General features: G+C 46.1%; 7 protein-coding genes across 10 annotated transcripts; 1 reads left to right on the plus strand and 6 right to left on the minus strand.

Annotated features, from left to right (window-relative positions):
* Nucleotides 1-16763: 16763 nt before the first annotated feature.
* Nucleotides 16764-23813, minus strand: LOC123190678 (protein PELOTA 1). Its single transcript, XM_044603370.1, has 15 exons — nucleotides 23608-23813; nucleotides 23389-23471; nucleotides 22755-22830; nucleotides 22076-22207; nucleotides 21866-21911; nucleotides 21675-21750; nucleotides 20666-20741; nucleotides 20546-20578; nucleotides 20386-20454; nucleotides 19309-19415; nucleotides 18865-18937; nucleotides 18658-18696; nucleotides 18327-18421; nucleotides 17337-17443; nucleotides 16764-17079 (listed from the first exon to the last, which is right to left on the minus strand). The coding sequence occupies exons 1-15, from the start codon at nucleotides 23656-23658 to the stop codon at nucleotides 17006-17008; spliced, it is 1137 nt and encodes a 378-aa protein (XP_044459305.1). The 5' UTR covers nucleotides 23659-23813; the 3' UTR covers nucleotides 16764-17005.
* Nucleotides 23814-23949: 136 nt separating this feature from the next.
* Nucleotides 23950-26999, plus strand: LOC123190680 (2-methoxy-6-polyprenyl-1,4-benzoquinol methylase, mitochondrial). The gene is made up of 8 exons (XM_044603372.1): nucleotides 23950-24245; nucleotides 24320-24446; nucleotides 24526-24587; nucleotides 25275-25430; nucleotides 25514-25658; nucleotides 25822-25893; nucleotides 26315-26423; nucleotides 26692-26999. Exons 1-8 carry the CDS (start codon nucleotides 24119-24121, stop codon nucleotides 26791-26793), a joined length of 900 nt encoding a protein of 299 aa, XP_044459307.1. The 5' UTR covers nucleotides 23950-24118; the 3' UTR covers nucleotides 26794-26999.
* A 150-nt stretch (nucleotides 27000-27149) lies between these two features.
* On the minus strand, nucleotides 27150-32045 carry LOC123190679 (uncharacterized). The gene is made up of 5 exons (XM_044603371.1): nucleotides 31567-32045; nucleotides 31225-31342; nucleotides 31001-31093; nucleotides 30450-30653; nucleotides 27150-27564 (listed from the first exon to the last, which is right to left on the minus strand). The coding sequence occupies exons 1-5, from the start codon at nucleotides 31857-31859 to the stop codon at nucleotides 27292-27294; spliced, it is 981 nt and encodes a 326-aa protein (XP_044459306.1). The 5' UTR covers nucleotides 31860-32045; the 3' UTR covers nucleotides 27150-27291.
* Nucleotides 32046-32222: 177 nt separating this feature from the next.
* On the minus strand, nucleotides 32223-34340 carry LOC123190677 (F-box/kelch-repeat protein At1g30090). Its single transcript, XM_044603369.1, has 2 exons — nucleotides 34007-34340; nucleotides 32223-33689 (listed from the first exon to the last, which is right to left on the minus strand). Exon 2 carries the CDS (start codon nucleotides 33624-33626, stop codon nucleotides 32430-32432), a length of 1197 nt encoding a protein of 398 aa, XP_044459304.1. The 5' UTR covers nucleotides 33627-33689; nucleotides 34007-34340; the 3' UTR covers nucleotides 32223-32429.
* An 11335-nt stretch (nucleotides 34341-45675) lies between these two features.
* On the minus strand, nucleotides 45676-47586 carry LOC123190681 (probable amino acid permease 7). Its single transcript, XM_044603373.1, has 3 exons — nucleotides 46970-47586; nucleotides 46654-46880; nucleotides 45676-46564 (listed from the first exon to the last, which is right to left on the minus strand). Exons 1-3 carry the CDS (start codon nucleotides 47428-47430, stop codon nucleotides 45795-45797), a joined length of 1458 nt encoding a protein of 485 aa, XP_044459308.1. The 5' UTR covers nucleotides 47431-47586; the 3' UTR covers nucleotides 45676-45794.
* Nucleotides 47587-50390: 2804 nt separating this feature from the next.
* LOC123190682 (phosphatidylinositol/phosphatidylcholine transfer protein SFH11) lies at nucleotides 50391-58531 on the minus strand. 4 transcript variants are annotated; one of them, XM_044603375.1, is made up of 12 exons: nucleotides 58149-58531; nucleotides 57098-57360; nucleotides 56818-56917; nucleotides 56402-56668; nucleotides 55966-56043; nucleotides 52714-52815; nucleotides 52569-52618; nucleotides 52394-52502; nucleotides 51338-51415; nucleotides 50951-51052; nucleotides 50808-50878; nucleotides 50399-50710 (listed from the first exon to the last, which is right to left on the minus strand). In XM_044603375.1, exons 2-12 carry the CDS (start codon nucleotides 57274-57276, stop codon nucleotides 50665-50667), a joined length of 1182 nt encoding a protein of 393 aa, XP_044459310.1. In that variant the 5' UTR covers nucleotides 57277-57360; nucleotides 58149-58531; the 3' UTR covers nucleotides 50399-50664. The 4 variants fall into 4 exon arrangements, with proteins under 4 accessions (XP_044459312.1, XP_044459310.1, XP_044459309.1 ...); XM_044603374.1 differs by having other exon boundaries at nucleotides 57098-57375; XM_044603377.1 differs by lacking the exon at nucleotides 58149-58531 and having other exon boundaries at nucleotides 50391-50710; nucleotides 56554-56668; nucleotides 57098-57273.
* A 5191-nt stretch (nucleotides 58532-63722) lies between these two features.
* Nucleotides 63723-65142, minus strand: LOC123186293 (BTB/POZ and MATH domain-containing protein 2). Its single transcript, XM_044598076.1, has one exon. The coding sequence runs from the start codon at nucleotides 65063-65065 to the stop codon at nucleotides 63956-63958; it is 1110 nt and encodes a 369-aa protein (XP_044454011.1). The 5' UTR covers nucleotides 65066-65142; the 3' UTR covers nucleotides 63723-63955.
* Nucleotides 65143-68902: the final 3760 nt, after the last annotated feature.

Genomic DNA, 68902 nt, shown 5'->3' on the forward strand with positions numbered 1-68902 from the left:
TGGTTCTCTTCATGAGTACATTGAATGGTCTATTTGGGTTCCTAAGACCCTTGTCACTAACATTAAAGGACCCATTACAAAATGGGTATCTAAAACCAAGCATTGATCTCTTGTAGGTGTTTGCTTCCAGTGGTGGATCATGGTTGCTCGACAGCGGAGCTACAAATCATATGACCGAAAGCAAGGACTTGGTGGTGGACGTGCACAAGGTTCCATCTATGCCCACCAATGTCGAGTGGGGTGACGCCTCATCTTCTAAGGTATTGGGACTTGGCAAGGTGGTCATCTCTCATGATCTCATGATCGAGAAGGTCATGCTTGTGGAGTCCCTTGCATACAATTTACTTTCCGTTCGTCAACTTGCAATCATGGACTTTGCCACTTTCTTTGGTATCGATACCGTGGCCCTCTTGTGGAGCAAGACTCTTAAAGTAGCCTTTGTTGGGCATGTCGAGAACGGTCTATATGTGATTAACTTTTCGGAGCGACCCACTAAGACCGCGACGTGCCTAATGGCTAAAGTTGATGTGGGATGGCTTTGGCATCGCCGTTTAGCCCATGTCAATATGAGATCTTTGCAAAGTCTCCTCAAGGGGGACCATGTCCGTGGACTAACGAATGTTAGTTTTGCTAAAGATCGTGCTTGCAGTGCCTGTATCGAAGGAAAGCTACATGAGAAGGCTCACCCTCCCACGACTATCATTTATTCAAAGAGGCCTTTGGAGCTCCTTCACATGGATCTCTTTGGGCCTCCATCCTTCGATAGTCTTGGAGGTAGGAAGTATTTCTTGGTGATTGTGGATGACTACTCAAGGTACACGTGGGTGTATTTCTTCAAGAGGAAGAGCGAGACCCAACAAACTCTCATTGACTTTGCAAATGAAGCACAACGTCAACACAATGCAAAGATCTTGACAATAAGAAGTGACAACGGCACCGAGTTCAATAACTACACCTTGGATGAGTTTCTTAGTGATGAGGGAATCAAACATCAATATTCCGCACCCTACACCCCTCAACAAGACGATGTTGTGGAGAGGAAAAACCAGACGTTGATGGATGCGGCAAGGACCATGATGGCGGAGTTCAAGTCTCCGTACAACTTTTGGGCCGAAGCCATCAACTCCGCGTGTCATGCATCCAATCAGCTCTACCTCCGCAAGGGCTTGAACAAGACTCCATATGAGATACTCACCGGTAACAAGCCCAACCTCAAGTACTTCCGGGTATTCGGGTGTAAGTGTTTCATTCTCAAGAAAGGTGTTCGGTTGTCTAAATTTGAGGCTAGAGCTTATGAGGGCATATTTGTTGGTTATGCTACAAACTCTCATGCTTACCGTGTCCTCAATAAATCCACGAGACTTATTGAGGAGACGTGTAACGTGGAGTTTGATGAGAATAACGGCTCCCAAGTGGAGCAAAGTGGCACTTGTGATGTAGGTGATGAAATTCCTCCTCAAGCCATAAGAAGAATGGGTGTTGGTTTTATCCTACCCATTGAGGAACCCCTTGTGGCCGAAGGAGAAGGACAATGCTCCACTCAAGTGGAGCCATCACCAACCCAAGGCCCACACGCTTCCGAAGAACAAAGTGAAGGCCCTCAACCTCATGAACAAGACCAAGGGCAAGATCATACTCAAGACGGTGTGGACACACCAAGTGATGCCCAAGGTCAAGTTCTCTCCCCCGAGCAAGTTCAAGATCAAGAACAAGTTCATGACGGCGCTCAAGATGATCAAGTAACCGCTCCTCAACTCACCACCGAGGAGGAATTAGAGCGTCGTGCCGCCAAGGTTGCTTCCAAGCTCTCCACCAAGGATCATCTCATGACGAATGTGCTTGGAAGCTTAAGAAAGGGGGTAAGCACTCGTAGACAATTAGCAAATTATTGTGAGCATCACGCGTTTGTCTCTTGTGTGGAACCCCACAAGGTCTATGAGGCGCTAGAAGATCCGGATTGGCTCAATGCCATGCATGAAGAACTCAACAACTTCGAGCGCAACAAAGTGTGGAGATTGGTGCCAAGACCAACCGGGAATCACAATGTCATAGGAACCAAGTGGATATTCAAGAACAAGCAAGATGCCCATGGGATTATCATTCGCAACAAGGCTCGTCTGGTAGCACAAGGCTACTCCCAAGTCGAGGGTATCGACTACGGTGAAACCTTTGCTCCCGTTGCTCGTCTTGAATCCATTCGCATGTTGATTGCATATGCTTCTCATCACAACTTTAAGTTACAACAAATGGATGTGAAGAGTGCCTTTCTTAATGGTCCTATTAATGAATTGGTTTACGTCAAGCAACCCCCCGGGTTCGAGGATCCCTACTTTCCCGATCATGTGTATCAACTCGATAAGGCACTCTATGGCCTTAAACAAGCCCCACGTGCGTGGTATGACCACCTTACCGAGTTGTTACAAGACCGTGGTTTTGAAGTTGGGCTAATCGACCCCACTCTTTTTACTAAGAAGGTCAAAGGGGAGTTGTTTGTGTGCCAATTATATGTTGATGATATTATCTTTGGTTCTCCTAACAAAGCTTTCAATGAGGAATTTGCCGCTCTCATGACCTCAAAGTTCGAGATGTCCTCCATGGGAGAGTTGAAGTTCTTTCTAGGGTTCGAAGTGAAGCAAAGAAGAGAAGGAACCTTCATCAATCAATCCAAATACACTCAAGATATGCTCAAGAGATTCAAGCTAAGTGACGTCAAGACGGTTTCCACTCCAATGCCCACCAAGTGCCAACTTGACTTAGATCCCAATGGTAAAGTGGTGGATCAAAAGGTATATCGTTCCATGATTGGATCCTTGCTTTACCTTTGTGCATCTAGACCGGAAATCATGTTGAGTGTGGGAATTTGTGCACGGTTTCAAGCCGCACCTAAGGAAAGTCACTATGTGGCGGTCAAACGAATCTTTCGATATTTGGCTCATACCCCAAACTTTGTCTTATGGTACCCAAGAGGATCAAACTTCAAGCTTGTAGGGTACTCGGATTCCGATTGGGCGGGAGACAAAGTGGATAGGAAGTCCACTTCCGGAGGGTGCCAATTCCTTGGTTGCTCTTTGGTAAGTTGGTCTTCCAAAAAGCAAAGTTGTGTGTCTCTCTCGTCCACCAAAGCGGGGTATGTGGCGGTCGGTAGTTGTTGTGCACAACTCTTATGGATGAGGCAAACTTTGAAGGATTATGGTGTCACTTGTGACAAAGTGCCTCTTTGGTGTGACAATGAAAGTGCCATCAAGATCTCTCTCAACCCGGTGCAACACTTCAAGATGAAGCATATTGAGATCCGGTATCACTTCATCCGGGATCACATTAGGCAAGGAAAGATCGAGCTCAACTACGTCAACACTCATGATAACCTTGCAGATATCTTCACGAAGCCCTTGGATGAAGCAAGATTTCGCGAGTTAAGGCATGAGCTAAATATCATCGATTCGAGCAATGTTGCTTGAACCCTTGCACACCCCACCCTACTCAACATGTTGTCCTATTTAGATGTAGGCATGGACATAGGGGGAGTGATGTTCTCTCAATGAACTCTCCCTCCCCCCATTATGCATAAATCAATCAAGTCTTTCACATTAGCCATGTTTGATGGTACTTGTGCTTCAAAGACGAGTTTTGGTCATGGACCCAAGGATAATTCTTCGCGGTGCCATACCAATTGACTCAAACATAGGTGGCCTCGGCCGCCGTCCTCTCTTCGGGAGGTTGGAGTTAGCCTTGTTGTTCTCGTGTTGTTGCTCTTTGTGTTGGGTTCTCCTAGGGTGTTGCTTCTCTCCTGTTTTTGTGCCCCTTCCTCCTCCCTTCGGATTGCACTCATTTGATCTTGGCTTGGGCATAGGTGGTCGGGCGGTACAACCGGTATCACGGGCGGTTCTACCGCTGGTACCGGGTTGTGCCGTCCCGTTGGGTCTCCGTTCGGTGCTTGGGCGGTTCCACCGCTCAAACCCACGGTAACCTACGTCCGGTACTACCGGTTGACGTCGAGCGGTACTACCGCTGCCTCCCAGGCATCGGAAGTATTGCCTCCAACCACCGGTTTGTACCAGACGAGCGGTACAACCGCTCCCTTAAGCGGTTCTACCGGGGCGTGTCTACGGGCCTATATATACCCGACGGGGCTGAAGGGTTGTCTTTTTCCCTTCGTCCTCATTCCTCTTCTCTTTGCCCTAGCCGACGGCCATCTCTACCCCTGCCCCGGAGTGCGTCTCGCGCTTCGAATCCTTGGCTCTCCGTGGATTCTCTCCGTGGAGGCCTCCCGATCTCTTCCCATGGATGGTGGTAATGCCTCGTGTTCTTTACTTCTAGTTCTTTCTAGGGTTCTTCCTTGTCTAGGGCATTACTTAACGTTCCGCGTTTAGTGTTCGAACTTTGGTATAGAAGAGATCTTTGTTAGCCTCCTATCTTGTTTGCAGCACTTAGAATTCGGAATATTACTTGTGTGATTCGTATGCCACGGTTAGATTTATCTTCCCTGGTAGTGCCACTGTCAGCGGTTCTACCGCCCCTACGGGCGGTACAACCGCTGGAGCGGTACTACCGGCGGAAGATCCGGTACAACCGGAGTATATCAACCACAAAGCACTGTTCTATCTTCTCTGTTGTTGCAACTTGTTCCTTTTCTTCTAGTGGGTGCAATCCTCTCATCCTTGTTGGGTTTTTTGTGTGTTCTTTTCGTGTGTGTGTTCAGGTGGCTCTAGTTCTCGCTCTGCTCCTCGCAAGACCAAGAAGAGGGCACGAAGGACCTTGCGCCCGGTTGTGTCTGATGATGAAGAAGAACTTGTGATTCCCACCAAGCCCACTCGCCGTGAAAAGTCTGCAGCTGCTAAGCAACGTGTGGTTATGCCGTTGCATCGTTGGAAAGCCAAGGATTGGGAAGCCTTCCAATCAAAGAATCCGTATGAGGTTCCCATTGCTCCCGTTTGGACCACCGTTCAGTTCCGGAATGAGATGCAAGTGCAGATTGTTCATGAACTCTTTGAGAACAATAAGAACAGATATGCCAAGTAGTGGACAATTGATATTGACCATTGGAGGAACAACATGGAGTATTTTGGTGAGGCGCTGGCTCTCTGCGAGGAGTTTGATCTTGTCAAGCTCATGTCAGTCAACTGTGTCTTTGATGTTCAACTCATCCATCAGTTCTATGCCATGGTTCATTTTGGGGAAGATCATGCACGCACTCTCACCTTCATGTGTCGCGATGAATTGTTTCACGTTCCCTGGAGGGCATTCTGCAATGCTATTGGGTACGAGGATACCGGTCTGGCAGGAAGGGGTGGCATTCGTCCTCATGATTTTCCTGAGTCCATGGCTAAGGAGAAGCTTGCCCCTCTGTACATTCGGGGCCGTGGGATTATTGGAGAATCCAATGATTTGGAGAAGGTCTATGACATCATGCCTCGAGTGTTCCGCAATGTGCTCTTGCCCAAGGTGGGAAATCAAGATGAGATTCATGGCTATCTGGTTGATTTGATGGTTGCTATGAAGACCATGGTGGGGACTGTTGGAAATATGCCCTAGAGGCAATAATAAATAAGTTATTATTATATTTCTTTGTTCATGATAATAGTCTTTTATTCATGCTATAACTATATTATCCGGAAATCGTAATACACGTGTGAATACATAGACCACAATAAGTCCCTAGTGAGCCTCTAGTTGACTAGCTCGTTGTGATCAACAGATAGTCATGGTTTCCTGGCTATGGACATTGGATGTCGTTGATAACGGGATCACATCATTAGGAGAATGATGTGATGGACAAGACCCAATCCTAAGACTAGCACAATAGATCGTGTAGTTCATTTGCTAGAGCTTTGCCAATGTCAAGTATCTCTTCCTTTGACCATGAGATCGTGTAACTCCTGGATACCGTAGGAGTGCTTTGGGTGTATCAAACGTCACAACGTAACTGGGTGACTATAAAGGTGCACTACAGGTATCTCCGAAAGTATCTATTGTTTTATGCGGATCGAGACTGGGATTTGTCACTCCGTGTAAACGGAGAGGTATCTCTGGGCCCACTCGGTAGGACATCATCATATGCGCAATGTGACCAAGGAGTTGATCACGGGATGATGTGTTACGGAACGAGTAAAGTGACTTGCCGGTAACGAGATTGAACAAGGTATTGGTATACCGACGATCGAATCTCGGGCAAGTAAAATACCGCTAGACAAAGGGAATTGAATACGGGATTGATTAAGTCCTTGACATCGTGGTTCATCCGATGAGATCATCGTGGAACATGTGGGAGCCAACATGGGTATCCAGATCCCGCTGTTGGTTATTGACCGGAGAACGTCTCGGTCATGTCTGCATGTCTCCCGAACCCGTAGGGTCTACACACTTAAGGTTCGATGACGCTAGGGGTATAAAGGAAGCTTGTATGTGGTTACCGAATGTTGTTCGGAGTCCCGGATGAGATCCCGGACGTCACGAGGAGTTTCGGAATGGTCCGGAGGTAAAGATTTATATATAGGAAGTCCTGTTTCGGCCATCGGGACAAGTTTCGGGGTCATCGGTATTGTACCGGGACCACCGGAAGGGTCCCGGGGGCCCACCGGGTGGGGCCACCTGCCCCGGGGGGGGCACATGGGCTGTAGGGGGTGCGCCTTGGCCTACATGGGCCAAGGGCACCAGCCCCAAGAGGCCCATGCGCCTAGGGAACCCTAGAGGGAAGAGTCCTCGAGGGGGAAGGCACCTCCGAGGTGCCTTGGGGAGGATGGACTCCTCCCCCCCTCTTGGCCGCACCCCTTTCTTGGAGTAGGGGGCAAGGCTGCGCCTCCCCCTTCTCCCCTGCCCCTATATATAGTGGAGGGGAGGGAGGGCATCCACACCTGAGCCCTTGGCGCCTCCCTCCCTCCCGTGACACCTCCTCCTCTCCCGTAGGTGCTTGGTGAAGCCCTGCAGGATTGCCACGCTCCTCCACCACCACCACGCCGTTGTGCTGCTGTTGGATGGAGTCTTCCTCAACCTCTCCCTCTCTCCTTGCTGGATCAAGGCGTGGGAGACGTCACCGGGCTGTACGTGTGTTGAACGCGGAGGTGCCGTCCGTGCGGCACTTGATCATCGATGATTTGAATCACGACGAGTACGACTCCATCAACCCCGTTCACTTGAACGCTTCCGCTTAGCGATCTACAAGGGTATGTAGATGCACTCTCTTTCTACTCGTTGCTGGTCTCTCCATAGATAGATCTTGGTGACGCGTAGGAAAATTTTGAATTTCTGCTACGTTCCCCAACAGGGACAGGGGCAACGTTTGATGTGTCAAATTGGATGTGGCATGAGATGTACAACATGGTCATGTACCGTAAAGTCCCAATCTTTGCCCCGTTTGTCATGTGCTTTCTGAACTCTATGTGGGCTGTTCGTCATCCTGGAGAGATCCTCACTTCTCCAGACAACCTCATTGTTCATGAGGTCAAGATCCTTAAGAAGAAGAATCATGCCGAGACTCGCTTCCCTGAAAATGCTCCTGAGGATGTCTATGCTACTTCTGATGATGAGGACTTTGAGCTGGAGCCAGGGGCCAAGCCTTCGTGGGTGGCCAAACTTACTACCAAGGTGAAGAAGACCTTTTGTCTCCAGGCTGACATCCAGAAGAAGATGTATGAGGCACATGTCAATGAGAAGCTTGCACGGCGTCGCCAAATTGCAATGATGAAGCACCTCAACATGCCGGTTCAGAGTGGCTCTGAGAAGAGCATCACCCCAGAGGAGCGTTGGATTTCTATCATAGCACCTGGACTGATGATGAAGCCCCTCCCCAGCCATCCTTCTCGTTTGCAGCAGCTGACAATGCCATGGAAGAATCTGATCACGACGACGATGGCGACTCTGATGATGAGGATCCAGATGCGACCGAGGAGTCAGAGGAGGACGCCCGAGCTTTGGGACGCTAGCTTCACTCTTTTCCTTTTTGGTGTCTTGATGCCAAAGGGGGAGAGGGTTCTATAGGTCTCGGGGATTTGCTTGGGCTTTGGGTTTTTCTCTTTTTCTCGTGTTTAGTGTTGGTTCCTTGCTGTGTGAGAGACTTATGTTCTCCTTTTACCTTTCCGTTCTTCGGTCATTATCGTTATTATTTACCTCTAAGTATTATATTGTCTCTCCTTTTCGTTCTCAGAGAGGTGAGTCTATAAAATCTAGGGGGAGTCTAGTCCTGAAAGTGTGCCCATGCTTTCTAACAGCTGGTTCCTGTTGGGGCACACATTCAGGGGGAGTTCCGTCTAGATTTCACTGACTTATCTCTTGCAAATCGTGTTGTTGTCATCATCCACCAAAAAGGGGGAGATTGAAAGGGCATTTCCCTCTTTATGTTTTGGATGATGATGACAACCCTTTGTGGTCTAATCGTGTGCTATATGTTTCAGGTTCTCGATGCTTAAGCCTACATCGGATTGCTATTCTCTCTTGTAGGAAAAGATCAAAGACGGTGTCCCCTATGCTTTTTATCTCTTTGGTCGTAGGGAACCCGTACTATCAAGAGGGAATCCTCATTAGAAAGAACTGGGGGAATCTTTTCACGTACACCTTCATCACCCCTCCTTTGTCTTTCTCAGGTGTGAGAGAGAGAGAGAGAGTTTTCCTTGTCTCTTCCCTTATCTATTCCTGCTCACTCTTTCTGCCCAGCGGTTGTACCGCTCTCTGGAGCGGTTGTACCGCTGGGTCTTGTCGCTCATCAGCTTTGCTCGAGCGGTTGTACCGCTGCCTCCGGGCGGTGGTACCGCCACCATGCTCTGCAAAAGCTAGGACGGTGGTTCCAGCCATGCACCGCTCAAGTACCGCTCGCGCTTCTGGTTTGATGCGGTTCTTGGGCGGTAGTGGCCCGGTTGGTCCGGTCGTTCCTCGATGACCGGTACCACCGGTGGTCCGAGCGATTCTTCCGCTCAGAACTTAGCCGCCCAAGAGCTCAAGGCCATGCGGTTGTTCCGGCCAAGCACCGCCCAAGTACCGGTCAAGCTCCTGTTTTGATGTGGTGGTTGTGCGGTGGCTAGGTGGTTAGTCCGGTTATTTTTCTTAGCCGGTACTACCTCCTGCAGGTCTGGTTGTACCGCTTGGTAGGGTTCTACAGATACACCATGAGTCCCGGTTGTACCGGGACGAGGACCGGTTGTACCGCTGCAGTGCAAAAAACGCAGTAACGGCTGGAATTTAGGGTTGCTATATAAGGGAGCTTCTCCCACCTATCACTCTTACCTTTTGACCTCTCTCACTCCACCATTAATGCACTTCAAGCTCTCTTGCCCGATCTCTCTCTCTAGCCACTCAAACTTGCTGATTTGCTAGGGATTGAAGGAGGAGACCTAGATCTACACTCCCATACTTTCTTGTGTGGATTTTGTTACTCTTGGGTGTTTGAGCACCCTAGACGGTTGAGGTCACCTCGGAGCCATATTCCATTGTGGTGAAGCTTCGTGGTTTTATTGGGAGCCTCCAATTAAGTTGTGGAGAGAGCCCCAACCTTGTTTGTAAAGGTTCGGTCGCCGCCTTCAAGGGCACCAATAGTGGAATCACGGCATCTCGCATTGTGTGAGGGTGTGAGGAGAATACGGTGGCCCTAGTGGCTTCTTGGGGAGCATTGTGCCTCCACACCGCTCCAACGGAGACGTACTTCCTCTCAAAGGGAAGGAACTTCGGCAACACATCCTCGTCCCTTCCGTCTCCACTCTTGGTTATCTCGTGCCTTTATTTGAGCAAGCTTATTTGTTTCATATCTCTTGTTTGCTTGTGTTCCTATCCTTGTTGCATCATATAGGTTGCTCACCTAGTTGCATATCCAAACAACCTACTTTGATGCAAAGTTTAAATTGTTAAAGAAAAGCTAAAAATTGTTAGTTGCCTATTCACCCCCCCCCCCTCTAGTCAACCATATCGATCCTTTCAGGGGGTTGGCGGGCTGCACCTGCCGTCGAAGGGTGGCACCTCCTCCGAATCCACGAGCATTGGATCTGGCAAAAGGGGAAGGCTTTGAAGTGTACAAGGTTGGGCAGACGGTGAAGTAAACCAAGAGGGGGTGGGGCGGCGGCGAACAGCAACGCCGGCAAGCTAGGACTGGAGGAACGCAGATCCGAGTTATCGTGGCCATAGCCGTCGGGACGTCGAGGAGCCAGGCAAGCTGTAAGGAATGCGGCTGCTGGGTTCTCAAGGCCGGAGCCACCGGGCAGAGGACACCGACAGCCACGGACACCGGAGAGAAGCTGGTCCAAGTTCGCTGGGGCCGGAGCAGCGCCGGCAAGTACCCGCCTTGAGGGGCTTCGTGACTGCCTCTAGCAATGTAGCTTCGTCGCCTCTGTGCATGAGCCATCATCGCGGCTCGGGAGGGAAAGGGTCGCCGGATACAAGGGGACCGCCTACAAGAAGGCAGACTGCGAACATGGTTGGGTTGAGTTGGGAGAAGAACGGTCAGTTCTCAGCTCGTTCGGCATACGCGGCCCGATTTATGGGGCTCGAGGTGTCGCAGACAGCGGCATTTACTTGGGGATCGTGGGCACCACTCTCAATGCCTTTTTTCGCCTGGGTAGCCTTCAAGAAGAGATGCTGGACTTCGAATCGTCTTGCCCGTCGAGGGCTGCCTCATCAGGAGTCATGCCCGCTTTGCAGCCAAGCAATTTTGGCACTGGTTGGGGAGGATCACGGATAGGCCGGCTTTTGAGCCGCTTGCAGATGAGGATTTAGGTGTGTGGTGCACCAGGCAGGACTCGACCGTTATGGACGGGAAGTCAACAAGAGCCAAATGCCTACTGACTATGTGAATGCTACAGAAGCACATAAATGACGTGGTATTCAATGGCGTGCTACCATCGATTCCCCAATTGAAGCAGCGGGTTATGGACGAAGGAAGGCTATGGGCCAAGGCCGGATTACTCAAGAAGGGCACAGAGGGTCTTGAGGCGGAGGTAGACCGGTGGGCCGTTAAGTCCTAGTAGACCTTAGTTTCTTTCCAAGGTAGTGCCAGAAAATCCGGCATGTAAATAAACTTTGTACATATGACACTTGGGGAGTCTCCCCTTTTCTTCTTCAACGAATGATACGCATGCTCATGCGTATTCGGGAAAAAAGAACCAAGACCAAGGGCACATGGGACCAGTGGCGAGCAGCGGAATTTAGTCAGTGTTGAGGAGCGTGGCCGCAAAAGGGGGCTAATTTTTTTTAAAATAATACAATTTTTATATTAAATTTCAAAAATATTACGCCGCAATTATATTTTTTAAAAATATTATCCAGTTGGCCTACTGTTGGCCGATTGGATCCAGTTGGCCTATTGCTGGCCGATTGGATCCAGTCGGCCTACTGCTGCCGATAGGCCCCCAGTCAGCCCACTACCGGCCGATTGGATCCAGTTGGCCTATTGCTGGCTGATTGGATCCAGTCGGCCTACTGCTGGCCGATAGGCCCCCAATCAGCCCACTGCCGGCCGATTGGATCCAGTCGGCCCACTGCTGGCCGATTGACACCCAGTCTGCTTCCTCTAGACCGACAGGTGCATGCACCCATCTATCTGTTGAATAGGTATTTGAAAAATGTTGAAGAAGTATTTGAAAAAATATTGATCATGCATATAAAAATGTTAATCAAGCATTTAAAAAAATGTTGCACAAGTATTTGAAAATTTTCAACAAATATCTGAAAACTGTTGAATAGGTATTTGAATAATGTTGAAGAAGTATTTTAAAAAATGTTGATCATGTATATATAAAAATGTTAATCAAGCATTTGCAACAAATGTTGAAAAAGTATTTGAAAAAAATGTTGAACAAGTATTTGAAAAAAATATTGAACAAGTATTTTAAAAAATATTGATCATGTAAATAAAAATGTTGAACAATTATTTGTAAAAATGTTGATCATGTATATAAAAATGTTGAACAAGTATTTGAAAAAATTTGAACAAGTATTTAATTTTTTTGAACAAGTATTTAAAAAATAATATAGAAAGAAAAGAAAAAAAGAATGAAATAATGGAGAAGACCGGCTCAGTCACCTTTAGTTGGTCGCGGTCCCTTTTCGAACTAGCAATTGGAAACTAATGGGGTGGTTAGCTGCTCTGGTGATTGCCATGGAGACCAGGCATCGATCCCCAACGCAGCTAATAACTACCCCACTGGCTTCCAGATGTTAAACTTTTTTTCAAATACTTGTTCAATTTTTTAAAAATACTCATTTAACATTTTTTAAATACTTGTTCAACATATTTTAAATACTTGTTCAATATTTTTATATACATGATCAACATTTTTACAAATACTTGTTCAACATTTTTATATACATGATTAATATTTTTTCAAATATTTGTTCAACATTTTTACAAATACTTGTTCAACATTCTTATATGCATGATTAATATATTTTTAAAATCTTTTTCAACATTTTTGAAATACTTATTCAACATTTTTTGCAAATGCTTGATTAACATTTTTATATATATGATCAACATTTTTTAAAATGCTTCTTTAATATTTTTCAAATACATATTCAATATTTTTCAAATATTTGTTCAACATCTTTAAAATACTTGTTCAATATGTTTTTTTGATTAACATTTTTATATGCATGATCAACATTTTTTTCAAATACTTCTTCAACATTTTTCAAATACCTATTTAACAGGTAAATGGGTGCATGCACCTGTCGGCCTAGAGAAAGCAGACTGGGTGTCAATCGGCCAGTAGTGGGCCGACTGAGACCAATCGGCCAGCAGTGGACCGACTGGATCCAATCAGCCGGCAGTGGGCCGACTGGGGGCAATGGCCACCAGCAGGCCTGGATCCAATCGGTCAGCAGTAGGCCGATTGGATAATATTTTTAAAAAATATAATTACGGCGTAATATTTTTGAAATTTAATATAAAAATGTATTGTTTTAAAAAATTAGCCCAAAAGGGGAGGGCGAGCAGCACAACTGCATCGTCATCGAGACCGGTGAAGCCGAGCAACCAGGACGGTTTGAGGACGGAGCAGCAGCGCCAGGCATCGCGTGCACCGGCGGGAACAGAGAAGCAGCCCCATGGCGAGATCTGTGAAGGAATTTGGCGAATAGTTTTGGGAATCGGAGAAGTTACCTGGAGGTGGTGGAAGAAGATGGAGATGCTTAGATCCGTTTTTCCAGGTGGCAGCATCGGAACAGGGTCCAACGATTTGGAGCGTGCGACCCGTTTCGTACAAGTTTTTTTTTTCCATACACGGACACGGGATTAATTCTAACAAGTTTCCGCCCTTCCGACAAGATCATCCTCGACCTCCATCCTGCTGTCCATTGGGACTTGTTAGCCTTCTCCTTGTCCCTAGCTCGCCTTCAACCAAATATCCGTCTTCGTATTTCGCAATTTTATGGTCGTCTTTACTTATATAAACCCATGGTTGAATCGAATTAGTCCAAAATCTCCAGAACCTCTCCGGATCCGTCGCTACTTCATATCGGCTCCAGCTTGGATCCGTGGCCACTTCCTATCGACGACTGTTGCGACTTGCGAGAACTGAATCCCCAGATGATCTACATGGGCTGGCCTAACTAGGTCTATTGTCTTTCTTTCGCAACGGGCGCTACGCGTGGTTTTATTTGGGACAAACGTAGCTAGTTTTTTTTTCCTTTGCTTTTCTGTTGGATTTTTGTTCAGTTTTCGTACTGTTTTATTATTTCATTTTTGATTTTTTTATTTACTTTTCGTTCTTAATTTTATTTATTACATGCCTCTTTTTTTAAACGCGTGATTTTTCAAAATTCATGTAGTTTATTTAAATTTCATGATCATTATTTCTCGTGAACTTTCTCAAATTCGCAATCATCTTAAAAATTTGAAAACTAATTCAAATACAGGAACTTTTTATATTTCCTTTTTTAAATCATGATTTTTTTTCTTTGAAATTCAATGTACTTTTTAAAATTGGTGAACTCTTTTTTCCAAATTCATGAAAAAAATTAATCCATGAGTTTTTTTTAATCCATGAATTTTTTTAATTCACGGACATTTTTTTAATTCATGAACACTTCTTTGAATATGTGGACATTTTTGTAGTCCCCATTTTTTTTGCATTTCCTGCATATTTTTCAAATTCGTTAATATTTTTAATTTCTCAAACATTCATGGACAAAGAACCAGCCCTTGCAAATAACAAGCAAGAAAAATAAGTGAGTGGGCGAGCGGCCGAGCAAGCCTGGCGAAGGAGAGATCTGGAAGATCAGTGGGTCGTCATGATCAGCGGCACGTGAGCGCTGGTTCTTCATTAGGCGCTATATGCGCGAATTAGAAGGTCTCATTGCGAGACAGAAGGACCGCCCGACTCATGTAGATTTTTTTTGGATCTTCACTCTTTTGCAACATGGCTGATGTTATAAAAAAAATTCGCAATGAAAGATGTTTTCGCTGCAGCATCGTTATTTTTGTCGTCGTTGTTTGCAACTCTGTCGCTCTTGCATAAAATCGTCTCAGCAGCAACAACCTCTGTCCCTCGTGGCACATATCGTCTCTCCTCTTCCTTCGTCGCGTCGCCTCTGGGATTGTAACCGTCGTGGGACGAAAAAATTGAAGGTGTGGCGAAGTCTTAAGCAAAGATTTATTATAATGCAAATCATCACACGTAGTTTTTGAAAAATTATGGATGCTACATAGCCCACCAACATATTTACGAAGTGCCACGACCACATTTTTTCCAACAATCAAAACAGTTGACATGAAAATTTCATGCTCTACTTCCACGGAAGTCACTTGAGCTGGATGACTTAGATGTGCCAAAACATTAACACTTTCTTGGGTGCTTGGATTCGATTTCGAGCTGCTGCCACTACCAAGTACTTCAAAATATCTTGTCAAATCTGCAAACAACATAAATTTTTCACTGAAATCTGCTTTGGATTCAAGCTGTTGTTGAAAATTGCTACTAAATTTCAGAGAAGAAACGAGAAATATCCCTTTCCTTTGAATTTGCTAGTCCCTTTCCATTCCTTTCCATCTTTTGGCCAGTCGTGCGGGCTAACTAAACTAGGTTCGCGTTGTGCGCAGTCGTGCTCGTGCGTGGGCGCTCGATCAATTTTGGCCAGTCGTGCGGGCGCTCGAACGAATCTGGCCCAACACGCTGGGTCGCTGGCTCCGTCGGCCCATCAGGCCAGCGACGTCTCGTTTTCTGTTATTGATTAAAACGATCGAGTCGAGAGACAAGCAATCGATCATCAATGCGTAGGTATAAAAAAAAAATTGTGTCAGAATCAAGGTATGGCAGCCGCCATACCCTGCCCACCGGGGGCCTCCGCCAGTGCACACGCACACATTATTCTTATAAGCATCTTCGAGAGACTGAGCCGGCATATCATTTTGAGATTTTACGAGATCACCTAGGCGCCTCATAATCGACGAGAATGTCTACTCCACTAAACGCGCATCGCCGAAAATATTGAAAAAAATTCAAGATAAATGGGAGCACCGGGACTTAAATCCTGGTGGGCTGGGGATACCATTGTACACCTAGCCATCCAACCACATGTTGGTTCGCAGCATGCCCCGTCCTTGCATATCCACATTGGTGCCCTAGTCTTGCAATGCAAATTGTTGCACGTTCTGCGCAAAGGTCGTCTCACTAAATTCACAACATAGTGGGGTGTTGTTCTTGAGCAGGGGATCTCTTGGGCTGCAGAGGATTTAGGTAGGAGATTTGAGGGAGGATGTGTTGGGTGTTAATAGGGGGAGGGGGGCTTGAGACGAGTACGAGGAAGAAGATGCCGGATCCGTCCAAGGAAGGAGAGGAGGAAAAACTGACGTGCAAGGGCCCACAACACATGTTGCACACACGTTTCCAAAAGATAATTTACTTAAAAAAATTTAAAAGTATTCATCATTCATTTAAAATATATCTATGCAGTGTAAAAAAATTGTCCGCGCTAATTTTTAGAATGTTCCTATGGTTCAAAAACAATTTGGAAATTCAAAAAATGTTCATATATTTTTTAAATAGTCTTCTCATTTCTTTTCTTAAATATTACAATATAAAAAATGACACATAATTTCAAAAACTGTTTATTGCCAAAAAAATGTATGTGACATTTAAAGAAAATATTTATGTGTTTCGAAAAATGTTCATCACAATTTAAAAAATGATATAAAATGTAAAAAAATGTGCGTATAATTTTCTAAAAATGTTCCATACCATCAAAATATTCACACTCTACATATGTTCATGACATTTTTAAATATTTATACAATGTCAAAAAAATATTTGCATAATTAAAAAATGGTAAGCCTGTATACGAAAAATGTCCAGCATTTATTTGAAGAAAAAGCCCACTTGTATTTGAAAACTGAAGAAAAAGGGAAAACAGAAATTAGAAAAAAAAATATCAAAAAATCATTGAAAACTGATATAAAACACATCGAAACAAAAGAAAATAAAAAAAGCGGATGGAAACTTCTAATGCTGATCCATGAAAACTTACCAAAACTGCTTAGAGAAGTCTCCAAGAACACATATGTGGGCTGGCCCGCTTGCCCACACGCCAAAGGCGGGACGAGCTTCTGTGTCGCAAAGAGCGAGACATAGCTCTGGTGCCTGTTCCCCACAATAGGAAAGGAAAGGATGGCCGCAGCTAGGGTTATATTTAGATCAACTAGGGATTCTACGGTAGAGGCAGCGACAAGCTTTCCAGGGAACGACCAACCTTTATCCAGTAAATGTTTACAGAACACACATATAACGAGGGTGGTTACACAGCGAGATATGTCGACATGAAGCTAGAGAAGTGGCAGCCCTGGCCGACCTGTGTACCTCAGCATCCACATCTCAAGGCCAAAATTGGAGAGGGCCCTTGTTATTAAGTCAAGAATAACCAATAGATGTGGCATAGCTAACCATTTACAACAAGGATATACTTAAAATGTAGTCAGGATTTCTTTCTGTTGCTACCTACATAGAACCAACTGTTATATTGTTATTACACTTGATCAGCTATAAGTTAACAGCTTGGTACAAACAATGTTAGGCAGCTGCAGACAGGGCTGGACTAATCACATCTCGATGTCCTCCAAATCTGGCAGAGGGAAACGAAGTATAGCTGCTATTCCTGTCAACTGCGCCAATTCTGTTCAAACACATCAGCAGAGAAAAATGCAATCTCAGAACGCAGAAACTGTGCAGTAAATTGATTTGTAATAAAGAAATTCCTTCTTGCTTCAACCTTTTTGCCATAGCATGCAACTATAACTACATTCAGTTAATTATTAATTCTCTTCGCAACATTTCCAACGGCGTGACACTTTATTCCATCTCAATATTTTTCACTGATTGTAGTGTGAAATGAGCAATTATGAATAAAGTGAACAGTGACAGCATACTCACGGTCACCAGAGACATGCATCGAAGAAAATATGTGCACTGTACCACCATATTTCTTGACTGACTCAACCAGGTTCACATACTTTCTCCTGCTAGCAATGTCCGTGTTCCTACAAGGGGAAGCAGAAGGAAAATAAATAAACAGCAAGACTGTACAGGCAAATTGCAACTCATGAACTTCTGTTTCAATTTTCAGGTCATATTAGATGCATAGGAAGCGCATGTACATACACATATTCGGCTTGAAGCCACTCATCAAACATGGGAACCTCCCTTGCTAATGCCCAGACTAACAAAAGTGAATTGTTGATATGCTCACCAGACTAACAAAAGTGAATTGTTGATATGCTCACCAGACTAACAAAAGTGAATTGTTGATATGCTCAGACTAACAAAATGAACTATTGAAAGGGAAGCCTGCTATTTTTTCTTGCAGAAAATTTTCGATTCCATTCCTGTGGTGTAAATAGCCTAATATGGATTCACAATCAATAGCATCTTCAACATCAAGAGTAGTGATCAGCAACCAGCTCATGATGCAAACTTATTTCAACTGAACAAAGCAGGCTACATAAAGCAATAACTTGACCTAAGTTTCTGCTCGTGACCTTTCAAAAATAAAGTTTGTAGTACTCATTAGTTAGAACACATAGTAGTAGTTGCTACAATAATTCTCTTGGTATCAAGTGCTCGTTCATGCCATGATGAACAATAAGGAGTGGAAATTAATATATATACCGATTCAGAATTTGCAAAACCCAAGTATTTCATTAATCTAATGTTTCCTGGTGAGCCACACAATTCATCCATAGCAGGTAGGCAAGCAAGCTTAACCAACCTACCGCAATGGCCACATCGCACAGTTTTGTTGCATTGAGACTTCTTTGTCAAGTTTTTTGTGGCTATTGTTCTAATACCAAACCAACCACACTTTACGAACAGAACATATGCACAAGAAATAACAGTATAATCAATTCCATAAACATGACTTACCGAAACAAAGTATCTGTCATCAGAAGAGTTTGTATTGCAAGACGTTCATGTGCGACCTCAACGTGCTTAGGTCCATAACACGCTCGGGCTGAGTCCTGCAATTAAGCAGCAAACATTTAAGTCTAATCAGATATGCTTGAACTAAGCAGAATCAACGGCTGCAAGTCATAAACACATAAAATCAGTACAGTAACTGTTCTTCCGATCTAAAATACAAGTGTGTATGTATATGTATACATGGTCAACATCTAAGCAGTAGCAACATATTAGATAAGTTAAGATCAGTACTGAAAAACCATCAGTTACAAGTTCGCTTGTTCAAGAGGCTTACATTAGTAAGCATAGCGAAGAACTCCTTCAAAGCTTGCACCTGCAAATTACAATAGAAATACAAGACAAGATCTGAGCAGCTGCATTTAGAATCTGTTTTGAAAGTGTCTGGCATGTGTAGTTAATCAAAATATGGAATTTTTTCAGAGGAATCATACGTGTAAGCTACGTGATATATTGACAACGGGGAGTTCTAAATGAGACTTACCTCCTGTGCCGCTTTTGTATCTTTTATCAGTGACATCACACCTGGAGTGTCCAATACTTCCTTCAAACTATGCCTATACCAAATAACCAATAATCAACAGCAACATTAGGATCAAAGCAAACAGAGAGCAAAGAGAAAATAAAGGACCAGGAAATACATAAACCAACCACTCATTTAGCAAATATATAGCTCAGTAGAGGATTAGAGTATTCCAGAATGACCATACAACTGGTCACAAGCAAATGAACCACTTGTATCAGCCGGATAGACATGTTAGTAGTACGACATCAAGCAAGTTTCCAACAGATTATTCAGAATTTTAGAAGCAGAACCTAAATCTCCAAGTATTACCCTGTTCTAGCTTACATAGAAGGGGAAAGATAAACAGCCAAAACAGGTCGAGGAGTACACAGAATCAATTGAATGAGAAAATATAGAACTCACTTGTAGCCTGAAGGTGCATGTGCAAGAATAATGCGTGATTTGTTCTCAATTATTACTCTCAAGTCTCGCCGTGCAGCTTCAAGATGCATGTAATCACGAAACTGATCCTGTGATTAAGATAAAAAGAGAAGAAAAAAGAATAGGAATTGATATTATTTTCATGAAGATATGGAGGGTTTAACTTATGCAAGTAGCAATAGATGGACCAAAATGGAAGTAGACAGTAGCACATGTTTCAAGTTGGAAACAAGTGTCGATGGCAAAAGTAACATGCAATGATGCAATTGACTGTATTGCCAGGTGCAGCCAAAACCATGATAATTTGACCATATTACACTGGTACATACTCCCTCCGTCCGAAAAAGCTTGTCCCTCAAATGGATGTATCTAGCACCAAGTTAGTGCTAGATACATCCATTTGAGGAACAAGCTTGGGACAAGCTTTTTTGGACGGAGGGAGTAAAATTTAAACTGTATGTACTCAGCAAACTCTCTAGTTACCCATTAAAACAGGACAACGGGTGATGGTAAACCATATGTAGACGGCGGATGTTAGTACAGTACTACGCACTCAAGTTGGTAACGAAATTAGGGAATGGAAACATCAGGCTTTGGGTAGTCCCTCGAGACATGGAATATATCTGCAGAACATATTGTTTATAAGGCATCCTGTCTTGGATGCTTAAGCGACGCTTCGGTGCCAAGGTGCCCTGTCAGCGCCTTACAATTATGCCCGCTTTAGGCGCTTAGGCGTCAGGGTGGTTGTTGCTTGCCTTAGGTCATGTTACCACCTTATAAACAATGAACCAGTGCTGACATATGATACGACCAGAGCAACATATAAGCCCGAGACCTTTTTCGTGAGGCATGGTTTATTTTACTATTTGATAGGTTATTAACATTAACCAACTGGTTTCTATTTTGCCTATCAAGATCGACTCAGAAATTGATTTAACAACACATGACAGGCACATTTATCATTCTTCAAAAAACATTGTTTAAGATGTTTTCAGACTGATGACCCTTATAAAGAAAGTATTATAATAATATATATTTTCCCTCTAGGTATGTGATTACCTTAGTAAAACCTGGGCTTGCAATTACAACACACTGGACCACTTCGAAATCAATGTGCTTCAGCAAGGCCTGCAGATAAGCAATGTAATGTGTTACAAAAAAAATCATTTATAAACATTCTCATTTCTTGTGAACTTTGAACAGATTATTATGTGCTTACTTGCAAAACATGCTCAAAGAACTTCTTGAGAGCCTGCATAGGGAAAAAAAGGCTGCCAACTCAGTAGCAAATAGATAAGACAAATAAAATCCACATTATCTTATAGAATAGTTAACGTACCGATTCGTAACCAGCAATGGCAGGTCCATGTTTCCTAGGAATCGATGTTTCAATACGTGACCTTGTTGCTGTTATGCTGTTTAAAACAGTCATAACTAGTAAGTTGAATGAAAAGGCAGAAACAACTCAAGCCAATCAAGGACTAGGGAAGCAATAGTAAGAACATGCCAGAATCTGTATGACCACTGGATGTTCATATTTAGGGGAGACCATAGACAAATCTGTTGTTCCTGTGTAACTGCACAGGGTGCGTGAATATTGAATGAAAATACTCGTGAAACTTCAGTTTGGTGTTAGCACCATCTGACATTCTAGTTCAAAATCGGTGCCATCACAAGATTATTCTTTTCCATTACATATTTTATAGTTATGGATTCTTGTCCAACACCGTCTGAGATGGTTTGGGCATATACAACACAGGGCTCCAGAAGCGCCGGTCCATAGCAGAAGGATAAAGCATGCTGATACCTGATAATGTCAAGAGAGGTCGGGGTAGAACAAACTCGGGAGGAGTCCGTAAAGAGAGATCTGAAGGACTGGAATATCACCAAAGAACTAGCCATGGACAGGGGTGTGTGGAAGTTAGCTATCCACGTGCCAGAAACATGATTAGGTTTCGAGATCTTATGGGTTTCAACTCTAGCCTACCCCAACCTTGTTTGGGACTGAAAGGCTTTGTTGTTGTTGTTGGATCTGTCCCTGGAAATACCACCCCCCCCCCCCCCCCCCCCCCCCCCCCCACACACACACACACATACTCACAAAACGGAAAGTCAACTTTTAAGGTAATGGTCGCTTGGATAATAGAACCTCATCAAAAGGGTGCAAAGGTCAATGTAACTTCATGAGGTATGCTTATCATGAGAGAATCAGACAAGCTTATTGTAAGGTTATCCTATGAAATAATCATATTTAGCATGACTTGCATGGGATCTAATTATTTAAAGCAATTCAAGAAGAGAAAGCAATGAAATATTATGTTCAGCGAGTAAAAAATGGTTTTGGATACCTTCTCCCAATAAGGAATAAGTGGGCAAGTCCTTCTTGCATAAGAATAACTGCTAGATCAGCACTTGCAGTAGGATCTGAAGAGGTTTAAGTGCACACAATTAAAATACTGTCTTTTTTCTTTTGTGAAGCAGTAGCAGTGAAGCAGATAATGATAAAGGCTGTAATATCTGTCGAAGATAAATCACATACCACATGCTTGTTGGATGGTATCAAGTGCTAACCAATCCCAATATTCCTACACAAGTAGAAAGAGTCCATTTAGATTTTCAGAGTCATGTCCAAAATTAAAACTGATTAAAAGTTTAAGCAAAGGGTACTGTACTTATCATCAATTGTAAACCAATATGGTAGTCCTCAGAGTAAACAGGTACAATAGCTTAAAATAACTTTTGGGCATACCTTTCGTAGAACAAAAGGTCTCTTCAGCTCAAGTTCTAAAGTATGAAACTGGCCAATCTTCACGTGATCATTCTCAGTAATATTTTTGCCACGGACGCGCAAAACGTTCCCCTCCTTGTCATAATCTACAGACTATGCCCAAGATAAAGAATCGTGTCATTATCAAATTAGAAAATCATATAATTTTGTTTTTTATAGCATCGGAAAGAACAATAAACAAAACAAAGAAAAGCGATGTACAAGGTGTTAATTCCTAGGCATGGTGCCTTATTACCTCTGCTCAATGCATTTTCGAGTTATCAAGTGATGATGCTTCATTAGGTGCTCATTATACAACTCTTTTTTTTTTTTGCAAGGAAAGCGCTACGTTATTATTCTAACGCAGTGGCAGCAACATGCATATAAGACCTACACAACTGCATCCCTTCTCTAATTTTCAGGTCATGTATTACTTGAGCCATTTCAGTACATATCCGACAGATATGATCTAGAATCAGTAATAACTCTAAGCTTTTGCAGCCAGTATGCTAATCCCCTACCACCTTCCATCTGTGATGTCAAAAAGTACGCAGTCATAACAACGATGATGCCTAATGTTGGAAGCCAAAATGGTTACAGCTAGAACCACCAACTAAACAAAGTCACTCGATGGGAATACCGAATAAACAGACAATATCACCTCAACTACAATTTCCAACTTTAGCTTCACGCGCTCCGCATCACGTCCTCCAGAAGCAGAATCCCTGAGAACTTTCCTGTAAACGAACAGAAGAAGATGATCAATTTCGAGGGGATTATGAGTTTCCATGGTATACCAGATAACTAGAAGGCCCTTGGACAGAGGCTTGAACTTGTCACAACTATACTACTCCCTCTGTAAAGAAATATAAGAGCATTTAGATCACTACTTTTAGTGATCTAAACGCTCTTATATTTCTTTATGGAGGGAGTATCATGAAGGAGAGACAAGTCATCACGCGAATGGTGTACAATTCCACAAACCACGGTCAAGAGCTGAGAAATACCCATCATAGCCAGCTCGACCTTATTTTTGTTTTTCTTCACCTGGCAAACCATGCCTCCCATGCAGGAACCTACCCTAACTCTGCTTGCACTTGCAATGGTCGACCGAGATCCATAAGAGTACTTCGAAACTAGCAATCAGAAAGTGTCAAACCGAGGAGAGCAAATTATGGCGGCTGCAGCATCCACCAGAAGACTCGGTTGCTAACTACTACTAGCATAGTGTGCATAGAGCACATGAGCTGAACCAAAAAGTAACACAAGCACCACGATGCAAAAGGAGAACCCACCGGACAGTGACGGCCTGGAGGCTGTCCCCGACGGCGATGAGATTGTACGCGTGCCACAGGTCGTCCTCCTCCTCCGGCAGCAGCTGCGCAACACCAACACAGGAGCGAGCTAGTCAGCAGCCACGCCCAAAGAACCCCACCAGGGGCCAGCCCGGGCCGCTCCTCAAACAGAGCGCGCCGAGAGGGAGGGGTGGGGGAGGGGAGAGAGGAGAGGAAGACCTTGGCGGAGCCGGGCCCGTTGCGGGCGAGATTGCGGTGGACGAGCTTCATCGCGGCGGCGGCCGCCGGAATCCGAGCCGCAAGGATTTTCGCTAGGCGATTCTTTGCTGTCGGGGACGGCGGCGAGTGGAGGGGAGGGGATTCGCGGCGGCGAGGGTAATTAACCTGCTCTCTTTTTTTTCCTCCTCGGTTTAGGAATCCTCGAGATTCCCTGTGCTACACCGCTTGGGCCTTGGGCGGCACGAGGGGAGATGCGGCCCGTGACTGCAGGGCCGACAAAGGCTTGCGGAAAGCGACGCAGCCCAGCAAGTCCTCAAAAAAATAAAACGCGGCCCAGCAAGCCGAGAGAACAGCACAGACCCCCTCTCTCCCCCTGGTCGCCGTGTCGCTCGCATCTCCGCACGCACCGCCGTCGCCGCCGTGCCCCCCTTCTCCCCCGTTCCCCCCGCCGGCGGCTGTCTGTTACTCCGGGATCGGACCGGCCATCTCGCGCCGCCGAGGAAGGAAGGGCATGGCTCTGCGAGCGGCCGCCGCGAGGCTGGCGTCCTCCAGCCTCCGCCGCCGCCACGGCCACCTCCTGCCGGCGGCCGCCACCGCCAGCCAATCGGCCTTCCTCCACTCCCACGCCACAAGCTTCGGTACGCCCCACTTCCTCCCTCGTCGCCCCCTCTCTCGTGGCATGCTTGCTGCTCACCGCCTCGTTCCTCGTCAGGATTCAAGCAGGTGCGCGAGGACGAGAAGAGCAAGCTGGTCGGCAACGTATTCAGCAGCGTCGCCTCCAGCTACGACGTCATGAACGACCTCATGAGCGCTGGGCTGCACAGGCTCTGGAAGGACAGGTTGGTCAGTGGAGCTCAGTCCATCACTCTGTAATGGGGATTCGTTCTTCTTACCGAATTCTTCTGACTTCTTTTCTAGGCTGATCTCAAAGCTGAATCCTTTTCCCGGGATGAAGCACCTCGACGTGGCCGGTGGGACAGGTAAAATAATACTCCTAGTTAGTTAACAGGGGTGTCCTTCTAGCACTATACCCTCATTCAGAATATAAGATGGGAATCATCAGATTGACGCAATTATGACAACATAGAGAGTCACAAACGAATTTAGTGGAATCAGATGTCTTGGTACTGTGGCTCTCCCAAATTGCATGTTCTGGGATGGCTTACCTTACACAAACTTCATACTGATTCCTCAGCATTGTTCCCATGTCCATCCTTTCCCTAACATAAGAATTATGCATTTCCTGTTGCTAATGATATCTCTATGTTAGTCTGTGATAGACTCCTCGTTCATTCTCTGTCATGATTTATGTACTAATGTTGATCGTTAACACAATAAGTATTTAAATTTCTGTTCTGCCTCCCTCCATGTGGCAATGCAAGATTTATTGTCCATATTTCCTCTACAAAGTGATGCATTTAAGTAAGGACCTCTTCTTTGTTCTAAAAATTATGTGATGCTCAGCTTATCATAGCCTTGTTCTAGATTGATTGCACAGTGTACACCTTGTCTTCCTGTTGCTACTGTATCTTTTTATTTATGAATGACTTCCTTTTGACATGTTATGCTGCTAAGAAGTTTCTGCACCAATATATTGCCAATGCTCTTGAACACTCGTTATGAAATGTGAAATAATGTACCTGGCATTTCTTCTATGTCAACACCAGGGGATGTTGCGTTCCGTGTAGTCGAAAGAATTAAGAGTGTGAGCCACAGAGCTACGCAGGGTACTCTTACTGATATGGAAGAAGACACTCACATTTATGTTTGTGACATTAATCCAAATATGCTAGATGTTGGAAAGAAGCGTGCTACCGAAAAAGGTCGTGGTTCATGAAACTCATTTCATCATGCCACCTTAATTTCAAATGTTGTTCTGTTGTCTGACAGGTTATTCTTATTTCAGGCTACAATGAAGAGCAGTGCCTTAGTTGGGTACAGGGAGATGCAGAAGCTCTTTCTTTTGAGGATGGGTCTATGGATGGCTATACTATTGCATTCGGGATCAGAAATGTTACACACATTGAGAAAGCTCTATCAGAAGCTTACAGGTGGGCCACATAAAAATCCTGAACCAACTAACAGATCATACCCCAGTCTCAGTTTTGATCTCCTGAAGTTTCTACTATGCTGTAGGATTTGTTGCGTGTGAAATCTGCCTAGGGTTTCTGTTCTTTGCATCTAATCAGTTTCACATGGATTTGTGTGTTTCAGAGTTCTAAAGAAAGGAGGAAGGTTCCTATGCTTGGAGTTGAGTCATGTAGATGTTCCAGTTTTTAAAGACATGTAAGTTTTCTTTGGTCAAGTATGCCAGCATTGTAGGATAAATTTGTATGAGAAATGTCTTCAACATTCTGTTAAAATTAAACAAGCAGATGCCGGTCCTACAATTAAACTGCACTGTTCGTTTTCAGCATTTGTAGTAGGCACTGCAACAAAGTTATAATCTGTTAGCAACCAATTTGGCTATGTGTTAAACATCGGCTGAACTTGCCCTAAGTAGGCTCATGTTTCTTGTTGTCGTTTATTTGGTACAAATAGAAATGACCCTTTTTTGTTTATTGCTTCAATCATAGTGTTGTCGCATCCTTCCCAAAAAAAGATCTTCCCAGTGCTTTTGTGGAAAGTAATGTTAATGTTGTGTTCTACTGTTTCGATTATTTCTCTCTGAACTTTTGGAAGTTCACTATCCATTTTTTTCCTCCAGTTACGACATCTATTCATTTTCTGTGATTCCGGCTGTGGGAGAGCTAGTTGCTGGTGATAGGCAGTCGTACCAATACTTGGTCGAGAGCATTCGTCGGTTTCCAAAACAGGTGAAGATCAGCATTTCTAAAGAATTTCCTGTTACTGAGCTGACTGGTTTCTTCGAAACTTCTTGCTTTTTAGTGATTTCTACCATATGTCAAACCTCTAGATTATCTAGGAGTAATTAGTACCTTGTAAAACAGTATTGACATTGACTGTTCCTGTCACAGCAAAAGATATAAAGCTGAAGGATGCAAGATTACAACACTTTTCAAGCATTTCATGTGTCTGTATATGTTCCGCATGTCTGCTGATCAAACTACTTTTACTTTCCAGGAAAAGTTTGCTCAGATGATCCAGGAAGCTGGATTTGAAGCGGTCGAATATGAAAATCTGGTGGGCGGTGTAGTTGCCATTCACTCTGGAGTGAAACTGTAGTATAGGTCAAATAGCAGCACGGCCGACAGACGCTTCCGTGGGTAGTGGTGGATCTGGATCAGGCATTTGGGGCTAACAATTTACCATTTTCTTTGTTAAAAAAATCATGTAACTATTATTCCTGTTTATGTAATTCAAAATAAGGACAGACGATGATCTGCTCAGTGGTTTTGTTTTTTCACAATTTATATAGTTTGTGCAAGCAATCCCTGTTTCTTCAGTTTGTGCTATACCTTGCATCTCTATATCTTTGAACCTGCTATCGAGTAAATTTGTCATCTGGGGGAGAGCAAAGATCACACAACACCAAAATGTAGGGAGGAAATCACTACTAAAAATCCTGACAGATAAATATGGAAAGAGAAAAACAATGTGTCTTTCCATTGATTGCAGATACCCTAGAAAACAAAATAGCTTTGATTCAATCATACATAGCTTGGAGGATTTCAAAAAATAATCTCATCTACTATAAATGATTTCTCCCTGTTGGTGTTACCATCAGCACCATGGCCATTGAGCATCCCTCCAGACGCACCACCTCACCCCGATGCTCCCTCTGCCATCTTTGTAATCCTGATGGTTCGAGTTTTCTGTTGTTTCATCGGTCGTTGCTGTGCTGCTTCTCCCAATGCTCTCTCTGGGTTTCTGATGCAGGAAGCTGCAGGAGGAACGGATCTCAAGGTCGCGCTTCAGAGCTTCGGACCTGTAGCTCCCGCTCAGGTACCTCGGATGGTCTAGGAATCTCACATTCTTCAACCAAAGCCTGAAGGCCTGAAGAGGAGCAGAGGAACATCAACAAAGATTACATGAGCTTGCTTAACCTCAAAAGGCGTAAACTATGTCCAGTAACAATCGACTGACTGAAGCATTTTAAAGAGATGATTCAAAGCTACGCTGAATAGACAATTCATTCTAGCCCTACTTAAGATCAAGGGCCACAAATGCATGTATACACGCAAAATGCACAGTGAAACGTAGAGAAAATGTTAGTTCAGGATATGAAACAAGCTATCTCCTAATTTTAGTGACAGTGAGAATTATATAGATTTATGATGCTCCAACCAACAACCAGCATACTCTGCAAGGGTGCATCTGCCAAATTACTTGGACCATCTTGGTGTTGATAGTACAGTCGTTTCAAATTTACAACTCCCAATTGTTTGATCATAGTTCTAGCTCAAGTATTAAAGATATCCTGTGCCCTGCAACTTCAAAATCCGATACGGGAGATATGAAATACCAATGTTTACTTCAACCTCCTTTTCAAATTAAGGAGCTCCCCGCCCCCAATTTAATTTCGCGATGAAACTGATAACTCAGTCAGGATGTTTAGTTGAACTTTTGTACCCAACATCAGCTATTTCTTGAGCAATGCTTACGTGCTTAGTACGATTTCCAGAAGAACAGCCTTCTGAACTTTTAACAGTTCATGTCACTGAATTCTGTGTTTGAAATGCGCACATCATGTCAATTTTGTGATTTTAAGTTGACTCATCCTGTCATAAAGGACAACTAATAATGGATTGCACGCAGATGACCGGAGAAAAATAATGCCAACATGGTCCTCTGCAATGAAGCCAAGTCACTGACTGCGCTGTCACAGCTTCTCTCTGACGAGATAGACGAATAGAAAGTGTCTGGCCTGAAGGGGGGCAAACTGTTGCTACAGCACTAATGTTTCGGTTTTCTCTCATAAATCAATCCCAGCCGTCACAGCCATAGTTTCCCCACCTTTAGTTTAATCTGCTAGTTCATGTACAGCTTTTCTTCTTTACTTTCCATTTGCACAATGTACTAACCTTGTGTACTTTCCCCCTAACTTAACGGCAATGAAAAGCAGCGCTGCTGCATTTATTAAAAAAACATAATGTTTAAACAAAAATCCAATATAGAGATCCTAAAAATAGCACATTCCACATTTTACCCTTATTTTTTAGCCCTTGAGTTGTGACGGCTTTTACCCCATTTAAAAGATCGTGCCACATTTTACCCGTTGTTGTGACCACGTGATGGCATTTACCCTACTTTATTATTTTCTCCAGATTGACAAGGTGGACCCATATGTCAGGATGATGTCGCAGCTGACTTGGTGGACAACTTAGACATGTTATTCATTAGGGGCAATATTTCAGATTGACAAGGTGGACCCATATGTCAGGATGATGTCGCAGCTGACTTGGTGGACAACTCAGACATGTTATTCACTAGGGGCAATATTTGACATCACGCAGGGGCAGCACGACGTGGCTAGCTGCACCAGTTTGACAAAAAATGACACTATTATCCGACGAGACTTAACACAATTCTTTAGATCTACAACGAATACATATCCGAGCTGTCAACCAATTAGCTGCCACGCCGCCCCTTGTCAAGTTTGGGTAAATAACAAAACGGCATAAAAGCTGTCAAAAGGTCTGAAGTAAGGGATAAAATACGGCAAGATTATGTAACTGGGATAACGGCTGTCATAAGGTCTCCACTATGGGGTGAAAATACAATCATAGAGATCATAAAAATAGTATATTCCACAGTTACCCCTTGATTTTGACCCCTTGAGTTGTGAAGTCATTTACCCCATTTAAAAAAATCTTGCCACAATTTACCCTTAGTTGTGTCCATGTGATGGCATTTACCCTACTTTATTATTTTCTCCAAATTGACAAGGTGGACCCATGAAGGGGAGCCTTGGCGCAGTGGTAAAGCTGCTGCCTTGTGACCATGAGGTCATGGGTTCAAGTCCTGGAAACAGCCTCTTACAGAAATGTAGGGAAAGGCTGCGTACTATAGACCCAAAGTGGTCGGACCCTTCCCTGGACCCTGCGCAAGCGGGAGCTACATGCACCAGGTTGCCCTTTTTTGACAAGGTGGACCCATATGTCAGTATGATGTCGCAGCTAACTTGGTGGACAACTCAGACCTGTATCATTAAAGACAATATTTGACACGGCACAGGGGCAGCACAATGCGGCCAGCTGCACCTATTTGACAAAATTTGACACCATTTCATAAAATTTGATGAGACTTAACATAATTCCTTACATCTCCAACGAATACATATCCTAAGGTCCCACCTTGTCAAGTTTGTGTAAATAACTAAACGGGTTAAAGCTGTCAAAAGGTCTGAAGTAGCGGATGAAATGCATCAAGATTATGTAAATGGGATAACAGCTGTCACAAAGTCTCAACTATGGGGTGAAAATTGGAATACACTCTTAAAAAACTTTGAAGCTTTTCTCAATATTTTTAATGGCAGAGATGTCGTAGATCAAAAAGAAAACTCTTAACTAAGCTCTATTATCTATACATATTAGTCCAGTTGGTCAACCAAGAAAGATAATTCAAGAATCAAATGATCAACATAGGAAAGAGAAGTAACGAACAAGTTGATCTAAAAATATCTGAAAGACTGTCTATGAGGATAGCGTTATGCTCCCTCTGTTCCGAAATATAAGTCTTCCTAGAGATTCCACAAAGTGACTACATATGAAGCAAAATGAGTGAATCTACACTTTAAAATATGTCTACATACACCTGTATGTTGCATTCCATTTGAAACGTCTAAAAAGACTTATTTAGGAACGGAGGGAGTATATGAGAATGTAACCATAAACATAAGCATGGTACCAGAACAGGAGCATTGAACATAGGAAAGTTACCTCCCAGTATATCCCTGCAGCAACCTTATGAGGCATCAGCCAAAAGAATGTTGCTAGCTTAACTGAGTCATTCGTCTGACCAACTAACTTGGCATCCAAAGCTGCAGTAAAATAGTTCCCAAGTGTTGGATGCTGAACCGCAATAGCCACGTATAGATTATTGCCGGGGGCATCAGCACGAATACTCCAATTGCCAGACATATCCTAGAGGTCACACAACAAAAAGGAAAGCCACTAAGATTATGTAATGGACTAATTAATGGTAGTGGATCGGATATAACAAGTCCAAATTAGCAGAAACTAGAAACCAGCAGACAATTTGCATAGTATAAACACCATTAGTTGTCACTTGTGAGCCATCAGAAAAATATTATGCAGTGAGCACCGTATGCAACAGGATAGAGCCAAAAATGTTTCATTTGAGAAAAGGAGCAAACAGAGTAATTCACAACTTTTTTGTATATTTCTTGCCTAAAAAATTCACAGTTCATCACGCCCACATTTGTCCGAATGAACACCTCCATGTATATTCTATAAGATGAGAACCATACCATGAAGGGGCTGACATGTAAAGGTTTTGCAACGAGATCGGAACCCGGTTGGAAGGTAAACATCACCTTCTCCCCCCAGGGAGTATTTGTGACCTGAAACCAATAGTAAAATATTAGACAGTCAGCAATGTAATGACCCTCGCAAAAAGAAGAAAAAGGAAAACAATGCAATGAGCTAACTAAAAACCAATCAACATGAATCCAACACAGAGGAGATGCCTCACTTCAGCGATGCACATCTTGAGGTCTTCATTTTGTCCTTGCGCCGCTGCGTCATAGCAGTAGTAGACGCTTAGTGGGTTCTGTTCGTATCCCACGCTCTTGGGCACCGTCAGGAGACGCCTTTATCAAACAACAAAGAACTAGCTCACCTCAGCGCAAATGAGCAAAATTTACAACAACAACAAAAATCCTAGTTATGCTTTTGCAATACAAATATTTTTTACATACTAGAACAGGCAATGTGATTTTACAATAGCGTGCAAGAAGTGGTGTGAGATTTGTTCACGAGACGTGTCAGAGAGTTGAGAAATGCATCGCAGGGCGTCAGGGGTTCAGGGCCTTACACGGGGCCTGAAGTGGAGGCGATGCTGCGGGCTTCGGCGGCGGAGAGGTGGCCGGAGAGGGGGAGGAGGTCGAGGTCCACGAGGGCGTAGCGCACGGCGTACTCGAAGGCGTGCCCCGCTGGCCGCCGGCGCGAGTGCCGGACGCGGCCCTCGTAGAGCCGCGCGGCGCCGGCGCCGGTGCCGCCGGGAGCGGAACGGCGGGCGAAGGGGAGGCGGAGGAGGAGGAGCAGGGAGAGCAGGGTGGAGGTGAGGATGGTGGTGGCCAGGGAGGCCAGCAGGTAGAGCGCCTCCATTGGCGGCTGCGGCGCTGCTGCTTCGGTCTCCGCAAATCCTTCAGTTTTCACAAGGGAAAAATTCAGGATTTGTCAGCAGCAGCAGCTGAAAACCATGTCTGACTGAAAATTGGTTCAGTTGCCTACTATTTTCAATGTCAGGTTTCAGTTGGTGGATTGATGTTGGCCACAAGACAAGAGGGCATTTTGGGTTGGATTCTTGTGCTGTTCTGGACTAGCGTTTGCGGTGGACAGTGCCTACACGTAGGTAGATGGGGATTTCAGTTAACTTTTTCGTCCAATCATCTGGCACAAATGGAGACTACAAATGTACTACACTAGTTGGAAATTCAGCAACAAGTCGGATCAGTCTAAGATAAGAAGTGAAATGCAACAGTTCAGTTTAGTTCAGTACCCAGAAACATCTAGTACAGTCTCGAATTGTTTCTTTACCGATACATCATCATTTGCAGATTATACAAGATGACAGCAAGAAAGAGTCTACTAATAACAATAACATACAGAAGCATCAAACAGGGCTTTTCTTTTGGCAGATTAAGAGAGCTTTTATTTATTCTAGAGGCAGAAGAGTTAAGCATGTAGAATCTGACTGCTTGAAGGCGTGAGATCGCTGAACGCCCTGGGAACCTCCACATCCTGCCAACGAACCAAGTAATCACAAGAAGATTGCTTCTTGACATGGCCGATGACCACATGGAGACCACGGCCGACGACGACGATCTTGCTCTCCAGGCAGCTCACGGACAGAGGCTTCATGATCCGCTCGGGCATGGGAGGCCCGTCCACAGGATCCCAGGAATCCGTCTCCGGATCGTAGACCTTCACCTTCATCCTCTCGTACTCGGAGATGACGAAGAGGCGTCCGTCGATGACCACGCTGAGCCCCGTCCACCCCTCGCGCATCCCGGCCGGCATCGCCTCCCAGCGGTCGGCCTTGGGGTCGTACACCTGCCCTCTCGGCGACGAGAAGAAGGGCCACGCGCAGCCCTCGGTGACGTAGAGCCTGCCGCCGACGACGGCGGAGTCCGAGGAGGCCATGTTGGCGCCCATGCTGGCGATCGGCTGCCACACGCCGTTCACCGGGTCGAGGACCTCCGCCGAGTCCAGCTCGAACTGGTCCGTGCTGTATCCCCCGGCGACGTACACGCGGCCGTCGATGACGCCGCCGGCGAAGAAGGAGCGCGCCGAGAGCATCCGGGGCACGACGGTCCAGCGGTTCTTGCAAACGTCGTACTTCAGCACCAGGTGCAGCGGGCAGTCCATGTCGGAGACGAGCCCGCCGCAGACGAGCAGGTGGGCGGCGTCCTCGCCGGGGACGGCGATGCAGCCGAAGCCGCGGGGGCAGGCCCGGTCCCGGCAGGGCATGCCGGGGATGGCGTGCCAGGCGAGGGAGTCGAGGTCCAGCACCTTCCACTGGATCTTGCCCGTGCAGCGGTGGAAGGCGAGCGTGAAGAGCCAGGGCGAGCGGAGGCCCATGGCCTTGCGGTGCGTGAAGAAGCGCGCCTTGTCGGCCAGCAGGTGGCGCCAGCGGCGGCACACGAGCCTGCAGGCGCCGTGGGCCTCCACGGGCAGCCGGAGGAGGCAGTTGAGCGCCGCGTCGTCCGGGAGGCCCGGGATGAGGGGCGTCTCCCATGGAGGTTGCTGCTCCGGTTCGGTTGAGGACGGTGAGGTGGTGCCGGCGAGCCGGAACCTGGGCGTCAGCTTCATGTCGGAATCGCCCAGCTTCTGGACCGGAGAGTGGTGAGACGAGACTCGAACGCGGCGCATGCCCGTCTCCAAGAACACTGACTGCACAGGGAAAAATCCCCAATTTCTTTGCGCCCTGCCAACCTGATGCGCGCATGAAGGAAATCAATCAGTCAGTCACTTGAGAATTCATTCGTTCTACTAGTACAGAGGAACTGATTGCCAATCAAAAGAACAACTGATAGAAAATCGGAGCTGCCCATGGAAGAACTGCGAGCTGACCAAACCCTAGCTAGTTCATTTTAACCCGCGCACTATCCAATTCGCAGCCAGTCTCAGCTAAATACAGCACACACCAAGAAAGAAGAAACTACAGTAGTATCTAAGTTCCAATTCTTGGAAGAAGATATGAATCAAGATGATACTTCCACAAGAAAATCAAGAGAAAATAAGGCACTAACCTGAATTGCTTGCTGATAGAACCGATGATGCCTGCTACAAGGAGGAGAGCCTTCTCTTCTCCTGCCTCCTTTTCCTGCCTGGTGGTGTGGCGTGGTGTGTCTGATTCAAGGAGGAGACGTCTGCAGGAGGAGGGGCAAAAATCTCCCTGCCATCGTGCTTGCTTTCCACTAGCCGATACTGCTCCTTTTAGCCACAAAAAAACAGAGGCAGCGTCGAACCCAAACAAAAGCAGAGGGTCGGCAAAGCGGCTGAGCTGAACCTTTCCCCGTCGTCTGCACTTTCAACACCTTGTTCGGCGACCGGGTCCCACCATCCGTTGGACGGCCTACCCCCTCTTGTTTTTTTTTCATCACTATATATACATCACATTCTAGTTGAGTAAAGAAATTCGCAAGGCCTAACCGTATTTTGTTTTATTGTTGTGTGTTTTCTCCCTGTATCTGTATGCATGTTCGACGATGCAATTCTCTTTGTGTTTGCTCCAGTGACACAGTGAGGGGCTCCAGCTGAAAATCATCCGAGCTGATGCCGGCCACAGGTATCCATCATCGATCGATCCACGAGGGGAAGAAGATGCTACCAAACACATATTGTGTACAGTGGTAGATAGAGATTGCACCTAGAATCTCTGGAGTGTTAGGTGAGGTGTTTTTCCTTGAGTGTTAGGTGAGGAGGGGGTTGGTGAGCCGAACAAATCAATCGTTATCCAACCAACTGACACCGCTTTGATTGGAGGGACAGACTCGGCCACCAAGTGAAATGGAGCTGTTCCATCCTGGAATTAGCCGTTTTGAATTGAGTGAAGTCTGATTTAAACCTTAAGATTGTAGAGCTCGTCGTTCGTAAATAAATCCTCACCTTTAAATCCCTGAAATTTGTACCCTATCCTCTGCAATCCCGATCGTTTTCAACCCTAAACCAATTCTAGACCAGTTTGTAAGCATAATCCCGGCCGGGATCGCTCGTTTCTCTCTATGACAACCTGGGCCTGCATGTCATCTTCATCTCCTCTTCCTTTTCTCTCTTGCCTGGGCCCATTCAATCCGAGCAGCAATGCAGCGTACGTTGGTCCTTGCGCAAACTGGGCCAGTGCGTCGGCCACATGCAAGAGCGCTCGGAAGGAGGTGCCGTTGATATGATCTGCACGTCCTGGATCTTGGATATTACATGGCCAGTTTGCAATGCTACAGCTGAGTACGCATGTGTAAACACAGAAAAAGTAGAACGCATGTGGAAACTGGGCGAGTGTGTAGCACGCATGCAATGTCTAGCTAGAAATCAATGCACGCCTTCCTTCACATCATCGATTCCAACACAAAATACACAAACCACAAGCCAAAATGTGGCTGTCCATGCAAGTCAGTCCTCGTCTTCCTCCAGCTCGCCGTCTCCACGGCGACGACCAAAGGCAATGTTTTATACTTGTGCTTATCATTTCTTGTAAGCTAGGATCATTAGCTGGTTAGCTAGCTAGCCTCTCGGAGTTTGTTAGCACGTCGTCATGCACGTTTGCATCTGCATGGCCCATGTACGATTGCCCTTTGGCTTGAGCAATACAATCATGTTGCCTCACTTCTCTCTCCCGTTCTACAGGCAAGCATCTGCTCACGACGATCATCAAGGGTGGTGCACCGCGCCGCTGAGTACCGGCCACCTGACGGTGCTCGACCTATCTGCACCGACCACCACGTCGCCGTGCAGCGGGCAGACGACGACCGGGACGCTCTCCACCCACTCCACCGACGGCAGAGCAGACGACGACCGGGACGCTCTCCACCCACTCCACCGACGGCAGCAGCCCGCTGTCCCTGATCTCTGCCGCTGTCACCACCACCCGCAAGCCCGCCCCCTCAGACGCCGTCGGTATAGCCGGACTCGCACGCTCCAGCGCCTTGTGCCTGATCCAGCTGGCCAGCACGCAGAAGGTGGCCAACTTTCGTGCTCTGCTTCCGGAGCGACGGCAGGACCAGGGCAACAGCCATCACGATGTGGACCGGTGTAGTGAGTAGAAAAAAAAATTGATTCTGGTTGGGATCATGTTTTTCCCCGTGCACCAAACAGGTTAAGGGTTGGGAATGACCGGGATTCATGAGTATAGGGTATAGATTTCAGGGATTTAAAGATGAGGGTTTATTTATGACGAGCTCTACAATTTTAAGGTTTAAAATAGACTTCACTCTTTTGAATTAGATGGGACCTGCATCAAACGGTGCCTTTCATCACACATGAGACAAAGATAGACAAAAGATTTCATTTCCTGTACTAAAAAAGAAAGAGTTTCGCTACCTTGGGACGGTTAGAGTTACTGCCGCCCTTTACCTGGGCAGGAACTACAGCTAGTCAACAAGGAGCCAGGGTTCTGAACTCAAGGCTTTAGAGAAAATATAGGGAAAATACATCCTACAGCCGGGTGTAAGAGCATCTCTAGTAGAGCCCTCAAACTCCTAAACTCTTATAAATAACCGCTTTTTTTACAATTTGCGAGCAAAAAATTGCATAGACTAAAACCCCTTAACCCTCAAATCCTCAAAAAAAATTAAGGATCCAACCCTCAAACCCTCTTCCAACCCTGAAAAGTAAGGATTAGGAAGCAAAATCTACCCTAACCCTCATTTGACGGTTATTCTCGCGCGGGAGGGAAAAATCCCGCGCCCATGCCCGTGTCCGCCGCTGCTAGTCGCCCCCGCCGCCGCCCGGTCGACCTCCCGCGCGCCCGCGCCCACCCCGCCCCCAGCCGCCGGCCTCTCCTCCACCTCCTCCCGGTCGCGGCCGCGCTCGCCCCGCCCCCGGCCGTCGCCATCCGTCCCGCCGCCCGCGCCGCCCGCCGCCTCCGCCTCCTGCCTCCCGGCCTCTCCTCCTCCCGCACCCCTCCGCCTCCGCGCCCTCCGCCTCGACCCGCCGCCACCGCCCTCCGGCCCGTGCCCGCTCCGCGCCCTCCGCCTCGACCCGCCGCCACCGCCCTCCAGCCCGTGCCCGCTCCCGCGCCCTCCGCCTCGACCCGCCGCCACCGCCGTCCGGCTCGTGCCCGCTCCGCGCTCTCCGCCTCGACCCGCCACCACCGCCCTCCAGCCCGTGCCCGCTCCCGCGCCCTCCGCCTCCCGCCTCCCACCCCCCGGCCATTGCCCTCCGGTCGCGCCCGCCCCGCCCTCCGCCCTCCGCCCCGGCGCCGCCCTCCGCCTGTCATGCACGAGGTGCTCGACGGTATGCCCGCAACGACAACGTCGTTCATGGGGAATATTCCGTTATGAGGGTTGGGTTTGAGAGTTTTAATCTTTGTCCCTGTTTGAACGTTTGAGGGTTCTACTAGACATGCTCTAAGTATCCCCGCCCTGACATCCCTCCGATCGTACTCATGGATGGGTTTTGATTTAGTCGTCTAAGACTTAACCATGTCTCAGTCGGCTAACTGTCATGTGTGTGGGGTTTCGCTCGCTTTGACTCCCCTGTGCTGGGGTTGTATTGACCGTTGTGGGCTTTAGTCGTGGTCTCTGATGCCTTTGTTTTTGGCCTTTTAGTCGGGTGGGCTTGACTGTTTTGGCTGGGCTTATCCCTGATTGTACCTTTTAGCACTTTTCCCTTTTTATTTGATAAAAAAGATACGGGTTTGCTAAGTCTGAAGAGGCTAGCTGTAAAGTTGACATAACCAAAATGGGCATCCTGTCTTGCGATGTTGCACTGTGTTAACTGAACAGTATTCAGATGTTACTGGCTAGCTACAAGGAGTGCACAAAAATCTGAAGACAGAACTAACTACTAGGAGTCTAGGACAAGTCATACAAAATTGAAAAAAAAAACTTTTCATGTGAGCATGACCCAGCTCATTTAACATGCATGAAAGAAAAAACCGTTGGACTAAAAACTTGTGGCATTAAAAATGCCCGACAAAGTTACTCAAAAGAATTTCTCGATCACATGCTCTTGCAGTGGCAAAGCCAGGTTCTGGCTGTGTAGTCGCCTGACTACACAACAATTTGGCAAGTCAAAAATGGGTATAGCGGCAGAACAAATAAATACTATAGATCAGCTCAAAAGAAAAATGCTATAGAAAATGACTACATAGGCCCACGGTCATCTACGTTGTGTAACCTTTGGCTGGGCAAATGAAAGCAAAGTAAGTCGTAATAACTTCCTTGATCGGCCGGTCCATAAATCATGTGATTCTTCTCTCCACCTTTTGTGTTTTCATTTGTGTAAACCGAAATCACTAATTAAAAATACTCGTTGCAAAGAATACTCCACTTTCTCAGGTCGTGACAAGTGACGCACATGCAGCGCGCCACTTGTCACAACCTGGAAGTTTTCCTTTTTTGTAGATTCGTTTATTCAAAACGCTTTATCTTTTAAACTGTGCGTCCAAATTTTGAACCGTTTTCATCATTGGATTCCTCGCGTCGAGATTTCCAAAACTAGATCCCATATTGATAGGTTTTGACGAACTTTTTTTCACGAAAAAATCAGGCGAAAAAATTGAACGGGGAACACGGTTTTTTCCCTTTTTGAAAGAGGCACACCCGTGCCTCTCGTGAAAACAAAACCATGACTCTCGAGGAAGGAAAAAAACAGAAAACATTTTTTTTTCGTTTCAGAGAGGCACGGCCGTGACTCTCGTGAAAGCACAACCGTGCCTCTCGCGGAAGCAAAACCATGACTCTCACGAAAGAAAGAAAAACAGAAAACGCTTTTTTTTTTCCTTTTTGAGAGGCACGGCCGTAACTCTCGCGAAAGTACAACCGTGCTTCTCGCGGAAGCAAAATCATGACTCTTGCGAAAGAAAAAAACAAAAAAAACGCGTTTTGTTTTTCCCTATCCGAGAGGCACGGCCGTGACTCTCGCAAAAGCACACCCGTGCCTTTCGCGGAAGAAAAATTGTGACTCTCATGAAAGAAAAAAAACAGAAAACGCGTTTTTTCCGCTTCCGAAAGGCACGGCCGTGATTCTTGCGGAAAAAACCGTGACTTTCGCGAAAGAGAAAAAAAATGAGTTCTTTTCGCGCAAAATAATTTTTTTCAATTTTTTTAATCAAAAAGCTAAGGAAGACAGGGAAAACCACAACGTCGAAAAAGCCCGAAAAAAACCGTTTAAAAAGTCAAAAACGCATGCAGAAAAATAAATAAATAAAATTCAAAGGAAGCGTCTAGAGCGCGACACGTGGCGAATGGCTAAAAGCGTGCCAAGTGACGCTGATCGTTGCGAGGCTCCTGAAAAAGCGCTCGTTAACTAGTTGCTCCCGGTGTAAATCTCTAACCTCTCCAAGATGTGATCTTTGGTTTGGGCTTCAAGCACGGCCAACCTCCGGTGAGCCGTGAGCCGTGAGCGACGCATGACGCATCTCCATCATCGGTCAACATCCAGTCCAACACCAATACGAGGCAATTGCCTAGTTTCCCTTTTGGTTGTAGTTAAGTTATATCTTTCTTCTCAGCTTTTCTAGTTATCTTCCAATTTTCTTATCTCGCGAGCAATATTAGAAACTAAGAGATTGTTCCTTACAAAAAATATGTCATTTTTTTGGCCATATTTTCTCAGCAATATCTTGTCTGTGTCAGATCTTCAGTTTGGTAAATGGATAGCATGTCTTCAGTCTGACTCGCGTAATAGAATAGAGGACAATTTCTTGCATCATTGTCTCAGTATATACTACTCATGTTAATTTTCTACAAAAAGAAATCATTATAGAAACTTGACATCACAAGGTTTTGATCCTGGCACCGCCACTGTGCTCTTGGCAACTTGAAAAAAAGGCGCAGCACGGAAAGTTCTGTGTATGCAGTATGCACACCCTGTTTAAGAATTTCAGGCCTACAAAAAGAGTTTCTATCCCTAAATGATATAACCTCGTGTAAAGCTGTTGCCAAACAGTTCTCTTATTCGAAAAAAAAAACAAGTTATGGTATAGGCCATAACAGAAGGGTTTTGACAAAATTAACGTCACAAAACTGACTGCTGGTCTGACAAAATTAACGTCACAAAACGAAGGGAAACAACCTACTGCTCACTGCTGGTCTGATCTGATCTCCAGCAACATGACTACATGAGCCAACAATCTGTAGCAACCAATAATAACTCGTATTGTCGCAGTTGCCGTATTGCACACTGGATAGTAAGGGACTGCTGTAATTTCTCACAGAAAGATAGGCGCACAGGGGGTGATCCAGTTTTCAAAACAAAATGCCCCAGGCATCTGCCTTGCTGAATTGCTACTGCTCTCAAACCTGGAACTTTTTTTTTTTGAAACAAAGGCAAAAGACTTGCCTCATTCATGAATAAAGAAGGAGAGTTTTAGAGTACAACCTGGAAACATTCAGAGCAGAGAAAGAGTTTACAGAAAACATCAGAGCAACGCCCCCGCCCAGTGATTGTCCCGTGTTACTAAACACAAGTCAGACTTGCTAGTACTCCCTCCGGTCCTTTTTACTCTGCATATTAGGTTTGTCTGAAGTCAATCTCATCCAACTTTGACCAAGTTTATATTAAAAATTATTGACATTTACATAACAACACCAACATCATTAGATTCATCTTGGAATATATTTTCATATTATATTTATTAGATATTATAGATGCTAATAATTTCTAATATAAATTTGGTCAAACTTAGCTAAGTTTGACTTTCGGCAAATCCAATGTGCAGAGTAAAAAGGACCGGAGGGAGTACTATGTAGGATGATCCTCTCCTAACGAACAGGCAAAAAATACAGTAAAAACAGAGCACATAAATGCCCGCTGATTTGGGCGTCAGTAACAGGGGGTGTGTTGAGCTCTTGTGCAGAAACTAATCGGAGGGGCATCAGCTTCAAAATCCCAGCGCGTGAGGCTGGTGGAACCACACATGCAATGGGAATTTCGGGAGGTCACGCCAGTTTGCCCCGTACCAAGTCGTTACGAGCATGAGCGCTGATCCACGATTTAGCAGAGAATCTGGGCCTGCTGGGGTCGTTTAGGTGACTTACCAGCTCCGCAGGACGGGAAGAAGCTGGAGTCGTGTCGCCGTCGCCGTGGATCTTGACGCCGACGAGTTGCGTCGTAGTCTCCCTCGAGCTTCCCGTCCCTGTGATTCTCCTGCTCTCTTCCTCTCCCTCTCTGCGTGTCTCTCTTCCAAAACAGTGCCATCTGGCTCGCGGGAGGACGGTAGAAGGGATAGAAAATGGGGCCACATTCCAGTGTTAAAGAATAAAAATTATAGGAAAATTAAAATAAAGGGGTAAATGATAAAAAAGAAGAAATTAAAAAAATGAAACGGTTCTCTCTGCATGAAATGGCCATGATTGTTCAACGAAAAGTAAAAGAAATAAAGAAAACTAGGATGTTGTTCTCAACTTAACGATAGATTTAGAAAACTGAGAAAACCAGTAATTACTATTCACTATTCTGATATGTCAAAATTCGATGTACATGAAAAATGTACAAGTGATTTCTATGTATTTCTCTAAGCGGATCTCATCTTTACAAGGTTACTTTCAAAAAAAAATGTTGTCTTTTATGAATAACGGCCGCCCTCCGCAACAGCGACACACGAACAAAGCACGCAAAAATCTCATTGCCCCCCTTCCCCTCTCTATTGCAATCATGTTGTACCAAAAAAATTGTTCTACCCCTTGCAATTGTGTGTGTGTTGCAATCGGGATACAACATGTGCAGGTGCGAATATGAGAGTGGACATGCAACTGCAAAGAAAACTTCTCTTGCAAAGGAGTGTGTCCCTAGCCACAATGTGTTCCCTGACCTAATGACTTAGATGTCGTATATGGAAGACTTTTTTAAAATGTCTCACATTTCTTATATTCGCATATCTGCTAGCATGAGTAATGTAAAATGCTTATATCCTATGTCACATAGTCTGTGGATGATAAAATGCAATTCCTGGTCCAAATTCTCTCCTTTTTCCATTCCTTCCTCTGTTTTTTTCCTCTTGTGCCCTAGACATAGCACCGGATTCACCCGAAGAGAGAGAGAGAGAGAGAGAGAGAGAAGAAGAAGAAGAAGAAGAAGAAGAAGAAGGGGTATGGTTGTCTACGGCCGTGCAATAAGTTTAAGCTATCAGTTGCCTTCATAAATGCTCTCTGGTCACTATTGGAGTGGATGATTCATGCCGCTCTCCAGAACCTCCTAGAATAGTTCAATTTGTGTGGGTTGGTCTTATGCGGTGTCTTAATTAACATAGACTCATGATAAAAGTTGAGATGCAAAATATTATGTTAGAAATGATGACTTGGAAGAACTGTTTTTTAGTTACGAATTCGAAGAACTTTGATGTAACTTTGTAGTTTTATTGTCATTTTTGTGCTTAGCTTGTTCGATTTTATATACTTTGTTTAATCAATAAGCCTGATCTTTAGCTCATGGATAAATTGCCAAAAACGCATAAATGTCATTCCGACGGCCTCCCAACATGCTCAACAAAACTAGAAGCTCATCAAAGTTTGGTCTCGACTCAGTAATTCTTAGGAAAGTTCAACAATCGATGTCGATAGAACTACTTTTTTATGGTTCCCTCCCGCAAGCAGACATGGACGAGCTTGGCTTCTTGTGGTTGTTCATCTCGTTGGAGGGAGTGAATTGCATAAAACATCGACATTGAAGGTTAGGGTTGCAGAAACCACGGTTCTACAGTTTTGTGCCAAAAATCACTAATTCTGAGGCTAATTTTTTGCAAAAAAACACTAGTCACCGGCTTAGGACGTTTTGAGCACTATTATGACAGATGGGTCCCACTGGATAGAGTGACGTGGCAAAAGAAAAGGCAAATTACACCCTGATACAGTTATGATTTGCAAAAAGACCCCTGAAAAGAAAGCAATCGGGTCCTCCGTTACGTTCACCTCGCACCGGTCCGGTGGTGGACGCCGGCGGCCAATACCTCTCCGGGCAGCTACCGTTGAGAGCCAGGGGGAAGGTGGCGTGAGGCCGCCCCTGTCGAAAGAGCAAGAAGGGGCGGATCCTACCGGATCCAGTGCCTGGCGGGGACGAGGCGGCTGTCGGGTTCGCTGGCGGCCAGCCCCCAACATTAAAGGTCAACGGGCGGCGGCGGCTCGATTCCCGGCCGAATCCCGCCGGTTCCGGTGCAGCACCGACGTCGTGGGTATTCGCGACCGTGCAGAGCAGCACCCGGCGTGCGGGGAGGAGGTTGAGGCCGGCCCTTAATTCGAACTACAGGCCTTGGGGAACTCGCGGGCGAGGTGGCCGGCCGCGGTTTCTCGCGTTTGGGGGCGGAGCTCCGGAGGCGACCCGAGGAGTTGGCCGTGAGCGACACAGGCGGGGGCGAGCTGCTCGTGGAGAGAGAGAGAGAGAGAGAGAGAGAGAGAGAGAGAGGAGAAGGGATGTAGGGGAGGCGGGGTGGGGCGTCCGCCGGACGGCGGGCTTGCCGGCGAACTTGGGCGTCCATGGCCAGGAGGTGGAGTGAGCTCGCCGGCTGGGCAGCGGGAGGCCGAGGCATGACCTTGTCCTCTTTTTTTTTTTCATAGCACCAACCTTAGTTCCTTTTTACAGTTTGGTCCATGCAATTTTGTCTATTTGTGATCTGTTATATCGTGTCACCGCCACCCTGTTAAGCGGGACCCATCTGTCATAATCGGACTTAAAACGAGCAAACCGGACAACTAGTGTTTTTTTGCAAAAAATTAGCCTCGGAATTAGTGATTTTTGGCACAAAATTGTAGAAGTGTGGTTTCTGCAACCCTACCCTTCAGTGTCGATGTTTTCTGCAATTCACTCCGTTGGAAGAGATGCATAGAGAGCTTGGGAGTAAGGATTTTTTGTGGAATGTTGAGTTGTACTGAAACTCAGCCAGGAGAGTCAGGATGTCCACTTTATAGGTTCACTAGATCATGATAGCGCGCGTTGCCGCGCCCACCTAATTCTATAATTAACATACTTATTTAAAAAATACAAAAAGTAAAGTTAAGTTTGTTCATAGCAAAAGTATATATTGTTTATTGTTAAGCTCGTTTGTTTCTCATTTTGTCATTTCGTAGTACTCACCCTGTCTCAAAATGTAAGATGTTTCTGTAGTAAGAAAATATAAAGAAAAGGATTTGGCAAGAATGCATTTGATCAAGCCGTGGGGGGACACATCCATCATTCAACAAACCATAAGGCCGGGTACATGTGGATCATTTTCTAAAGTTCTTTGCATGTTTTTTTTGTCCAACAAAATTCAGTATTCTCAGTCTGGGCAACCAAAACTGAAATATCAGCTTGTCATGCATAAAAAAAGTTAGATATAGCATATGTTCTAATTGATCTGAGTGTCACGCAAATTACGTCCCAAGTTTTGGTGAATAACAATGTTGTTATGCTTATTACATATTACAGTTCAAAACTTAAAATGTACTGTGATTAAATTTACTTAAAAAGATTACCTATGTAGGTCATGTTGCCTCGCGAGATCAAAATAGGCAGGGCTCCATCCTAGTATAGGAAAGAGTTTGGATGCACAAGATCAAAATAGGCAGTGCTCCATCGTAATTTAAGAAAGAGTTTGCATACGCAGAGAAAGAGAAAGGATGGGGAGAAAGTTTTGGTACCAGACTACCAGGTAGGTAAGGGAGCGTTGTTAGCCAAGAAGCGCCTTCGTATGGAGGGCGGTCTTGGACTCTTGGACGGATACAATCATACAACCCTCAGACGGAGCACCAGCGCAAGACACATCGGGCACAAGTGAGGAAGCCGGGAGTACGACGCACACAGCCGCCGTCGCTGTGCCGAGGAGAGGCATGAAGCATTGGGATTCAGGAGAGATGGACAGTCGGCCGGAGTGAAGCGCGAGAAAGTCGCTGCCGTCCCCAACCATACGCCACTGCCTAACCCACCACCGTTGTTGATGCGCCGCCGCAGCCCACACGTCCTGCGCCGCCGAACGAGGAGGCCAAATCGTGACAAACGCCGCCGCCGCCGCAAGGAGATGAACCGAAGCAAATGCTCGGAGGGCTGTGGAGAACCAAGAAACAAACAGCGTGGATCGACTTCCAATAAACTCGGCCCTATTCGGCCCAACTAAAGAGAGAACGCCCAGGCCAGTCTCCGGAGCAGCGGCCCGGAGACGGTGGGCCAGGCGTGGCAAGCGGGGTGACGGGTGAAAAATTGCTCATATTTTATCATGCTTTATCTAATATTTCTGCTAATAAATCCATTTGATAAATTGCTCATATTTCCATCAGTGGGTGGCGAAAGTTTTGCCAATTTGTTGGATGGCATGGCTCTCTTGTCTTGCGTGTTGAATCGCTGGCTCGTGGAGGAGTGACAATGATGACGCTGAATGGCAACCTTGGCAATGATCTGTCTTTTCGATGACGTGTGGGTTTTGCGTTGGTAGCCAGGTCGGCTAGTGTGTTGCCCTGTGTGGGCGTTTGTATTGGGTTTTGCTCGGTTTTTCGTAATTAACTGAGCAACTCTCTTCTTCTTTATTAATGAAATAAGGCAAAGCTTTTGCCTTCATTTAAAAAAAATACTCTTGTTGTAACATACAGTTAACTACTTTTGAAGAAAAAAAGACAAATGGAAGATTCTTGGACAATGTTAGACCGACGGGAGGCACCAAACCAGGGAGGGTGGGGGGATACATTCGAGCCACAAGTTTATGTTTCTACTACTTTCTTCGTCCTATAATATAAGATTATTTTGCAAGTTGTTTTAGCTTGTAAATCGGGATGGAGGGAGTACATTAGAATAGTAAAACTCGAAAGTACAGGCTAGCAGGAAGATATGTACAACAAATTTCGTACAACTGGGCAGTTTGTAAAGTGCTAGCTACTTGATGACATGTACAACAACAACAATGGACGGTCTGGCCTAGGAGGCGAGCCTCTTTTGGACGACGCCCTGGACGCAGCCGACGAAGGCGAAGGTCCCGACGGCGAAGCATGCGATGTTGAACGCCTGCAGCGCGACCCACGTCGGCGTCCATGCCCGGACCCGGCGCTGCACGCAGTACATCTCGACGGGGAGGTAGATGATGAGCGGCCAGAAGATGAGCGCGCCGAGGAGGCCCAGCACCTCGTTGAAGTAGGGGAACACGACGGCCAGCGCGGTGGTGCTGGCCACGTACGCCGTCCGGAAGCAGACCCGCTGCAGGTTCAGCCCGTAGCGGGGCAGGCCCGGCATGAGCCTCATGGCGTAGGTCCGGCACACGAAGGCGCTCTCCGGGAACCGCGCCTCCAGCCAGCGGTCCCAGACGGTGAAGATCTGCTGGCTGAAGAACTGGTAGCCGCCGAGGATGTGGAGCACGATGCAGGCGTTGGCGAAGTCCACGAGCCAGTAGGGCTCGTAGAAGCCGAAGCCGGTGAGCAGGTTCCCCGGCGCCGCGTCGCCGAAGGCGGCGTAGCCGAAGCAGCCCACGCAGAGGTAGAAGAAGGTGGTGGCGAGCATCGCGATCACGTTCCCCTTCCTCAGGGTGTCCCCCTCCGGCGGCGACGACCGCAGCGTGTCCTGTATCTCCAGGAGCACGATGGAGTACGGGTAGGCGAACGCGATGTCGCCGATGGCCTGGGACACCCGCCACATTTTCTGCATCGGGGTGTGCATCGGGACGCCGGCGACGCTGCCTCGGATCACGCCGTCGCCTGAACAGAGTTTCGGAACGTGTCAGGTTCAGAACAAAAGGTTCAGGTAATTGACTGAATCATCTGACGCGACCGACGCACATACGTACCTATTGTCTTGGAGAGGCCCAGGCCGAGGCCGATGCCGGAGTAGGTGAAGGACATGACGGCGGCCACGACGGAGAGCCAGGCCATGCTGTGGAAGTTGGGGATGAAGGAGAGCACCAGCTGCGCGACGCCGAAGAGCAGCATGAAGAGGTGCTGCTCGCGGTCGTCCGAGGTGCAGCGGGCGGCGCCGCGGCCGTGGACGTGGTAGCAGTTGGCCTTCTTGATCGCGCTGCCGGCCACCGCGATCGATCCCATCAGCAACGACGAGGAAGGAAGGAAGGAACAAACCGATCGAGCTCTGGTTTGTGAAGTGTTTACCCGAGGCAGGTGGCGGTGGTGATGGTGTAGGCGACGCCGATCCCGTAGAGGTAGAGGTACTGGAGGGAGCCGCAGACGTAGGTGTGCTTCCTGCCGAGCAGCGCCCGGACGGCGCCCATGTAGGTGTAGTTCCGCCGCGTCTTGCCCTCCTCCTCCGACGACGGCAAGTCCGGGCCACCGGGGGCGGCGGGGGAGCGGTAGCAGTGGGAGAGCAGGACGGCGGAGACGTAGGTGACGGCGGCGAAGCAGACCATGGCGACGGGGCCGGCCACCCAGCCGAGCTGCGCGACGCTCCAGGAGAGCGCGAGCACGCCGGCCCCGATCACGCCGGTGATGATGTGCGCCACGCACGTCCAGAGGTTCCCCGTGCGGGCGACGCGGCCGTCGTCGTCGAGCGCAGGAGCGGCGGGCGCGGCGTCGAGGTCGAGGGGCTGGCGCCCGCGGTGCGACGACGGCGCCATTGTCGTTGTTGACGGCGTCGATCCGGGGGACTCGGGAGTCCACACGGGGGAGTCGAGAGTTTGACCGATCTGACGAGATGCGAGGTGATATGCTAGCCGGCATACGTACGTGGCGGCACCTGATTGGTCCGTGGTTCAGAGTTGAAAATACCGGCGCGATGGAGCCGCGTCCGTCCTGCTCAGAGTCTTTGGACCTCTTCTCTCTCTCTCTCACCAACGGCCGGTCATTTTCTTCTCCCGTTTTCTTGTGAAAGATGCGGCAAAGCCCAACAACCGCTCAACGGCCTGTACCAAATGGCCGATATATACCAAGAAAGTACATTTATTCGATCATGTGCACGTCACATGTCACATCGTAGAGATTTCTGGGATCATCTGATAAAATTTGCCAGATTTATAGGGGAGATGATGAGAGATGGAGTGTCCTAGTGTACGATCAAAAAAAAAAAGTATCGACGGTCATATTTGCAAAAAAAGAAAAAAAAACACGGTCATTTTATCGGATTTGTATCTGAACGAAATTTACAATGATGCATATTTTTTTATGACGTATAACGCATATATTGTTAATTAATTATTGAAAAACAAGGGCAGCGTGTAAAAGAGAACAGAGAGAATAATGAATATCCATGGTCTTTCGAGTTTATGCAGGTCCTCATCGGCGTTCTTTTCTCTGGGGCGGCTGGCAGCGTCCCCTAATCTGCATCGACGACTTCCCGTCTGCTGGTTCTATTCTACAAGCTTTGTGTTTCAATATTTTGCTCCCCTGAGGCGGAGGCGTAGAGGCGGAATTGAGTTATGCTCACGAGTCACAAGGTGCCGCCGGTGGATGCAGGAGGAAGAAGACTTTGGCACCTCCAAAGATTTGAATGTAATTTTTTTTCTGCATAAGTGTGCTTGTAAAGACCTGCGATAGTTAATATATGGCCTTGGGCCCTTTCGCAGGAAGAATATCCATGGTCATACCGGTCGACGTATCTATAGTTGTACCCGCAAAAAAGATGAAATATCTATAGTTAAAATGCAAAGGGCGCATATCTCGTAACAAACCCCTGCAAACTATGCTATCCGGCCATGAAAGCTATGGTTTCACAGGAATCTCATATACTCCCTTCGTTCCTAAATATAAGTCTTTTAAAAGATTCCACTATAGACTACATACGAAGCAAAATGAATAAACCTATACTTCAAAAGATGTCTGTATACATCTGAATGTAGTCTTTATAGTGAAATCTCTAAAAAGACTTGCATTTAGGAACGGATGGAGTAGACGTTGGTACACTTTCAAACCTTTTTCAAGAAAAAAACAACAGGGTTTTAAACAAGTCTGTGTTTCCGGTTAACAAACTAAGAGCGTCTAATTTTTTTTCCCGAGCGTTTTTATCTATTTATCAAAAAAGTTAAGCAGTCCAAGCATATTTTGGATAAACTTTGAGATGGGATGTTGCTCCTGTTGCACAGTAGCTGGGAGTTGACTGACTACTGATCATGGGAAGAAAAATGATCTGGATGGATAGCTGGTGCCGCATTATTATTGCCACTTGATGATGAGTACTGAGTGGGTGGGTGATCTGGACAAGCTCGATCGGAGAGAAGATCGATTTGTCTCGTCTGTCTCAAAGCCGGCTCGGTTTACGCGCAAAACGCCACGGCCGATCGAGCTGCCGGGCAGAGCCCGCCTTCTCGCTCGACTGCAGGGGTCGTCGTTTTCTTTTTTGTTTGTCTGGGACACATCTAGATGTCACATAATTATGTCATATCTAAGCTGATTTTCACTTTGTTTGTGATTTATTTTTTTGTTCTAGTTTTGTTTATTTCTTGTTGCTGCATTATATATTTGTGGGAGCTTAGATGTGACATTCTTAAAAAAATCTAGACGTGAATTAGGCAAACTGTTTCTCTTTCTTTACGGAGAAGAAGACGAGGGAAGCCCAACCACCACTGCACAAACACTGCACAGGCTGTGGCGATCCTACACTTGCTCGATGGCGTGCACGTCGGGTTCAAGTCACGGGGATCTCCGCGACCACCGGGTTAAACAACGCTGGCGAGGGGCTCGCATGTCGCCCCCCGATTTGCCTCGACCCGGACTCGGGATTCAACAAGACTGTAGGGTGACGGCGAGCTTTGCCGCGCCATTCTTTGACCGTGAAAGTGTGGAATAAGTCTTTTTTAAAAAGAAATCAAAAACTGAGGATCAAACCTATCCTAACCTAACCGAGTCGGTGGATATTTCTGGTTTATTCGATTTATAGTTTTCAGTTCGGTATTTCCATCGCTAGTTGTTTGGTGTTCAGATGTATTGTCGTTTTTTATCCTACACAAACCGGACTGAGCACATTCAATATGGACTACATACTTTAAAATATGTCTGTATACATCCGTATGTAGTCCTTATTGAAAGGGGCGTGCTACGGGTCCACCTGCTGATATTTTTAAAAGATCAGCCGGCTCGTGAGCCGTCGGATTGCCGCATCAAGCGAGTCGAGTGTGACTCCAGAACTGCAACATAGGTCTTGTTGCGGAATTTTGTTTGCAACGTCTGTTTTGTCAGAAAAAAATTTACAACTAGGGTTTTGTCGCAATTTTTTCTGCAACTGAGGTCTTGTTGCGGAAAATTTCCGCAACAGAGGTTTTGTTGTAAAACTAGACCCGTCATAGACTATTACAACACCACATATGTTTCTGAAACATAGCCTCTGTTTCGAAAGCGCGTTCGACAAAGAACGGCATGTGAGCTATCAATTGGACGCGTGTCATGCAGCGGAGGTGGCGAACGCGGCCACTACGATCCGTCGGATGATGGTAAGCTTTTCCCCTATTGAAATCTCTAAAAAGATTTGTATTTAGAAACGGAGGGAGTACAATGGAGGTAACATTTCCACGTCTGAATTCAATTTGGATTTCTTCTTTGGGGTCCTGGTGGTGCACCTGTGTTTCAGACAACCAGGTGGTGATCAAGGCCTATCACTGAAACCAAAACAACCCTAGAAGCTAGAATTACATCTTGACATTAAGGTGCCTTTGAAATGCAACCACGATGTTGAGAGAAGCCTTGTGGATGGCAGTTATTGGCAAAAGTATCACATAAAGTAAATTTAGTACTTATAAGAGATGATAACTTTATTCATGATAATTAGAGGAAGGGAGATTACATGAGTAACATAATATGGGACAAGGTAGAGCAGTAGTAGACATCGTACACTAGAAATAAAACCGCAATGCGGTGATGACTTATTTTTCCTTCTCACTTGTTTTCTTCTCTGCCGGGACATCATCCCTGTATTAACAAAACAAACAAAACACATATTACGGCCTCAATTTGAAAAGGATTCACAGTATGCAATTAGACAGGTAAAGGAGGATGTCATTCTCACCGTAGGAGTTCCCTCAACTGTTCAATGTGGATACCAAGTTCTTTCTGCTTACATATTAGTGTCTCTAGGGTCTGCACGTACAAAGAAAATATCACTCAGCTGATGCTTAGGCTGCAATTTCTTAATTAAGTGTCTTTTCTCACCTCCTTGGTCTGAGCAGCACAGTCTTCAAGTTCTTGTATCTTCCCTGAGATCTGTTCACTGGCTTGTTTCTGATGAGTATTTTCACTCATCTGATTAGCAACCTGTTCCATACAGATTTGCAACAATTAGTAACTGGAGAATTCCCATTTCATGGGGAGTAGTTAGGCTATGAGGCAAAACCACTAATTCGAAAGGCATGCAAGTAATATCTGCTAATCTGAACTCCCGAAGTGCAACTGCACGACTGGTTCACGGTCAAACCATAGCAGAAACATTTGAGTTTTTTTTTTATACTTTCTGTGCTATGTGCTATCATATGTGCTGTTCCAGTTTTTAAATGGAAGTATACAAGGGCAGAAGCATAATTTCAGTAACAGTATCAAGACCTGATTATCCTCTAACAACAACATGCCAAGAGTACGTTTCCTACCACACGTGGAATCTACATGTCTTGCTGAAGGCTCCTGCAAATGAAGTGTCAGAAATCCATAATGCATTCTTTGCAAGGGAAAGGAGGGAGAAAACGAGAGAAGATAGGCGTATGTTTCTTCTATTCTGATGTGACACTTGGTGATGAAATTGAGGTGGGAGGGCAAAAGGAAGATGAAATGAGTAGATACAATGAAGGTGTTACACTTCTATTTTTCTCCAATAGATATTTTCTTTTGATGGGAAAGGTCCCTATGTTATGTAATAATAATATTTCTGAAAATCAGCCACTGAAGAAGAAAGGAAACCTCAATGGAGAGATGAGGAGGGGGCAATCCAGGAAAGGAAGCTCACAGGTATGAGATTGTTTTTTTTTTAATTATGCAGAATGCCCGTGTGTTGCTATGAAACTAATTTAAAAAATCATGTATAGAATCGTGGCCACACAAAAATGACTTGGAATTTAAAGAACAGGGCAACTTAGAAAAAGTAAGACTAAAAATAACCATACGACATATTATGCAAATCCAAGATGGTAGAAATTGTGGGGAGATTGCCCAACCAGTTATGAAGATACTTTGCTGGAGGAGAGGAGGTGGCATGGAAGGATGTCCATCACCGCCACCAACTCAAATATTTATGGGAGTGATAAAGATAAAAGAGGGCAGTAGATATACTAAATCAAGATTAAAACTTGAACAACCATGAAGTATCTAGTCCATAACAGATAACACTTGAAATTGAGAAGTATAATACCAACACATGAATGGCCACTGACCAAACAACACTATTGTAGCCTCCTACTGGGCAATCCAAGGATAGATTTCACTCAGCCAAAGCTAAAGTTGCAAACAACAATACTAACAAAATAGCCTGCTTGCAGTTATAGAAGTCATCTTATTGAAAGATTTCCCACTTCTCCAAAAACTTCCTAGTTACAAATATACTCCCAACAATTAGTTCAGCTTCCCAGCAACTTTTGAACAAACTTTAAAAGAAGCATCATACCTCACCTTAGAAGCACGGATAATTCCAGCATCAGTCCAAGGTCCTTTATCTTGGAGCAAGCACCCTCCAGTTGCAGAACAAGTACACGTTCCACCCAAAAATTCAGGTAAATTGCTGCAGGAAAGAGCAAATGTCATTCTCCTAACATGTAAAAGTAGCTTATAACTTGATGCACTTTACCTTGGCTCAACAGCTTCTAGTACGGTGCTGAGGTAATTGGTCCCCAAAACCTTACAAGTAGCATGTGAGTAAGCACAGTATTCAGTGATTCAATCTTTTGTCCAAGAACAATAATTGGCACTTACAGAAAGAAAACATGGGCTACCTGAATCTTTTTTAAAGTTCTTGCCTCCATAAATGTTTTTAGTACTTTCCACAATGCTCTAAATCCAGAACCAGCGTTGATTATGTAAAGTTGATGTAATGTCTGTATCATAAATCAAAGCCATATGAATATATTGTTGAAACTATCTTCTGCTGAGATTGGAAGCAAGAAATCTAGAACTAGTTTTGTTTCCGAACAACAGGATATTAGCCATAACTGGCTCTGTTTTTATGAAGATCCATAATTTCCCAGCAAAAAATTCGTAGGTGCTAATAAGCAGCAGAATTTAATGGAAAACAAAATAAAATAGAAAGTCATTCCTAACACTCTCATGGTCATGTATTAACTATCTGCGGCATAAAATAAATAAATAAAGAGAAATAAAAATCTAGACTATCGGATTAGACAATAATTTAAGTAGCGCGTGTGTCGGCATTATAGCTCCGCTATAGTGTTTGGAGGGGCTTCACGCTAAACGCATCATGTACAACTTAGCGTCATTTAGCACGCCATAGAGTCAATTTAGCTCCAAACGTAGAATGCCATAGCCTGCTATTTAAAACTATGGATTAAGCATAGCAAGGATAGAGTTGGATTTTATATCAAGTCGGCTAAGAATCTGGCAGATACCTTCACAAAAGCTTTATCATGTGTTGTGATAGAAAATGCATCAAGGGAGATGGGTAAGAGACCCACATGAGTTGCCATGGTGGTAACCCAGCCTATGTGATCGGAGATCCCGTGAAGTAGGACCTTGGAAAACAAACTACTAGTTAACTGGAGGAGAGTAACTTTACTAACCCATTCCGTTCGAGATGCAGAGCAATCTTTGGAAGAGCAGACCTATATAAGCCCGACTGCTGGTTACACAGTCTATGAGATAGGGTAATCTCTAGTAAGCTCATGAATAGGCCAGGAGTGTGACTAATATGCTCCACAAGCGGGGTTAACCTTCGGCTGCCTAGTACCAGTAAGACAATTAGTGAAACTTCTTTATGCCAAACTGACAATTCAAAGCATAGTCCATCGTTCAGTTGCAGAGAAGTGTAGTTCTTTGCTCTAGGAGGATGTTCAACCTTACCGGTCTCCACTGAAAATACTATACTGGTATATCAAAACAGTGTTCGGAATAGAGGACAACACAATGGGCCTCCAAGATCTGGTGGGGGATTGTTGAATTATAGATGGGCTTTAGGCCCATACAAACAATAAATCCTGCAAAATCTCAAATGCTCATGTGGGTTGTCATGACATGGTCGGAAGTTTAGTACCACCGCGGTCTCGGAGGAGAGGTGAGACAAACATATAAGGGATTCTCTTCCACATGCTATTGGAGCAGATTCTCTTCCACGTGCTATTGGAGCGGATTCTCTTCCACATGCGATTGGAGCTTGAGAAGAGGAGTGGTACAAGCGTGCTCCTCCTCCGCCGTGCGCGCCTCATGTTTCATGAACGAGCCAAGCCGAGCTCAGACCTATGTCATGTGCGCTTTATATTTGCCGGCCAGGAACAGATAATTAATTAATTGTGAGTCATTAACGGACGTGTTATGTAACAACCATATCTGAAACCGTCGGATTGTGGGTTGTTGCCGACTCGGTCATGGGCCTAGCACCACGTCTTCCTACCCGACCGCATATATATTGGGGGCAGTGGCAACCCTAGCCGTCACCTTATCAGATTGCATCTACTTTGCCTCCTAGCGCATAACCCACTGTCGTTCCTCTCGCTACTACTGCTTTCAGCAATTCCATCCCATTGACCGCGTGCACGGCTATGTGGGAGAGCAGGCCTCCGAAACCCCGCCTTTTGTGATCCTGCACTGGGAGAAGGGCGATTAATTTTTGAGGAGTGTCTCGGCGCGACTGCTCGGTGCTCGCTGTTGTTCCTCTTCGTCCTCTACTTCGACTACGTCCTTGACCTCCACGAAATCGCCATGGGTGAAAACTCCGAAGCCACAAAAAAGGCGCCGAGGATGCTACCTGGGCAACTGGAGGTATGATCTGTGAATCCCTGTTTTACTGGCTTATGCGTTTCCGGTACTCAGCACATTAATAGATATGTCGTTTCTATAACTAGTACGCACTCGCATGTTTACAGATCAGTATGAGGTTAATACTGCTACTGCTATCATCATGATTTATTTATGGATTAAATTAATCATAATATTGCTAATTTTCCGAACATTTCCTACCTGATGATTCATGGGACTACATCAGTGATGACATCCAGGTCTAGATACCTGGCAGGCCCGAGGACTAGCTTGTTGTTACGGCCTGGAAGCCCAGTTGACGCTGCAGTGCCATCTTGCACTACTGCTTGCCGATATCCAACATCTCAAAGTTCAGTTACATTATCCATTGGACTGCAGGTGCATATCAACCTCAGGGTTCCAGTTCCATGGCCATGGGCATGCGGCACATGACGAACTAGCAAAGGCACACCGCGAAATTGGTCGGTGCTACCATCTGTGGCGATGACCTTGTGACAGGAAGACGCTTCCATGAAGGGCTGGTTGACAACATCATGTACCTCACCATGGAATACCATGGGACTACTGTTGTCACTGATGACATGCCACTGGGCCTGATGAAACTAAAAATGAAGAAGGTGACAGCTAGGATGTCGAGGATAATGACAAGAGAGACATAGATGAAGAGGCGAAGGAGAAGACTAGCTACTCACAAACACAAGGTTTATCACGTCGCCAACATCCACCATATCAAAATCACCTTGAAAAGAACCTTAGGGTTTAAAGCAAACGGTTTAGAAGTTGTTATGGTCGTGAGTGCACAAGGCAGCAGGAGATAGGCCTGTTCGTGAAGGCATTTGATAGGTTATGTTAAAGATATGAAGATTAAGAAAAGGAATAAATAAGTGATAAATATCCTTGTTGGATACTGTTGGCTCAATATGAAAGAGTCCAGTTAAATTAGCAAGGGTTCAATTGAATAGGAAGGTAGATTTATGGTTAGGCCTTGAGTTCGAAACTTTCAATTGAGCTTTTAGATGAAGCAATGAAATCCCAAAGCCTAATAGATCACTTCCACGTCAGGAACAACCCCTGCTGCAGCTATTGAGGGCGAGTGCCTGATCCCTGGTCTTCAGACCATTATCTTATCAAAGCTATTATAGGCCAAGGTCCACAACAAAATAATTTTTTAGATAAATGATTTTGAACTTCGGGATTCTAGTCTTCCAGGAACATAGTCAAGGGTCTAACATGGACATTTTCTAACTAGATTAGATTACCTCTGGGTAGTAATTGCTGTCAATCTTCTGAATTTCAATGAACATCTCTCGTGCAGCTTTTGAAAAATTGTTCATGCCCTGAAATAACAGGAGTATCCAAATGAATATTTTGGTACATAGTAAAATAGCCTCATCATGTGCTAGTGCTGAGTACTAAAACTAATAGCTTAGACATATGATAGTTTCATGAATGTACATTGCTGTTGCAGCCAAAAATTCCTAATGTAAATAAAACTTGACAGAGGAACAGCCTTAAGAATGAACCAAGTTACATGACAACAAAAACAAATTGAGTACCTGCTTCCAAGACAAAAGCTTGGCCTCAGTATCAGGCAATGAAGAAATGATCAAACAGCTATGCAACTACCCTCTTCAATGAAACAATGGAATTAATGTATATAGCGCTGAGAAGAAGATTTCACAGACAGCAACGCACCAATCCTTTGACATCTAATATGGCTGTTGTAGAAGATATGTGCTTCTTTGCGGCAACAGAACATGCAGGATATCTCAAAGATAAAGTTTTCTCCTGTTCTGATATATGATATTTTATATATCTATCAATACTAGTCACTTGCATGAGCTTACTGAGATCCACTGAGCCAATCCGTTCAATGTATAGTGGCCTTCCAAATCTGTCAACTCCATGAAATCCATGAGGATAGCATCGTTTTAATGCGTCAAATTCTTCAAATTTAAAATCCTGTGACATAGAAACACCATTTCCCCTTAATATTTCAACCAGATAACAATAATACTGTGGAACTAGAAATGTAGAAGGATACAAGACAATTACGAGACTCTTTGGACAAATTACAAACAGAATATTTACAAATGACAGCCATGGCATACCTTTGCAATGGTATCAACAGCACAATCCTCACGCCATTTCAGCATATTCAAGAACATCTCTTTTGCCTTTATTACATTGAATCCTCGCATTCTCAGAAAGCTACATGATGAAGATAGCAATCAGATCAAGTCCAACTTCAATAAAAAATAAGAGTACGTCTGACCTCCTAACTGTTGAGGTGTAAAATATCTCCCAGTTATTTAGATGGATAATTTGGTGATGTAACTATGTATAGAAGTATACAACATAGTTTCTGGATAATGGATAAAACTTAGATACCGTAGTAGGACATGATGGTCATCAAACTTCTCTGGAAGCTGGTTGGTCGCAAGAAGTGACTCCCTCAACGCTTGCACAGACCGCTCTTCCTTCTGGTCATGAATACCATTGGCAATACTCTGAGAAATTTTGATCTTGCTGTTCCTTCTAAGTAGTTGCTCAATAGATCTGAAGCTCATCTTTGATACGGAGCTGTTTTTGTTATCCACTTGCAGGAAGTGCCAGTAAGGTTCAAGTGGAAACTTGGTAAATTAGTTCTGAAGCTGTGGTATTGAACCCTTCGTAAAAAGAAGGCAGGCCATTAGAAGCAGGTTTGACTCCATTACATTCGCTTGGCATTCCACTTTCTTTTATTTGATCCAACAATGTAAGCAAGCATACACAAAGCAGAAAGGAAAGAGAGTTTTAACTGTGCAAGTCCATGGGGAAACAATATGGTAGTTATGGTCATTAGTATTCTGTGCTGCGATTTATTTTTTCTGTAATACCATCAACGTCCCTGATTTAAATTTTAGAGTTTAATATTTTATAAGTTAAGAAAAGAGGAATATTTAAGACCACCTATCCTATATAGCATAATATACTATCGTGAATTTCTGGCATCACCAAGAAAAGAAGATGAGGAAGGTATTCGATAGACCATCATGTTTGCCGTAATTTGATTGGCCAACAGTAACCCATTGCCAAATATAGCTAGATACTTGTGATTTATTTTCTGTTCATGGATGATGCTTTGCTTTTGTACTGCAATATTAATCTGGCCCACGCAGAAGATGGAAGAACTCAAGAATTCCACTTCTGCACGGTCCAACTGATGCACATCAGTGCAGCTACAATTTAAGGCGGCACCGCAAGAAAATTAAGAAAGAGAAAATGAAATAGTCACTAGTGCAATAGGTCCACAGCGTCGTCTGAGCACTGATAACCGTGCGCAATTCCGCTAATTTTGAATGCATGTTTCCTCAAAAAAAAAAATCAAATGCATGTCATGTATGCACAAACATAAGGAATTTGCTGTTCTGCAATCTCAAGAACCAACATAGGATCTTACCTAGGGTTGAAGCTCCGGGATGCTGCTTGTGAGCGCGCTACCAATTATTTTGCGAATAAACCAGGAGTCCTCCTCGTCCTGGACTTGGAAGATATAAAATGGGGGCTGGGTCTCCTGGGCGTGGCATTACGTCGAACGCCTGGTGGGCATGCGGCGGGTGCCAGGCGGAAGGGAAAGGATGCTTCCGCGGGCGGCAATAAGAGGAATCCGGCGTCTCCCTCATGGACACGGCGCCGGAGAAGCGACGTGAAGCGGCCGCATACTCCTCCTCGGCCAGGCCCATCACGTGCGGCTGCCGACTGCTTCGCTCCGAGTGCGCGGAGAATCCATTGGCGTCGCTCGGGAGGTCTTAACGCCTTCTCGCGTCACTGACATGTGGGGGTGGTGTGTATCGCCCTTGCAGCAAATCAGGCTTTTTTTTAGACAAATTGCAGCAAATCAGGCGCCCCGCGTCTGTCGCTACATGGGCCTGGCCCATCTCCCAACTGCAGCCACGAGCGAGCGCACGCGCGCATGGCCGTGTTTAGTTCGTTTTTTCCCTCTGATTAGTAGTAACTGTGAGCGACGCGAGATTGTAAAAAAAAACTGTGAGCGACGCGAGATTGTAAAAAAAACTGTGAGCGACGCATCAGCACGAAATTGAAATGTGCGTTTTATTCCCGTCAAAAAAAAAGAGAAAGAAATGTGCGTTCTTTTGCTAAATAAACAACACAGGTCGCTAAATTAATAGCTGCGTGTCTGGTTTTCACAGCGTTTTTTTACGATTTTTTGTTTTTGAACCGGTTTCTGAGAAAACATCACAAATTCAAGAAATGTTAACGAGTATGAAAAAAGTTCCGGAAATTTTTAAAAATACAAATAAAATTAAATGCATGCAAATTCAACAACAATGTGCACGAACTCGAAAAAGTTCATGAATTAAAAAATTATTCATGACATTCAACAATATCATGAAACAAAAAATGTGCATGAATTTTAAACATGTTTGTGAATTTGAAAAAAGTCACGAAATTGAAGAAATGTTCCTAAATTTAAAAAAAATCACATTTTTTCTAATGTTCATGAATGTGAATAGTGTTAAAACAAATCACTAATTTGAACTAAATTATGAATTTTAAGAATGTCAATTAATTCAAACAAATTTTCATGAAATTTAAAAATTATGTATCTACAAAATGCTAGTGAATTTAAAAAATGGATGTGAATTGATATGATGTTCACGTATTGAGAAAAGATCATGGAATTAAACAAGCTCAAAATCACAAATATTTTTGAGTTCAAAAGGAGTTCATGTAATTGAAAAAATGTTTGTGAATTAAAAAACATGTATTAAAAAAATGCTCACGAATTCAAATAAAGTTTACAAATTTGAATAATGTTCACGAATTCAAATAAAGTTTTCAAAATTCAAATGAAGTTTGTGAAATCCAAAAAATCTCGATTTCAAGAAATATTAATATTAATGAAAAACAATTCATGAAATTAAAATGTGAATTTGAATAATAAAAATGAAAAGAAAAGGAAGAAAATTTAAAAGGATAAAGGATAGTGGAAAAAAGGAAAGAAAACCGATTAAAAAATAAAGAACAACGGAAAACTTTGAAGAAAAAAATGATAGAAAAAAACATATGGAAAGAGAAGAGCAGGTGAGCAATGGAGATGATGCTTATGACGAGGAGGGAGGGTGCCCTTAGCGACCACAACAACATGAGAGAAGAGCATCCATGGCGGCAATGGTAGCAAAAAGGTGAGGAAAGGCACGTCCATGGCAGCCTTTAGAAAAAAAATGGAGGGAGAAAAAGGATAGATAGGATCATAGAAGAAAAGGAAACGAGTGGATGATAAGCCGTTTATAAAGAGACAAGGTTAAAGAGAAGCGGTAGCGTGGGCGCCAACAACGCGTGGTGCTGCACAGAAGATGCGAAAGCTTGGCCCATCGGCGGTGATTGTTCATCTTATACGTTGCGACGTACATAATGTCTTCTCTGCATCCTCCACTCCACATGCCTCGCCCGCTGTCGTGGCGTCGCCATGTCGATCTCGGATGATGTCCCGGCCACTCACCCGCACATGTGAAGTCTCGTCCTCGTCTATGCTGGTGACACCATGGGCACCTGCATTATCTCTGTCTCCAACGAGGTCTTGATTCAGCCTCGTGGGAGACACATAAGCAGTACATCACCCACGCGTTGTGGCTTTCACGCGGAATTAACTTATCCAAATCTTTTTTCCAGGTAACTGATAAATAGCTAAAGTGTACTCCCTTCCTTAACAATATATACAGCCCATTCAGAGAAAAGTTAGAACATCTTATACTTGTGACCGAGGGAGTACAATAATTGGACTCAGCCAGACGAATGTTTTCTTGACCTGATGATCCACTTGGGAAAGCGCCCCCCCCCCCACCCCCTGTCTCTGATAACCGATAAGCATCGGCAACATAACAGTGTGATGGTTTTTTTGGATAGAAAAACAGAGCAAGCTCACAACCCAACCAAAACAAAGAATGTGAAAAAGAATTGTTGTCATGGGTACTCATGGCGACGGAGCAAGTTGAATTCGATGTTTGAGGTTAAGGTAATATAAGGTGAGAGATTTGGTTAATGGGATGGTCTTATCCGGCAGTTGTGCCACCAACTTGACGATCAGTGGTGGACCTAGGATCTAATTGCTGGGGGTGCCAAACGTCAATACATGGGTAAAAGTTTTTAATAAATTACACAAAATAAGCATGATTGGGCCTAAACGTCGTTGTAAATCCAACAATTAATCCAAAAAATAAGATTAAATATACCATGTAAACTTTTTGCAATCATCCGTGAAATAATAGCCAGTAGAACTAGTTTCAGTTTATGTACTTTTATTCATGAGTGTAGGAGTCATAATTTTGAGGCTCATAATCTCGCCAAATTTGCTTGTAATCTAGCCTTAGGTAGGCATATCTGGTTGGGTACCCCGCATAATCCGAACCGTGTATCCATGAACATTATTCAATAAAGTGGCGAGAATTCTCAAAAAAAATGTAAACTATTTTCATTTTTATAGGGGGTGCCATGGCACCCCTCCGCCACTGTTGGCGGTAGCGGGATCAAGGAGAGTTGTGGTGGTTAGAGGTTCAAAACATAACATACAGCTGATCAAGATCGACTGTGGTTGTAGATATTTTCAGACGAAGCTCCAATTATCAGCAACTAATCCTATCCTCCCAGGACACAAGTACATGGCACGATCCACCTCTTCGCCGGGAAGCAGATTACCAGCACGATCCACACTGATCTAAACAAGCTCCCACTGAATGTTCTGCTTAACGGTGTACAAATTGCTGCCGAACGCCCTGTTTTTGCTATGTTCAGGAAAACAGGGGTACTGCTATCATGTTTGCATTGCATGCCTTCTTCATTGTTTTGTTTGTGATAGTGCTGATTTCAGTGCAATGTGTGTCAAAAGTTCTACGCGGTGCGCCGGCCGAAACTTTCGGCCGGTCCCGCGCGAGCCACTCGATCGAGACCATCGTACGCTTGGCGCGAGCACCGTGCCCCCGCCTTATCTTGTTTCTCCGATCCCCTACTCTCTTAGCTGGGTCCACGCACGGGGTGGCCACGCTCCTCGTCCTTCTTCATATCTTGTCGTCGCCATGGATGCGCCCATCACCATGCTCGCTCCCTTCGCCATGGCCGCGCGCGATGAGGCCAAGCACCGGGATGCATCTGACAAGCAAGGGGTGCTACAACCGGCGTCCAAATATGCTACGACCGGTGAGCCAAAGTGCTACAATGGCATAATTTTTTGCTACTGCGGACGGTGACCGCGGTGACCACACCTGCAGATGCTGCAGCCGCTGTGGCTAGATGCTGGAACCGGCATGATTTTTTGCTACTACGGGGCGGTGGCCGCGGTGACCATGCGCCCACAGATGTTGCAATCCGCTCTCGCTAGATGCTGGAACCGGCAGCGAAAAATGCTGGAACCACGGTGTTCATTTGCTGGAACCGATGAGGTGATTTGCTACAACCAAAGACGCTAATGTTCACGACTTGCACGACAACTACAACCGGCGGTGGCGGCCATGATGTTCTTTTGCTACAACCGTGGCCACGTCTTGCTATGACCATAATTGTAGATCGTTGCCACGACGGCAGCCGTGTGTTTGCGACCTGCACGATGAGCTACAACCGGTAGCAGACAACCACAATGTTTTTTGCTACAACTATGTCTCTGTTTTGCTTCGACCAATGATGAAAATGTTGCCACGACGGCCGTCATGGTTTTTCCATCAAAGAGGTGTGTTCGCTGATGGCGACAGTAGACGACGAGCACGACGACCCGGGGGCGAGCGGTGGTGGCCGTTAGCCGCGGACGAACGTGAGGTGGCGGCGCGGAGTGCAAAGGCGAAGGCGGCGCGGGCTCGATCCTGTGCGGGAGGAAGGAGAGATGCAAATCAAACAAACCTGGTCGCTCCAACCGGGCGGCTGCTAGGCGACCGGCCCGAATTTGAGCCGGCGCGCTCACGCAGATCAGTGCCCAAAGTGAAAACATAGGATAGGATTTAATTGATGTGGGACGCCAATGCTGGCACACGTATGCCCAGAGGTCCGTCAGTTACTTCAGAGATTAGTTATTTCACAACAATTGGGCTGAGCAGCATGCATTGTTTCCAGACCCGATGATCAACCTCAGATATCCTATAACTTAAAACTGACACAATCCCTCCCTTAGCCCCCTAATTTCTTGGCCATGTTTTTCTTCTCTGTGTTTGCTTTTGTAATCTCTGTCGCTTTTTCCATCTCTGTGTTTGCATCTCTGTCGCTTAAGCGACAAATAGTGACAGGTTTTGAAAAGAACAATAGAGCAAAGTTCATAACCCAGCGAAAACGCCGACGAAAACCAAGAACATGAAAGCAAATTCTTACATATCATGTAGGGCTGGAATTCGAGCCGAGTCGAGCCAGCTCGGCTCGACTCGCTAGAGCTCGTTTCGCTAACGAGCTAGCTCGACTCGACTCGTTATTATAACGAGCTTAAACCCAGGATTGACTCGACTCGTATAACTCGCGAGCTGGTTCGTTTAGCTTGTTAAGCTCGTTAAAGATATGAACATAAAACCCTCAAAATGATAAAAAATGATTATGTATATATTAAACATATATATCACTAAACAATTGTAATTTCCTTGTAATGCATGAGTCTCCTAGGCGGGTGGGTCTTCAATGGCTGGGCCTTGTGTTGTGCGTCTGGAACGTAGGATGCTGAGTGGCTTATCTTTTTTTGTATTGAGAGTGGCTGATCTTTTGTACCGAGCCTAACGAGTTACACGAGTACTCGTGAGATTGGCTCGTTTAACTTGGTCTATAAACGATCTTAAACTAAAGCTTGGCTCGACTCATTATTCTTCGAGTTTGAGTCGATTCGAGCCGAGTCACGAGCTACTCGTTTAGCTCGCGAGCTTCGAGCTTTTTTTCCAGCCCTATATCATGGGTAGTGTAAAGTGCAAACTCAAGGCAATCAAATTTTGTGGATATGACCAATAACCTAACTACAAAGGTATATCAAATTCTTTCTCACGACGATGAGAGAGGCGTCTATCATAAACTGGACTCTTGCTTAAATAGTACTATGGAGTATGGAGTATAAACAGTACTTCAGCACACCAATAACCTAATAAACTATAAAATTCGACCTTCCAGCAGAAAACAAAGCTATATCGATCAGCATTATACAACCCACGCTATAATATATATGTAGTCCGAGAGATTACCCTAGATACTAAGTATACGTACCACATGCATGCATGCACAAGAAAATTTCACTCAGCCGCTCGTCGACGGCGCCGGCACGTCCATGATCCTCCTCGTCGCCGGAGCAGCGCCGCTGGACAATAATCTCCTCTTTATCGCTGCCAAACTCAGGCCCCTGCGCGCCGCGAAGTTCCGGCACGCCTGCGCGAGGTCCTTGCACGAGTAGTCCTCCGCGATCTCCATGAGCGCGTCCACGGTGGAGTCCTTGATGAAGTCGCCCAGCCTGCACGCGCACATCAGCTTCAGCCTCTCGATGAGGTAGTAGTCGGCCGCCTCGAACAGCCGCAGCGTCAGGTCGTACGACCCCCTCCCCTTGGCGGCCTCGGGAGGCAGCTCGTCGGTGTAGATGAAGTGGAGCACGCCCCGGAACGCCTCCGGGGTGACAATGCCGCCGCCGACCTCGAGGACGTCCTTGCCCGCCTCGCGGCCGTGGCCGTAGAGGAGGCTCTCGAACCATGCCGACTGCGCGGCCACCACCATCCGGTGCGCCTCGAAGATCTCGCCGTCCACGTCGAAGCGCACGTCGAAGGGGGCCTTCCCGCCGGCGAGGAACCTGAGGGCGTTCTCCCCGTGGTTGGACGGCGGCGGCGGCGGCATCTGGACGGGGCCCGGGCGGTTGATGGCGAGGCTCCTCCTCCGCGCCAGGTGGATCGTGACGGTGCAGCGGACGGTGATGGAGTCGGCGTGGATGGCGCCGAGCGCGGCGCTCTCAAGCTGCTCCCGGGTGATGTAGCGGCGGATGCCCCAGCTGTTGCAGAAGGTGTCGTACTTGCAGGCGCGATCGGACCGGCGCGTGTGGCGGACGTCGCCGTTGGGGCCGAGGAGCTGGAAGGTGAACTCGGCGCGCACGGGGCGGAACTGCGGCTTGTAGAGCGTCTGCGCGTAGAAGGCGACCCAGGCGCCGTCGGCCGTGCTGTAGCCGTCCGGGTAGAAGCGGATGTACCAGCGGCGGCCGTCGACGGAGAAGTACTGAGACAGGATCGACTTGCCCACGCCCATGCCCTTGGTGCGGCTGTACTCGCGGATCGTGAACTCGTGGGTGCCGGACACCTTGGGCACCTCGCTGATGGATCCCGTCACCGCCGTGGTGTCGCCGCCGTCGACGGAAGGGCCGACGCCCATGTCGAACGGATCTGTCTAGGGTTTAGAAAAAGCTGTCGAGGTTTTGATCAGATTAGATTAGGAGGTTGTTAACTAAGGGTTGAGTATATAAGAGGGCCCAGGTGATTAATCTAATTCGGGTGGGTCTCTAACCCGTACTACGCGATAATATAATCACGTTACAACTTTTTTTCTTTTAGGAGATAATCACGTTACAACTTCGCTTGCATGACGAGTTCGGTTGGTTTCCTACGTAAATCAGGAGCCGTGTATGCGATCGCCGTGTATGTACCTGTTTCCCAGTTCGAATAAAATTTATTAAAAGCCTAGCTATATCACACGCGCATCAAGTCTTTACTTTTTTTGTGTGTGCATCAAGTCTTTACGTGAATTATTATTTTCTAAAGTCTTTATCTTTACGTGAATCTCCCTAAAAAGAGTGTTTACGTGACTGATGCCTCTACAGTCACGGCTACGCCGACCGTGCATGGTGCATCATGCAAGTACAAAACGTCCTTATACAATGAGAGGTGCTTAGAAAAATAAATCGAGTTTTTCTACCGGTGCACATTTTTATAAAAAAAATGCTTAATTAAGCGTTTATCTTGTACAAATAAACGCCGACGCTTAAAAAAAGCCTAGTTTATTTTTCTAAGTATCTCCCCTAAATATCTCCCATTGTACCAGGCCTAAGGTCGCCGCCGATCTCGCACTCGCCGGGTAAGGGCATCTCCAGCCGCGCCCCTAGGAAGGCCTCCCCAGGCGTTTGTTTTTGCACCGGCGCCGAAAAATCGGCCCAGTCGCGCCCCCAGGAGCCCGATTTTCGCCGGCTTGGGCCGAAAACAGCGCCGGCGGACCCAGGCCGAACCCGGCGCGCTGGGGGGCGCCCGGGGGCGCCGGGGCGAACTGTTTTGGCGCGAAACAGCCGCGGGCCCGCCGCGTCAGCGACTCTACCCTCTTCTCGCCCCTTCATTGTCCTCATCGCCTCGTTTCCCGCGGCGAATCAATGCCAAAGTTGCCGCGCTGCCGCACCGATCAGCCTGCGCCATTGATGCCTCACGGGCGGCGCAGTGAAGACCGGATGACGCGTGTCCCTCGCCCTCCCTCGCCCGCCACGCGTACTCACGGCATCTCGCGCACGGGCGGCGCCTCGGCCTATATAAGAAGCGCCCCAGCGCACTCGGCGACTCGCACTCTCTCGCCGTCGTCGTTCCTCCCTCTCCTCTCTCTCGCCGTCTCCAGTTCATCACACCCATGGCCGAGCGCTTCCCAGGCAACGGCGCGGCGGCAAACGGCTTCGGCCGCCGCCATCTTCACGAGAACGAGGTTCGCCTCCTTTTCGAGGCCGAGTACCCGATCCCGCCGGACATGCGGGTGCCCGGGGCGTGGAGGATCAGCGCCGGCGGCGTGCCGGTGCCCCCGATACCCACCGGCGCGGCGCGGCGTGCGGAGATCGCACGCATCCGCTCGTCCCTGCCGCGTGCGGCGAGGGAGGGGCCACGGTACGTCCCCAACAGCCCGCTCTGGGAGCCTTATTTCCGCCGCCGTCACGCCGAGCAGCCCGAGGCCACCAACGGCGTCGAGCCCTCCGGCAGGCTCAACGCCGTCGGCCGGCATTGGTGGTGGGGCGTGCCCGGGCGCACGTTGGAGGCCGTCCTCGAGTACATCGAGGGCGGCAACATGCCGCGCCTCGAGTACCCCGCTCCCCCGTCCTTCCCACGCCGCCGGGGAAGCTCCTGGACCCCGAGGCGCATGGAGACCGGGGGGTCCGAATCCTCGTCCGGCGGCTCCCCCTGCCTCCACCTCCGCCCCGTCAAGACGGAGCCCCAGGGCACGCCTGTCAGCGCGCGCACCCGCAGCTCCGCCGTCCGCATCGGCGACAACGCCTCCCCCACCGGCCGCTTCGTCCTTGTCGAGCCCAAGCCGGAGCCCGGCCTCCCCGCGGAGTACGAGGAGGTAGCCCGGCGTGGCTTCTCCGACGAGGATGCCCTGCGGTGGGCGCGGGACGACTACCTCCGCGACGAGATGGTCCGGCAGCGCCGGGCCCTGGAGGAGATCGCCGCCCGCAAGCGTGGGCGCGAGGACGAGCACGGTGTCGTGGTCCTCGACAGCGACGACGACGATGACGCCCCCGGACCGTCCAACCCGCCGCGCCAACCGGGGGAGGGATGCAGCAGGAACGACGGAGGCGTCGGCGGGGGCGACGACGACGACGACGGCGGTGACTACACGCGGTTCTACAGCCTCCTCGGCATGTAGAACCGCGTGGGCGGGCGGCGAGGGAGACAGCGGGGGTAGCCCGCGGTAGTTTTTCCTTTTTTTGTAAAATATGTTTAAATTTGAACAAACTCGAACGTGTTTGCGTTGTGTTTGCGCCGAATTTAAACATTTGAAAAACCCGTGGGGGGCCGCGACTGGGGGGTATCACGTCCCCAGTGCGCGGTTTAGCGCCGGTGGAGATGCAGTCCATTTCCAGCGGCCGTCGTGCGCCATCGTCTCCAACGAGAACCCTGGCCTTCTCACCTCCGCCATGTGGGCCAAGAGCATGCATGCTATACGGTGCCTGCGTTCTAGCGTCCTCATGGCACAACCACGTCGATAGCACGCGTTCGATGCCACCGTGTTGATCTGAGGCTGCGTTGTTGGCCGCATGCACTCCAATGGCCTCGCTTGCCCGCGGTCCCATCACCAACAGCCTCCGCTACCTCGCCGCCGTGCTCACGTCGTTGTAAACATCTTCCATGCATACGCCGGCGTGTTTGCTGCCACGGTGCTGGTCCGAGGGCTCTCTCTCTCTCTTGACGACGCAGGGACGATTGTTCTGTGTGCTTACACAGAGGACAGAGACCGCACTTAGGCCATCCTTGGCGCTTAAGTCTATCCGCAGTCCAAATTATGTTGTTGTATGCTCCGTGGTCCAACTTATACAAGTTTTTTTTTTTTTGCCTAGGAGTAGCTTGTGATGCTCCATGCATACTCTCATTGTCAGTGCTCTCGATGATGTATGCTCCCTTGTTAGTCGACCCGTTTGCAGCCGCCGATTATTCGCCGACACTTGCCCTTCGCATGAGGAAGCGGATTCCCTGAACATGAAGGTGTGTTATAAAGGCATTTTCAAATCTTCAAAAATTGTTCATTTTTTCTTTAAAATGTTCAGAATTTCAAATATTTGTTTGTGGACTAAAACAACAGAGTTTTAAAAATTGTTCATTTTTTCAAAAATAATTCTAAATCTTTGAAACGTATTCAGATTTGGAGTTTTTGTTTGACTATTTCGGAAAATGTTGCTATTTTCAAAACCACAAATTTAGAAAATGTTCGCAAATTTGAACAAATGATCTTGTATTCAAATTGTGTTCGGAATTTCAAAATTGTTCAAGTTTTCAATTCTTATTCACATATCCAAAAATAAATTGTGTTTTTGAATTTAGGTTGTTGTTTTAAAAAATGTTCCTTATATCAAATTATGGTCAAAAATTGAGACAATGTTCCTATTTTTCCAAAAAAGGTTCAAAGACTAAAAAATGTTCATATTTCAAAATTTGAAAAAAATATTCCTGTTTTATCTAAAATTGATCAAAGATTACAAAATGTTCAAGTTTACAAAAAGTATTTGACTTTTTAAAAAAATATTTACCTTTTAAAAAAATATTTGAGTTGTTAAAAAATTATTCACAATTCTGAAAAATGCTCGTGTTTCCAAAAATATTCACTTTGTTCCAATATAAAAGTTTCATTTTGAAGTTTCGAAAAATGTCTCAGATCTTTCACTTTTGATTGTTTTTAATTGTTTATGCTGCCTATTAGCCGCCAAACCTCATAAGGTCAAGTGCCTAGTCACCCACGTGCGCTGACAAG

Source organism: Triticum aestivum, chromosome 2A (genome assembly GCF_018294505.1).
Source record: "Triticum aestivum cultivar Chinese Spring chromosome 2A, IWGSC CS RefSeq v2.1, whole genome shotgun sequence".
NCBI classification, from domain to species: Eukaryota; Viridiplantae; Streptophyta; class Magnoliopsida; order Poales; family Poaceae; genus Triticum; species Triticum aestivum.

Excerpts from the sequence above, each read along its gene's own strand:
- LOC123190678 (XM_044603370.1), bottom strand. The coding sequence starts at position 23,658 with ATGAAGCTCGTCCACCGCAATCTCGCCCGCAACGGGCCCGGCTCCGCC. Across the intron at positions 20,455-20,545 it reads TCTTTGAGCATGTTTTGCAA|GCCTTGCTGAAGCACATTGA; the intron begins GTAAGCACATAA and ends GCTTATCTGCAG. Across the intron at positions 19,416-20,385 it reads CAAGCCCAGGTTTTACTAAG|GATCAGTTTCGTGATTACAT; the intron begins GTAATCACATAC and ends TCTTAATCACAG.
- LOC123190680 (XM_044603372.1), top strand. The coding sequence starts at position 24,119 with ATGGCTCTGCGAGCGGCCGCCGCGAGGCTGGCGTCCTCCAGCCTCCGC. Across the intron at positions 24,246-24,319 it reads CTCCCACGCCACAAGCTTCG|GATTCAAGCAGGTGCGCGAG; the intron begins GTACGCCCCACT and ends GTTCCTCGTCAG. Across the intron at positions 25,659-25,821 it reads GCTCTATCAGAAGCTTACAG|AGTTCTAAAGAAAGGAGGAA; the intron begins GTGGGCCACATA and ends TGTGTGTTTCAG.
- LOC123190679 (XM_044603371.1), bottom strand. The coding sequence starts at position 31,859 with ATGGAGGCGCTCTACCTGCTGGCCTCCCTGGCCACCACCATCCTCACC. Across the intron at positions 31,343-31,566 it reads GCCTCCACTTCAGGCCCCGT|GCGTCTCCTGACGGTGCCCA; the intron begins GTAAGGCCCTGA and ends TGTTTGATAAAG. Across the intron at positions 31,094-31,224 it reads TCAAGATGTGCATCGCTGAA|GTCACAAATACTCCCTGGGG; the intron begins GTGAGGCATCTC and ends TATTGGTTTCAG.
- LOC123190677 (XM_044603369.1), bottom strand. The coding sequence starts at position 33,626 with ATGCGCCGCGTTCGAGTCTCGTCTCACCACTCTCCGGTCCAGAAGCTG.
- LOC123190681 (XM_044603373.1), bottom strand. The coding sequence starts at position 47,430 with ATGGCGCCGTCGTCGCACCGCGGGCGCCAGCCCCTCGACCTCGACGCC. Across the intron at positions 46,881-46,969 it reads ACCACCGCCACCTGCCTCGG|CGCGATCAAGAAGGCCAACT; the intron begins GTAAACACTTCA and ends GGTGGCCGGCAG. Across the intron at positions 46,565-46,653 it reads GGGCCTCTCCAAGACAATAG|GCGACGGCGTGATCCGAGGC; the intron begins GTACGTATGTGC and ends AACTCTGTTCAG.
- LOC123190682 (XM_044603375.1), bottom strand. The coding sequence starts at position 57,276 with ATGAGCTTCAGATCTATTGAGCAACTACTTAGAAGGAACAGCAAGATC. Across the intron at positions 56,918-57,097 it reads GACCATCATGTCCTACTACG|CTTTCTGAGAATGCGAGGAT; the intron begins GTATCTAAGTTT and ends TTCATCATGTAG. Across the intron at positions 52,619-52,713 it reads GAACTTTAAAAAAGATTCAG|GTTTTGGGGACCAATTACCT; the intron begins GTAGCCCATGTT and ends GCTACTTGTAAG.
- LOC123186293 (XM_044598076.1), bottom strand. The coding sequence starts at position 65,065 with ATGGGCGTCGGCCCTTCCGTCGACGGCGGCGACACCACGGCGGTGACG.